General features: G+C 41.6%; 2 protein-coding genes across 2 annotated transcripts; both read right to left on the bottom strand.

The window, feature by feature from the left end:
- Positions 1-16,696: 16,696 nt before the first annotated feature.
- On the bottom strand, positions 16,697-26,659 carry ISOC1 (isochorismatase domain containing 1). The gene is made up of 5 exons (XM_033164148.1): positions 26,187-26,659; positions 21,550-21,669; positions 21,206-21,409; positions 20,735-20,851; positions 16,697-18,094 (listed from the first exon to the last, which is right to left on the bottom strand). Exons 1-5 carry the CDS (start codon positions 26,616-26,618, stop codon positions 17,948-17,950), a joined length of 1,020 nt encoding a protein of 339 aa, XP_033020039.1. The 5' UTR covers positions 26,619-26,659; the 3' UTR covers positions 16,697-17,947.
- An 8,947-nt stretch (positions 26,660-35,606) lies between these two features.
- On the bottom strand, positions 35,607-71,149 carry SLC27A6 (solute carrier family 27 member 6). The gene is given in 11 exon segments (XM_033164358.1): positions 35,607-36,434; positions 38,585-38,689; positions 38,691-38,716; positions 43,765-43,862; positions 45,032-45,230; positions 47,857-47,947; positions 54,158-54,352; positions 58,717-58,841; positions 61,486-61,644; positions 63,573-63,779; positions 70,622-71,149. Coding segments are annotated over 11 exon segments (1,863 nt in total). The 5' UTR covers positions 71,103-71,149; the 3' UTR covers positions 35,607-36,257.
- Positions 71,150-72,089: the final 940 nt, after the last annotated feature.

Here is a 72,089-nt window from a genome sequence, read left to right as displayed (position 1 = left end):
CATGTGTAAAAGATCTTGCAAATTTTCCTTGCTTCCCTTAATAAAAATTAGATGGCCAACTGCACGAAGCATAAAGATGAGACCCAGCAACAGATGTGTAAAGGAGCAAGAGATAAGAGCGTTAGGCTTGCTTCTCATATTATAATGTCAAGAAACAGGAGCGCACCAATGAGTCATGTCTACATGAACATATTGTTCAAATAACCACATAGGTAACCAAAGTATTGAAATTTGCTTCCATGGGATTGTCTTGCAACAATTTCTGCATACTGCCACTAACAGTCTGTTTGTTTGTTTTTCTTCCTTTTTTTAAGAAATGGAAATGACCCGCTGGAGTTTTGCTATCTAGGTTTGAGATTGAGGACATGTTATTGATTATTCTTATTTATGAAATTTGCAACTTGCGTTTCTCCAAAATGAGTGCAGGGTAGCTACTTCAAGCCAAGGAAGATAAGTCACTAATATAAGCATACAGTGTCTATTAGAGTGGGGGGTGGGGAACCTAAATTGATTGTAATACAGTGGTACCCCGCAAGACGAATGCCTCGCACAACGAAAAACTCGCTAGACGAAAGGCATTCACTAACGAAAGGGTGACTCGCAAGACGAATTTTTCTATGGTCATGCTTCGCAAGACGAAAATTTCAATGCATTCCTATGGGAATTAAATTCCTATGCATTCCTATGCATTCCTATGGTCGTGCTACGCAAGACGAATTTTTCGTAATACGAAACGACTCGCGGAACGAATTAATTTCGTCTTGCGAGGTACCACTGAATAGTAATTGCAAGAGTGATTTGGAATGTGACTGAGGTCTAAATTTACCCTTGGCCTCAGAAATCATCCAGGGTCACATCCGTCCTTATCCTTATTTCTGCAGTATTTCACACTGCCGGACGGGTCTGCAAAATTCACATTCCGGCACAATTGACGTTTCCTTAAATAAAACTTTTCCTAAATGACGTTTCCTAAATGAAACCAATCTGAAGTGTTGTCATATCATCACATGATATGAACTAACAAGATATAAAACACAGATTTGTAACCTCCCCCCATTACACATCATGGACGATGTAGCAACCCAGAGGGGCTGGGGATGGATGGGTGGATGGATGGATAGATTGATGATGATGATGATGATGATGAACAACTGTGCTGGGAGCTGGCATGTTCATTACATTCAATATCCAGATTAGGGATGAAGAAGGAACTGATTTATACATGGAATGCTTTAAAATGACTTATACAGCGGTACCTTGGTTTGCGAACAGCCTAGTTTACGACCATTTTGGATTACGACCAAATCAAACCCGGAAGTGCGCGTCCTGGGTTTGTGAACTTTTTTTGGATTATGACCTTTTTTTGGATTACGGACAATTTTTTTTTGGTTTACGAACATTTTATTTTATTACGAACAACTTTTTTTGGAGGACCCATTGCCAAAAGCGCGCCTTGGGTTTACAACCTGTTTTGGTTTACGAACTGACCTCCGGAACGGATTATGGTTGTAAACCAAGGTACCACTGTACGTGAAATTTGGTGGTTTCGATCAAGTTTTGCTTGGATCACTTCTTGCATCAAGGGCCTGCTTATGTCTGAGCTGCTTTTCTCATTGTCAGTGTGTTTTTTAAAAGCTTGACGAATTAGATGCACAATTATGCACAAAAGAATATGTCTGTGACATTTCAAATATGTTTTAGATTGTCAACCCTCGTGCTGTATTGTATTTCTGCGGCATAGATTTAAAAGTATATTAATACATATGTACTTTTATACAGTTACATGCACTGTTATGTATATCTGCTTATGTGCTAGTTCGTTTAGGAACCCTGGAATGCATATGCATATATTCCATGTTGAATATTGGGCATATAGTAACGCATAGAACATGTGAAGTTTGTTCATATGGAATTAGAAACTGTTAATGAAACGGGGGGGGGGGGGACATGCACATAAGCTTAACATTGAGTTTTCCAGAAAATCCCATCCCTAGTCAAAAGCTCACCATGTAGCACTTTAGATCCCAGACTACATAAATAAGATACCCAGATGCATCCCATTTGTTCTCTCTGACATGGAACATAGCAAAAGGCAAAGAAGTGCAAGCACAGCACGTTCTGTTTCTGCTCAGACTAATTATGTGGCAGGAACATCCACTGAGAAGCCAGAGAGCCAATTTCAAAGCCTCTAGCCATAGTACTAAAATCTCACAGCGTGAAGAGCACCACTGTCATTTCTGATGCTTGGCAAAAAGTAACCCAGGTCATGGAACTCGGGCTTCATTCAGTTGGTGCATGGCATATTGGTGGTTGAAGGCAGGAGACGGCACATCCAACACATATTCATATTGATCTTTAATTGTATTGGGTTAAAAAAAAAAATCTCGTATTTTATTGTACTCCAATTTGAAATACAGCCGTACCTTGGTTTTCGAACAGCTTAGTTCTCGGAGGTTTTGGCTCCTGAACACCACAATCCCGGAAGTGAGTGCTCCGGTTTGCAAACTATTTTTGGAAGCTGAACGTTCAACAGGGCTTCCGCGGCTTCTAATTGGCTGCATCCTGCAGCCAATCAGAAGCCTCGCTTTGGTTTCTGAACATTTTGGAAGTCGAACGGATTGTATGTAAGAAATGTATGTAAGGTACGATTGTATGTAAGAAATGAAACGAGCAACAAAAGTACTATTAAAAACCATGCAGCGTAGAGTTCAGCTCATTGCAATTGCTACAACAGGCATCAAGAATGAATCAAGTGGTCCACCAAGACCCTCAGCTATTTTCAAGTGGTCCGTGCAAAGGGGGTAAGTCACCACTGGTCTGTGGGCACAGAAACAAGTGCATATGCATGGATCGTTCTGCAGAAGAGACCAAGCCCCACATATTTAGCCCTGTGGGGAAAATGGCTGCCTTTTACCAAGTAGTACAGCAGAGATTTGTACTGAACAATTTCCACCACCCCCCCCCCAATCTCCTTTAGCATGGGCATCTAATGCACAGCACAGTTTTATAGCAACACACCCAGGCATCTGGTAAATCCTCTTCTTTTTCCAGATGGGTATTCTCCAATTCTCCAGCATCCCCCCTAAAAAAAACATGTGTTTCAAGAAATAAGCACATGAGTTATGCTATCCCACAGCAGAAAATACAGAACTAGCACAGATATTATTCCCGCTTTCCACTGGTCCATGTTTTTAACTTAGATCCTTCTCACAAAGGTTTATTGATTTGTAACTCACCATTCAACAATAAATTCAAGGCAGCTTACAATAAAAAGCATAGTAAACCAATAACCAGCAATTAAGAAACGATGAAACAAAACAATAATCATAAACCAAGCAGAGTTACATCTAAAACATAAAACTCGTGTGACCTAAGGTTCAAAATTCTGGACGAATAAAAACTCCTCTTAAGTGTGTCAATTGTGAGACCATGGCAGGTGTTATTTGGGGGAAAGCTGTACAGATAAGGGGTCACTATCAGAAATACCACAGTTTTAATCTCAATTTAGGTGGTTGGTAGTGAAGAACCTTATTACCACGTCTCAGTTCCAGGAAGTACATGCATGTGAGAAAACGCACCACCCTCCATGTGTGGGTCTATCCCAGACCCAGGCTATTTAGGACACTAAAAATCTAAACCAGCATCTTTTAAGGCTGGTACCATATGCTGTGTAAAGCAGAGTTTTCCAACCACTGTTCCGCGGCACACTAGTGTGCCGCGAGATGTTGCCTGGTGTGCCGTGGGAAAAATTAAAAAATTACTTTATATATAGTCAATATAGGCACAGAGTTAAATTTTTTAACATTTTCTAATGGTGGTGTGCCTCATGATTTTTTTCATGAAACAAGTGTGCCTTTGCCCAAAAAAGGTTGAAAAACACTGGTGTAAAGTACTGTTATAGATTTATAGGTGGTAGGATGTAATTAAGGTCTGGGGATGTCAAAGCTTTCCTTGGAGGAAATAGCCAGAGCCAAGTGTGTATTAGGACTAGTAAGGGGTTTGGTGGACCTGCTGATAAGCCTCTGTTATCAGCACAAGTAAAAGCTTGTTAAAAAGAAACACTTCCTGGGTTGTGTCTTGGGACAATCCTAGCCAAATCAGCAACTGTTGATGAAGTGAGGCAAACATCATTGTGAGGTGACCACCTTGGGGGGGGGGTAACCATTAGGAGTTCAAAGTGTCAAAGGAAATAGGTGCTGGAAGGCAAATGAATGGAGTCCTCCCTCTGTAAATAAAGGGGGTGGAAGTGATGTGACAAGGAAGCAGAGAGGAACAGCTGAGCTGGGATGGGCCTGGCAAAGCAAGTGAGGCTACTGAGAAAGGATGCTGGTGCTGAAACTAAGGAATAAGCTGGCGTGTGTCGGGGTGCTGCTCTTGTGAGCCGCTTGAAAGCTTCAGGTCATATATATGTGAAGCGGGAAGCAGTGTCCAGACATATGGCAATCTAAAAAATAGCTCAACAACTTTTACTTTTGTATCCAGATTTTCACTTTTTGAAATATGGTAACCCTATCATAAAGACACTATAGCTACCCTTGTGCCTAATTTCCCGAAGGAAACACAAACACTGATTAAATGTAAGTGCCCTGGATTCTCCTCCACTGCTCAGCAGAGATTGGGGTGGCCTGAGACAGTATAATGCAGCAGTGAATCAAAAAGTTACCAGCTCATAGAAAACCCATGGAGTTTTCTTCCTCTGGCATACCAGAAGGCAGCCATGTTATTCTCCTGCACCCAAACCAACCAAGAGTCTCGTAACAAGTGCTATTTTTCTAGAAAAAATAGGTGCCGCAACTCATCAAGAACACCTCCCTTGTTGTCTTAGAATGGCAATGGTGCCCACCTGAGAGGTGCCGGAACAGAGTTCCAACGAGTTCCAGCTGAAAGAAAAAATCCAGTTGTAACTCCTAAAATGGATCAAACCAATCCATTCTGAAGGAAATCAGCCCTGAGTGTTCACTGGAAGGACAGGTACTGAAGCTGAGGCTCCAATACCTTGGCCACCTCATGAGAAGAGAAGACTCCTTGGAAAAGACCCTGATGGTGGGAAAGATGGAGGGCACAAGGAGAAGGGGATGACAGAGGATGAGATGGTTGGACAGTGTTCTCGAAGCTACCAACATGAGTCTGACCAAACTGCGGGAAGCAGTGGAAGACAGGAGTGCCTGGCATGCTCTGGTCCATGGGGTCACAAAGAGTTGGACACGACTAAACAACAACAACAAACTCCTAAAATACTTACCAGTTTATTATGACATGGGTTGTAATGGACCGGAGTCCACTTCGTCAGATCGGTACCACATTCAGTTTTGCTCCGTTTGATTCCTGAATGTACAGAAGGCTGGATGTAGGCAGTTCTCATCTCATACTCTAAGCAGATATTAGTTCCAAATGGATCAGTTATGTCATCTGAAGTTCTGTATGTTTAAACACCTTGCACGGTACCCACCAAATACACCTTGCATTGCTCTCAGGCAGGAGGGGCAAATAATTTTTGGTCCAAGGACCACTTTCATCCTTCGCCAATCCTCCATCTACGTTGTACCCCACATTCTTGGATGAACATACACACGGGACACAAAGCAAGGAGGGGTCAAATTGTGACTTCATCAGGGCATAGGATTGGTTGGAGGGGTTTAAATCTCTCTGCCTACTCCAATGTTATGTCTACATTATTGTTCTTCTCCTTTTGCCACTGCTGCCAAAACTGGTGAGGGTTCAGAAAAAATTATGGGTGGGGTGAACTTGCTCTGAGTCTCGGGTCAACCACCCTTGTTGTAATTATTCCATGCCTGTATCTGCCTGATCAACAGTATCAATGTGAATAAACAGCATCATATCAGACAGCTCCTATAGGCCAAGGTCCCTTCAGCCCCCCCCCCTAAAATATTTGAGGGGGCCGGGGCCCCTCAAAGTTGATGTACATTGCCGTTCAAATGGCATGTGTGCACCACATCTTGTAATCGATTACGCAGTGTGGGTCTTACCTGCCCCCCAATATTTTATACAACTTGGCACCCCAGAACAGCATCAATGTTTGCACTGCACAATGCTCAGAAATAAGATTGCAGGCTTAGCTTGCCATTCGCTGATTTTCTAAATTTAAGTCTGAAAAGTTAAAATAAAGTGAAAAAGCTTGTTTCTTTAGACACTTCTGACGATGAAAACTTAAAGCTGTGAGATGAGGGAATGTGGGCAAAGATATGTTGTGACCCCAGCTATGTTGTCCTGCAATGCAAGCCGACTTGCAGACTAAAAGCGCACAAGCACTCTGTAGTTCATTTTAAAAAATGCATGTTGCAAAATAATTCTAGATTAGTTTCAGTTTGCTTAACGCTACTACCTCCTGCTGGCGAATTTGAATAATTTACAGCATTAGCCAGTTCTGATATAAAAACAAAGAATATTTATTGGAGGAAATGTTCCATTGCACTACACACATTTGTTTGTTAAATTGTCCATTCCGTGACCCTGGGATTGCAACTGAACACTAACAGCGTGAAAGATGTACAAAAAAAGCTTTTCAAGGTGAAGAAATGGTCAAGAGTGTTGACAGCTAGGAGACTCTCTGCAAATACTCCCCTCTACTGCGGCTATGCTTTTCTTCATTTGTTTTTAAATGCATGTCTGTAAACCAGACCATTCTTTCTACCTTACAAAATGTTCAGGTTACAGGAAGGGAAGTATGTCATGGTACGCTAAGCTGGTACTCATTTTTTGATTGTCTGTGCTTTATTCAGAGTAGGAAGAGAGGGGAGAGGGAAGAGTTAGGCCTATGCAGTGAAAAATGTATAAATAACAACCACCAAGTCAATTTCGTAGAGATTTTGTGAGGCCGAATTTTACATGTTGATATAACAGCCTGAAAAGCTACTAGCAGATTTTCTATAGATCTGACATAAATTGGAGGGGGGGGCTTTTTCCCAAGAGGTCTCAATGGCACCTGTAAAAGAGCCTTTAAAATCCTTTATTAAAAGAGGGGTTGGGGTTGGGTGGAACCTCCTCCTCTTGTTGTTGTTGTTCAGTCGTTCAGTCGTGTCCGACTCTTCGTGACCCCATGGACCAGAGCACGCCAGGCACGCCTATCCTTCACTGCCTCTCGCAGTTTGGCCAAACTCATGTTAGTAGCTTCGAGAACACTGTCCAGCCATCTCATCCTCTGTCGTCCCCTTCTCCTTGTGCCCTCCACCTTTCCCAACATCAGGGTCTTTTCCAGGCAGTCTTCTCTTCTCATGAGGTGGCCAAAGTACTGGAGCCTCAACTTCAGGATCTGTCCTTCTAGTGAGCACTCAGGGCTGATTTCTTTGAGAATGGATAGGTTTGATCTTCTTGCGGTCCATGGGACTCCTCCTCTAATAACTATAATACACACTTTAATAGTAATATACAATGTGCAAGAATTTAATCATTCTTTCCAAAATTTGCATACCACTTAGCCCCATGATTTCTAAGTGACAACGAGGTTACAAAAGAGATTGAAAAGATAAGCCAGATTTTTTTTTTTTTAAAGTAAATAATTTTTTTTTGCTTTTTTCAAAATGTGATACAATTACCTAAAGGCAAAGCTAAATATATAACAAACCATTATGACTAAAACAATGATCAGGTAAGACACACAATTTATCCCCCACCCTTATGACATATATCATATATCAGTACATATGGGGTACTACTGATGGGAATCAGTAAGAGGATATATTATTAATGAATTAATTAATTAATATTCATTAAATTAATTGTATTTAATTATGTATGTAGGCTAACAAAGGCAAAAACAGGTAGTGCTTGTTTTTAAAACTGCAAGCCTAGCCCAGAGAACCCCAGTGGCAGACTGTTAAATCCCATCCTTAGGTAAATTAATGAAGCATAGAAATAGGCCATTAAACCTTATTTGATTCTGCTCAGCAGATGACCCCCCATTTTGACCCCTTTTCAGTGAAACAGATCACACAGCAAGTTTAAAATGAATTACTTACAGTTTCTAGGTCTCAGACACCCATCTTTCCTTATGCAAGAGCAATACAATATTCTTAGCAATACAGCAAAGCAGCCTTAGACATGTGTCTGCTTAAAGTGTGAAGAGGCAAGGGGGGGCAGGAAATAGGCTTTACTTCCTCCCTCTCAGGAGAAGAGGGGGCGTGACCTCAGTGAGCCTCTTCTAGCAATTAGAACTCTGTGGTCCTTAACCCCTTCATTCACTAACTAAACCCAACATGTGGTGCTGTGTAGGAATAGCAGCAGCAAATGAAAAACAGTGAGAGTTGGTAAATAAAAATTGCCTGCTCTGCAATTCTCCTGGCTGCTACTCCTCTCCTGCCACTGCTGGAAGGATGGAGATGATAGATAGATATATAGATAGATAGATGATAAATAGATAGATATAGAAGTTAAAAGACATAGATAACTATCTATGCCTTTTAGCTGCATAAAAACAAAAACTGAAAACATCCTGAATTGCAAAATAATGCAAGTATACCCCTAGTCATTGTGTTTCTCTGTGGAAACACCCCCCCATGGGAAACCATTTAGCTTAGCAATTTTCTTTACAGCATCAGGAAGTTATCTGAGTCATGTATGAAGGTGTCCCATTGCCCTGTCCTATCCTGCCCTGCTGGCTCAGTGCATGGGAAGCTTTCAGCATTTCATCACAAACCATCCTCTCCGGCTGCAGTGTTTAATGCCATGTATGCCCCATATCACACCTTCCCCGAGGCTCCGTTTATTACATAACAAATGGACCTTTTGTTCCCAGGGCTTGATCATGTGCAGTCTCTGCAGAGCAAAATATTGATTAGCAAGGCCTATTAACAGCAGAGAGCTTCTAAAAGCTTGTATGTGGAAACTGGAATGACTCCAGTCCAGTTTCATGACACGCATTAGTTGGGCCAGAGCTCAGGTTCTAGAAGCTATTTAAGTGAATTTTTTTTTTTTTGCAAGCTCCTGTTTCTCAAGAGGAGTCCTTCATATGGGTGAAAATATTTCTTAATAGGAAGGAAAGGAGGAAGGAAAGGAGGAGCATGGTTTGTTTACAGATCTTTCAATACAATTCAGAGTGAAAATCTTATGTGTTTAGCTTCCCCCCAAAAAATCTACCCTGGATCCAGTTAAACCTCCCCATGGTGGACCAGTAGGTTTAAGATTGCAAGGAAGAAGAAAAAAATCCATCAACCAGGTGACATGGGAAATATAGGTTAAAGTCATGTGTACGTCTACTGGAGAGTAAACCTAAATAGGATTTCCATATAAACTTCCATAGATAGCTAATTTAACTGCACTTGACTATGGTGGTACCTATTGCTATGTACTTTTAAATATCTTTTTATTGTTATTATTATTTATTAAATTTGTATACTGCCCTTCACAGAGTGGCTCACAACATAAAAATGCAAAATGTGAACACAAAATACAAAACAAGAACAGGAATAAGAACAAACCAATAAGCCCCCTCCCATGAACACATTTTTAACAGACATAGAATGCTAATCAGCCAAAGGCCTGGTTAACATAAAGGTAAAAAAAAAAAAGGTTAAGAACCCCTGGATGGTTAAATCCAGTCAAAGGTGACTATGGGGTTGTGGCGCTCATCTCACTTTCAGGCTGAGGGAGCCGATGTTTGTCCACAGACAGCTTTCCGGGTCATCTGGCCAGCATGACTAAACCACTTTTGGCCTAACTGAACACTGTGACAGAAACCAGAGCGCACGGAAACGCTGTTTACCATCCCACTGCAGTGGTACCTATTTATCTACTCACACTGGTGTGCTTTCGAACTGCTAGGTTGGCAGGAGCTGGGACAGAGCCATGGGAGCTCACCCTGTTGTGGGGCTTCAAACTGCCAACCTTCTGATTGGCAAGCCCAAGAGGGTCAGGGATACAGGTGGTGCTGTGGCCTGGTTAAACATAAACGTGCTTACCTGGCGCCTAAATATATTTGATGAAGGCAGCAGGCAAGCCTCCCTGGGGAAAGCATTCCACAAACAGGGAGCCACCACAGAAGTCCCATTCTTGTGTTGCCACCCTCTGGACCTCTTATGGAGGAGGCACATGAAGAAGGTCCTTAGATGGTGATTGCATGGTCCAGGTGTTCATATGGAGAGAGGTGGTCCTTGAGATATTGTGGTCCTGAGCCACTTCAGGATTTATAGGTCAAAACCAGCACTTTGAATTGGGCCCAGAAACTAATTGGCAGCCAGTGCAGTTGCGTCAGGATTGGTGTAATATGCTCAAACTGTCTTGCCCCAGTGAGAAACCCCTAAATGATTAGGGGAGATCAGTGTTTAGGCCAGAGGAAGCCAACATGGTGCTCTTCAGATGGACTATGGGGGCTCACCCCAAGTATATGGAACTCCCTTTCTGCAATACTGTTTCAAGCATGATTTCTTTACAGCTTCCATCTCTTGCTAAATTTGTGCCTCTTTCCTGTGGCCTTTGGAAACGGAATAATTTATTCTGGTGTCCTCCTTTTAGTATTTTACCTACACAAGAAGCATAACATTAGACAAATCAATTCCTCACATTCTTTATTGATAAGTGGAACACTTATAATGGAGCAACACTGGCAACAAACATTGTCAGTACCATCTGTTCTACAGAGGGCACTCTAAGCCTGCTTAAATATGGGGTGCATGTGGTTTTATTTTTGTTTGTAGTAGAGAATCTGTCACTTTCAGTTTCTCTCACTTTTCTTTTTTCCCATCTTCATTTATCCACATTTCCGTATAAGTTTGTGGAATTTTTTTTTAAGATCTCTTGAAAATTCACCAGCATTTTAGTGCGAATTTATCCTAAAATGCACATTTTTGTACGCAATTTTGCCTAAAACAGTGGTACCTTGGGTTAAGAACTTAATTCATTCTGGAGGTCCGTTCTTAACCTGAAAATGTTCTTAACTTGAGGTACCACTTTAGCTAATGGGGTCTCCCACTGCTGCCACACTGCCGCCACACGATTTCTGTTCTCATTCTGAAGCAAAGTTCTTAACCCGAGGTACTATTTCTCGGGTTAGCAGAGTCTGTAACCTGAAACATCTGTAACCTGAAGCATCTGTAACCTGAGGTACCACTGTATACACATATTTGCAATGCATTTCCCCCATATTGTTACTGCTTACTAATATCCATATTTTATGCACACTTTACCATAGTATATTCATGTTGATATACATTATTTGGCTGGAGAAGTGCACTGCAAAATTCTGCGAAGTGCAAATTTCAAAGGACCGCTGTGTTTCTTTTGCATATTGTCTTGGAAAAGTGTGAACTTGGTAGGTTTGCCTTTAAACATAAACTGAATCAAATTATGCCACTTCGTACTTACCGGTAATCTGTGATTAAATATGTCCCATAAAGATATCTAGTTCTGTAAAATAAAGTGTAGAGAAGCTCGGATCCAGGGTCCAGTTTCAGCCCGCTAAGCATTTCTGCTTGAATTTCAGGACTCCCTATAAGCCACACACTTCCCTAGGTCACACCATTCACTCATCATGCCCTGCCTTTCAAGCTCCTTTTGCCTGACTGGAACGAGTCCTTAAACAATGATAAAGCCTTGCTTGCCTAGATGGAGAGGTTAGTGCATGGGTAGAGCCCTCCAGCTTCTGCATGGCTGAGATGTAGCCTATGTTCAAAGGTAAGAGTGACATCCCTGGCTCCACCCAGTTTTGCACCTGGCTCCACCCACCACTGGAACGGTAGCCCTCTGGCTGAAACAGGTTTCCCACCCATCTTAAAGGTAAAGGTAAAAGTACCCATGACCGTTAGGTCCAGTCGCGGACGACTCTGGGGTTGCGCACTCATCTCGCTCTATAGGCTGAAGGAGCTGGCGTTTGTCTGCAGACAGTTTCCGGGTCATGTGGCCAGCATGACTAAGCCACTTCTGGCGAACCAGAGCAGCGAACAGAAACACCGTTTACCTTCCTGCCTATTTATCTACTTGCACTTTGACGTGCTTTCGAACTGCTAGGTGAGCAGGATCAGGGACCGAGCAACAGGAGCTCACCCCGTCGTGGGGATTTGAACCACCAACCTTATGATTGGCAAGCCCTAGGCTGTGTGGTTTGGACCACAGCGCCACCCGCGTCTGTCCCATCTTAGGTGGTTATAATTGTTCTCACATAACGTGCAGCCAGAATTTAAGAATCTTGAATGATAAATTCAGCACATAAGGCACCAGTTTTTCATTTAACCTTGTGTTCGCATAACCTGAAGCTTATGTGGATGTTAAGAAGCCTGGGGTGTCTTAACAATTTCCCCAGTAACAGTATCACCTAAAGCTTAATTCATCTGGCCTGCTTTATCTTCCCTTCTACTTGATCATAGGAAGTCACTTTATACCAGATCAAAGTATTTATCTGGTCCACTATCGTCTGCTGACCAGCAGGAGCTCTTCAGAGGCCTGGTTCACAGTCATAATAAGCCATGCAGTGGCAGATGTTGGGCTTTAACATTTCTGTGGGGCCCCGGCTCTTGCCTTCCGTTGTTTGTCATTGTTGCAAAGCCTGCTGCAGCCCCCTTTCAGCTCAGTGTACACTGCAGGCCAGCTGGTTGTGCTCCCTTACATCCGCCTATGTGCATTGCTCCCATTTATAATCTACACTGAATCATGTTATTTAGAATTGTAGATTTGAAATGGAGCACAAGCATCATCTGGTCCAACCCTCTGCAATGCAGGAATCCTCTGACCAATGTGGGGCTTGAACCCACGACCCTAAGATTAAGAGTCACATGCTTTACCAACTGAGCTATCCCTCGGATGATGTTTTAATGCAAGACTATAGTTACATTGTAGGGACGCGGGTGGCGCTGTGGTCTAAACCACTGAGCCTAGGGCTTGCCGATCAAAAGGCCGGTGGTTCGAATCCCCGCAACGGGTTGAGCTCCCATTGTTCAGTCCCAGCTCCTGCCCACCTAGCAGTTCAAAAGCACATCAAAGTGCAAGTAGATAAATAGGTATCACTCTGGCGGGAAGGTAAATGGCGTTTCCATGTGCTGCTCTGGTTCGCCAGAAGCGGCTTAGTCATGCTGGCCACATGACTTGGAAGCTGTCTGCAGACAAACGCCTATAAAGCGAGATGAGCGCTGCAACCTCAAGAGTCGTCCGCGACTGGACCTAACGGTCAGGGGTACCTTTACCTATAGTTACATTAGGATTCCCATAAAGCAAATATTCATGCCTAATGCTGCTCAGCCCCACCACCTGAACACTGGAAGAACACAGGTCAAACTACCATATTTTTCCATCTACAAGACGCCCCCACGTATAAGACGCCCCATATTTTTGGGGGGACTCAGATTTAAGAAAATGGGGGGGGGGCAATGGCCCAGAGTATAACATTATTTTTAAAGGGAAAAAACCTAGTCTTATACATGGAAAAATACGGTATTTGTATATTGATCCCACTAGGATCTGAAGCAGATTCTTTCCCATTACCTGCTCCTTTTCACCAGAAACATCAGGAATTGAACCCGAGACCTTATGAATGCAGGCCATGTGCTGTACCATTGTAAGTCAGATCATATTTTACCAAGTGACGCTATTAAACAAAGCCTTCTGTATTTGAGTTTCTGGTCCAATTCCTGAATCTGGTAACATTTTGCCTGAGTCTTGTCATGACAACAGAACTATCTTCTGTCCCATTCTTACTGTACCTTTAGGAGGAACAGCAGAGCAAAGCATATGGTTAACTAAACAAATGCTTGCATGCATATTTAAATAACACAAAAACCTGTATCTGTTAAGATGTTCGTAAGTAATAGAAGTAATTGTTACTGCTCGACAGAAATTGAAACAGCAGCACCACTAATGAGATAATAAATTACAAGTACAGCCATAGCAACAATCAAGTTTAAAGATAATGCCTCTCGTTTTCTACACAATTGGCAAAATGTGGCCCAAAAAAGAGAAAGCCAGTGGTGTAGTGCCTTTGGAGGCTGTGCAATGGGGTTCCGTCGCTCTCCTGAAATCCAAATACTGCACATTGCTGCCAATTACCTAGAGGGAGAATTGCACTGTGAAGGATTTACTCAGCCTACCGTCCACTACTTGTCTGTAAGCACTTACAGTATTCTCCCGAGTCCTCATTAAAATGAAGCAAACAACACAAATGCTCTTTTGAGCTTTTTCAGCTGCAGCCTCTTGCTGTTTTACTAAGTGAGAAAGAGCCTTAATACTTCAGGGGCATAACACTACCAGTCTTTGATACGCTTTGGGTTACTTACCTTCGTGGGATCATGATTGCTACACAGTCTTTTTCCACCTTTAAACGCGTCTCTACCAGCCAGTAGCATCTAACCTTCCCTTCACCTCTGACTGCATTGTATACCAATTTTCTCTACTTCTTGGCTTCTTATTATCTGAATTTTGCTGCTTCAAAACAGCTTGTGTGTGTGTGTGTGTGTAAATTTGTGAGGGTTTATTAAAGGAGGATACTCGCCTCTGAAATTCAGGTAAATCAATGACATTTAATCTATAATTTAGAAGTGGGAAACAAATTCCAAACCAATAGACTGAATCTCTGAATCATGTCAGATCAGTGAATGGCATACAGTATACTAGTCACAAGCCTACATGGTCTGCATCCTCCAGGAGCAGAACTGTGGAGCAAAGTGGGCTGTGGATTGCAGCAAACACATTTTTTGGTTACATTCTCGTTGACCAAACAATCAAGGCCACAAAAAACACACAAAATCAACGCCTGCTCAGATTTGAAAATGTGAAGTCAATGGCTTGTTTCCAACTAAGTTCTACTCAAAGTAAACCTACTAAAATTAGTGAATCAGTCGCATCTATTAATTTCAGTGGGTCTACACTGAGTATGACTGATGTTGGATACAACCCAGTAAGTATGTATACCATTTTAACACACATACACATACCTGAAATTTTGTGTCCTACCAGACTACTCAATAGGCTTCCAAAGAAATAAAAGGGTATTACTGGTATTATTGCAGTTTTGAAATTAAAAAGTGAGTCTTCCTTTCTTTCAAGAAAGTCACTTTTGTTTTATTTACTGAATGAATTCAGATTCTGCCCTTCAACGTAAAAAAATATATATATATATTTCCAGGGCTTATAAAAATATGCTAAAAGCAACAGTAAAAACCACTAGATAAAATATAAACACAGCAAGAAACAGGATGAAAGTGGCAGTTAAACACAATTCTACCAGTATTGGGGGTTTTTTTCAAAGTCTCGGGGAAATAAAAATAACTTTGTCTGGAAATTTTAGAATACTTTTGATTCACCAATTGGCTAGGAATGGTATTTTAAATGCAAGTTAACAGCTCAAGGTGTGAATATTCTAGCTATAAAAATAGCCTTTCTTATCTAGAGTGACATATCCAGTTAACAGCAACAGACCTCTATGTGAGAGCATATCTTAAGCATGGACTGTTACTGATGTTCAGCACAGAACAATCACCTTATTTGTTATAACATGCAAGTTTCCTGGGCAACTTCTTCACCAAGGGAAAAAAAATCCTTAACAGATTTTTTTTCAGGTGTGAAAAGTTGACCTCGACTGCTGCTGTCCAACGGGACTACAGGGTAAAGAATGTAAACCAGTTTTGCATGCAAAGCAACACGTAACAGCTCACCTTGATTAATGCCAATTTTCACGTTTGCTTCGAGTGGCATTCCTACAAATTCCTACTTGGTAAGCATCATTGAACCTAGTGAGAGTCATTTGTGAGCAAGAATGCACAGGATTATATTCCTAGTCAGAGGTTAGGGGTGACACAGAGCTTAAGTATCAGCAGGCCACGTTAATTTTGTATTTGGGACATTGCATTCTGAAATGGTTTATCCCTTATTCCAGGTAAGGAACAGCTTTGTCGTTCTGTAAGGTTTTTATAAATATGGCTTGAGATCTTACAAAATTGTAAAACCCACAGTTAAGATGCACAAAAAACAATTAGCAACAACCCTTTTCCTCAGCAGTGAAAGGAAGAGATTTATACTGTATATAAATAGCCTAAAAATTGCCACCTTCCTGTCTCCCCACACAGAGCCATTAAGTCCCGTGATCACATGGAATGCTTATGATAATTTTTCTATGGGGTTTGTGGAGCAGGGATGCAAAGGTTATCTGCATATTGGCCCAGCAGCACAATGGTGTGTGTTTCTCAATCGAAAGTTCCTCCTGCTGAATTGAAGACCACTTGAGAAAACTTTGCACAGGCAAAAATGTGATTTGGCATAGGTGTCTTTTGTTTGGTTGGATGGAATATAAAACCCTGCAGGTCATGAACACTATCTCTAGGGCATACCTAACAATAAACTGCATCAGTGATTGATTTGAACTAGACAATCAATTCTTTGTCTAAAGATGTGTCGGGTATATGGTGTAATATACTGTATTAAGATGTGTTTTCAGTTTGGTTCGAATGTTGTTGGGCTGCTCTTGCTCTTTGACAGCTGTTCCTTCATACTTTACCTCCCTGCTTGACAGCACTAATAATAAGACATTAAAATGTAGGTCACTAATGTGGGACACTGATTTCTTCAACTCTTTCGTCTTTTGTCTCCAGTCACATCTTGCGCTCGTTCTAAACTGTGACAAGTTGTTTTCGTTTCGTTTTGTAGAAAATGAAAAACAAATTGCTTTCATCCACACGCTTCCCTCCACAGATAGAACAAGACTTTTGAAAACACGATAAAAGGAAGTGTAGAATGGAGACTGAAGTTTTATATCACAACAAGACACAGTAAACATTTGCATTTATTTGAACATACCACGATTATTTTAAAAGTCAATGTTTGTGGGAAATTTAAGAACTTTCCATCAATGCATGGTTTTTTGTTTTTTAAAAAAATCACAACAGTATTAGTACTGTGATATTGCAAAATATATTCCTATAAAGCCACAAACATACTTGATACAAATCCTAGAACAATTTGAACTCAGTTCTAACATGAATTAATTGGCCTGTATTAAGGGCACTGTTATTCAAATTTACTTCCAGCTATAAAATTATAGATGTCTTTTTCAAAATATACTATTACACCAGACTCCTTTTAAAGCCTATTTAGCATCCATATTGCAGAATACGGCATAAAACTGAAGAAGCTGATTCCACCCCACAAGCTTGCTTGAACTAATGCAAATGCCAGATGGAGTTCATTAAATCTAGGCATACAGGGATTAAAAATAAATCCCCCAACGCATCCAGAAAAAGTTATTTTAGTACTTGGAAATTGAGCATCTTACTATGAACTGTCTACAAGTGAATTAATGTCACTCACTTCAGTGTCATCTGTCACTCACATATTCCCATTAACAAGCTGACAGAATTGCTCTTTATTTTAAAGTGAACATCAACCTGCAGACTTTTTTCCAGTTAGAAAGGACTTTGTAACACCATTTAGTAATAAAGTCTTGGATAACCAAGAATCAGCTTTGCTAAGCTACCTTCTAAAGTATTACATCTATATTGCCTGTTCCCTTAGCTTCTTCTTCTGACTATAAAGCAGCATTCCTCCCCCACTCAACCACCCACCCAAAGTGTATATATATCTCATTTTATTTAAAATATGATTCTATTTGTAGAATGGCAAAACGTTATGTTTCACATTTATCTATGTCACTGTATTATTAGTACAAAAAATAAAACAATTCCAAAGTACATTTGCACAATCGAGGTTTCACAAAAATATGCACTTTTCTGAACTGTGTTACAATCAGTGGGTACAGTAGAGACAAACAGGCACCTCTGTTTTAAAAGTTTGTTTGACAACAAAAACGATCCTATGGTACCCAGAGCCTTGGAACAACTGTGACTAACAGAATACACTCGCACCTGAACAGCATAACCAAACAAATTCTGCTAAGGCAAGCACAATTACATCAATTTGCAGGTGATGTGTCTGTGTGTGTCTGTGTGTGTGTACGCGAGTGAGAAAGTTTACATCTTTGACTCTCTGTTACCAAATGGTCTTTCAAGAATGTCGTCTTTTACACTTTGGAGAGGAGCCCTGACTCTGGAGCACTTGCCTTAATGAGGTTCTGGATTTCTTTGAATTTTGGGTGGTCTTTGTCAGCTATTAGCTGCAGCAATATAGCTTCACTAGTGGTAACGATAATCCCAGTGCGTGCAAGACGCTGAAAAAAAAAAGCAAAAGAAGACAGCTGGGGTGAGTATACGGTGCATACCTAGTGAGTAACTTTTCAACCACAATACCACTGCCTCTGCAATTTCTCGTCACAGGTGAGGGAGGTCCCAGGTAAGGAGGACTGGCAACTTAAGATGATAGAATACACGGAATTAGCTGGTCTAACACAGAGAAGAAGAGAGCAAGAAGAATGTTATTTAAAGAGAAGCGGGGAATTTTTTGCCGAGTACATGGAAAACAGTTGTGCACAGCTAGAAATGCTGGCAGTGTAAAGGTAAATTCAACAGTTTAACAAATACCTGAACAATATAAGATGGGAGGACTGAATAAAATGGTTATGGCAAAATATGCAGGAATGTTGGATAAAAGTAAATGAAACATGGAAGGGAAAGGAGGGGAGTCATCAAATGTATGGTACTATGCAAGACGATTATTCTGAGATGTAACACTGAAAATTTAATTAAAACTATAATAATAATAATAATAATAATAATAATAATAACAACAATACAACTTCTCGTCACAATATATTACAGTTCGTTATTTTAAAACAATAGAAACATCCATTACCATTTGTGGGGGGAAACTTCCGTTCTCTTTCACTACAATGTAGGTAGGCTGGATTAAAAATCCAAACGGCTAGGACTTTAAATCACTTATATGAATGGAATAGTAATACACCGGGGGGGGGGGGGGGTCTGCCGGAACTCAGTTCCAGCACTTCTCAGGTGGGCACCATTGCCATTATAAGATAACAAGGGAGGCATTTCTGGTGAGTTCTGGCACCTCTTTTTCTAGCAAAAGAGCACTGGTAATACAAAATGACCTATGTCTTTGGTGAAATTAAACAGGTCATCTCCCATGTAACATATTAAATTTGACAGATCCTTATTAGAGGAATACCCATTTCCCTAATATCAATTTCTTTTTGTCCTGTCACTCTTCTGAGACAATAAAGATATTTTAGCTGCTGGTAGGAGAAAAATATGCACAATATATTAAAGAATACTTGAGAACTCAATGTATTCTCGATGGAAACACTGAGATCAGACGCACACCTTTGCCAATGAAAAATAAGATTTGATTTAGCATGATAGGTTTGTCAAATGGCTGTAGTCGTGGTAAAGAAGTGGGTGAGAAATTATACCCAAAAAAATGCCTAGTTTATAGAGAGATACCATGCTAGTCTGGAACAGCAAAAGAAAGCCTTGTGGTATCTTAAAAACTAATGTTATTTATTATTACAGCATAATCTTTCATTGCTCAGTCAGTTGTGGTACCTGGATACTCCTAACTCTTAAACATTCCAAATATCAACGCAAAAACACACACAAGGAACAAGCAAAAACGAGGAAGCACTTAAATGCTTTCATTCAGAAATTGAGGCAGTAATTAAAAGAACAAAGAAACCTGCAAATGCAAACTTCAAAAATGTTTGGTCCAGGTGGCATTTAAAACAAATAATGACACAACGTCAAAGTTGGGAATTATCTTCTTTGAATATGCCTGGTTTACAAGGCCATAAGAAGTCACCCTAAATCCCCTATAAGAACATGACTCTTGTCCAGTATGTATTAGAAAAGGTGAGGGCAAATGGCTTTGCACTGAGAATTAGGCAGAAACATTTGCCGTTACATATAAAAATTGCTCTCTGCAAGTGGGAGGATAAGAAATAAGTATTACTTAGTGTAGACCTATTGAAAATGAATGGACATAACTTACGTCATGTGGTCGGGGGCGCAATGCTTATGATGGAGAAATAACAATTTCCTCATTGAAAGGAAAGTTAGGGGGGGGGAAGTTTGGCATTTTGTTTTTGGTATAGCTGGACAGTTCAGTTTTAATAGTAAGATGGTTAAACAACATGTCTTAATAACATTTAGTTCCAATGATTTTTATTACAGCAGTTCAATGTTTTGTACCCAAACAGAAAATCATAGAAGCTTTTATTAGTACTTTATGACAGCAGTCCTATAAATACTTATGTCTGAGTAACCCACTGAAAACAGCAGAATTACTTCTCGCTAACTGTGCACAGGATTGCACTCTAGGGATGGTACAGTGAAGAATAGGAGAGGATTGATTATTTTAATGCTAGATAAAATCAGAGGATGAGTCAGTTGTGGTACAGAAAGGAATTTTTATAGTAACACTATTAGATCGGCAGTCGAGACAGAAAGTCTGGAAAAACACATCTATTGTAACCCAACCATCCTGCTATGGCAGAATTCCCTAAATCAAAAACCATTCTTGATGGGATACTGATCTACTTCCCCTCACAAACTTCCAAAAACAATTTCTTATTGAGCTTTCTCCATTGTTGGTCCACTCTTAATATTAAAGCTTAGTAGTTAAAAACAGTAGTGTACAAAACAATCAGCCAAAAACTTAGATAAGTAAGAGACTTTACATGTTTCCTGAATGCAGGTAAAGAGGGCAACTCCTAGATATCCCCAAACTGCATGACTTGGACAAAATAAGCAAGACATATGGATCTCATTGGATTTTCTACCATTTTTGGTTACAATATGGTTCCCACTTCTCTTCCATGTAGTATGAATCCTAAAGTCTATCAGAAAGTTAGTGGTTATGCCCGTCTTGTAACAATTAAAGAGATCAAAGTAGTTACCTCTAGGGCAAACATTCTGTCCATCATACTTCTTGAAGACGTTGCATCAGCCACAATGTGAACTTCGAGACCTCTGCCTACCAATTCCAGAGCTGTCTGTTGGATGCAGACATGAGTCTTGGAGAAAAACAAAAATCAACTTCATCAACTATCACATAAACAGAATATCAATTATTTCAGGACAAGCTAGCTGTTTGTGTATTTGTTTTCCACACAGAGAAAATGTTCCGAATATAAGTGTATATAAGTGATTAGAGCAAGTTTGACAAGTTATATTTACAGATAGCATGTAGCCTATTTGTTCTATTATGGAATAACTTACGGGTTTTCATATATCTGTTCTTCTCTATTTATATAAATATTTTATGGGATTATTGCCGTAACACTAAAAAAATACGAAAACGTCACTTTTATCTAAATTATAATACTTCTGCAGAAAGTCTATAGGCAAGTTATGAATGCAGTACTTACTTCTACCCCAAATAAAACAACACTGCGAACTCCAGGAATCTCTGCTATTGCAGACTCAACTTCAGGTAATACCATAGAAAACTTTGTTTTTGGTAAGACAAGTTTAGCTGCAGTTAAATCTATTTCTTGCACTGTGCTTCCAAGACCTTTAGGATACTGTTCCGTTACAATAACTGGGATTCCTAAAATCCGTGCACCTTGAAGCTGCAAATGGAAAAAGCCCACACAAGAATTAAACTTTTATTTAAGCAATAAATTGTCCATAACAATAAAAACTATACAACAGCAGCAGCAGATAAAATTAGAAACCAGGTATGTTATACTAAGAAACCAAGTAAACTTACTAATCGTTGGCCTACACTGATGATATCTCCAAAATACTTGATAGCAGGTCTAAATCTCTCTTGCATATCACAACAGAAAAACACAGTGCTTGAAGGTGTGAGGTTGCCCAATGTAGTTAACTGAAAGAAAGGAAAAATCAGAAATCAAAGGTCAAACAAGTCCTATTTGAGGGATAATATTTTACAATTGGCTAGGAGCCAAATACCCACTTTAGGTGAGCCCAAAGGGCTAGGCGTGTCCAGCAGGATATTGGACTTTTTCCCCTTTGAACAGCATGCCCCCATGTCATACAGTCAACTCACAAATCCTCCGTTTCAAAACCAAGATGTAACAGCAAGAAGAAAAAGAAAAATCTAAAGCTCCTTCAAGTGTGTTAAACTGGTTACACAATTCTTTGGATCCCAGTCATTATCTGCTGGAATAGCTCTGGCATGCAGTCTTCCAGTACCTGAAGACATGTGCAATCTAAACACATTTCAAGATAAAGGTAACAGGCATCAACACAGATTTGTAAATGCAGCAATGCCGAACATGACGTATTGCAAGTATTATACTTGATAAATTAAAAGCTTAATTTAAAAAACAACCAAGTAAAAAACAGCATTCTAAAGTGAATCGCAGTGGGTCCTTCCCCTATTATGTGATCCCAACTTCACTATTTACATTCAGTCTACTAGGACTGGATAATTGTTCCCCATTCTAAGGAGCTGTGTCAACCCACGGAATCTGCCCCAGGCAGACTGAACCCTTTCTTAAAGTTGCTCTGTTGAAGTAGCACACACAGACACAGAAACACACACCCCACACCATAATGAAAGTCCCCCCCCCAAAAAAAAATCACAAAAGGTTTAAATGCAAAAAACTGGATGCAGAAGGCTTCTCTCTGAAAATCTGCAAAACAAGTTTTCCATTTCCCCGAAGCTAGCACACGACACAGAACTGAAGGAGGACAAAACCATCTTCACCATCCTTTAAAGCACTGTTAGTCTTTATCCTTACTAATGTCACTCTGAATACGGGAAGAACCTCTGCTGACCCTTACTAATACAACCATGTTAACCCCTAGGCATAATTCTGCAACACACACTTTCTAATGTATGTCTATTTAAGGAGAAGGTTTGCAGCTCGGTAGTAGAACTCACGTTTTGCATGCAGAAGGTCAACCTTCAGCAGTTTCTGGAAAGACTCCTGTCTCGAACCCTGGAGATCTACGGCTAGTCAATACCCAACTAGGTAAACCAATTGTCCGAGTCGGTGTAAAGACAGCTTCTTTTGTTTCTAAAACATAGGATGGAATCCAGGGAACTGTGAGCAATATTCTGCTCATGCAGTGGGGCTTTCCCAGCTCTTCCATCTCACTGCAGCCCCTTGCACCTTCCCAGGAGCTGCAGCTAGAAGAAATCAAAACTCACCTCCCATATGTTAGTGGAAGTGGCTCTTCGGACTGCACTCGTAATTTTTCAACAGTGTAAGCAGCTACTTGGGAATTATTTTATGTCCGTGATAAGCATGCGTAAAGTTGCTTAAAAGATGAAAGTTTAAGCTGGAGCTGACTCAACATCATTGAATGCAGCGCGGCTTAACTTTAACACCCTTCCAAGTACCCTTTTTGTGCACACTGGCACAGTTTGTACATCACATTTATCTAAAGTTTACAAGAAACTATGGTTTGACATAAATGAGAAGCAAGCCGGTGTCTGTTGCTCAAAGCTTCCCTGGCACTGCTCCCCCCTGTTCCTATCGCACTGCAGACGAAGACAGCCAGCCTGACTTCTTGCGATGTCAAAACACAGGTTTGTGGCTTATTTCCCTGCAACAAACCATAAGCAACAGGGCCAGGACAAACCTTGTGGTTTGTCTGAAGAGAAACAAACTACAGTACAAGCCTCAGTTCAAAGGACAAGTCAGACAGAGCAGCAGCAGGAGCGCCCTGAGAACTTGTTTCAAACTACGGTTTTAATGTAATGTCTGAACTGGGCTAATGTGTGCTATCAAGGTAAGGACAGCAAACCAAAACAAATGTTTAGCATGGTCTCCTACACTCAGTCTGTTCGGCACCTTGCAATTCAGCCTCCCTTTCATGAGCAGCAGCACACTATTGATTGTTACTGGGACTTGCAGCTCGCAGCTGTGACAGGATGAGAATGCCTTATACTGATCAAAATTGGGTAGGGACAAGTAGAGGAAATGAGAGCTTGCACCTCTATTTTGAGCAAATTTGTGGGATAGTTAAGTGCAAATGATCCGAAGCGATATGTTTAAACTAGTCTGTTTTTTAAATAATACGGTGCCTGACTCTGAACAGGATCAGGCTGTTATTGTTCCTCAAAACACATTCACTAATTGACAAAGAGGCATTACTGCATGTACAGTTTGTACTTGTATGCTGTGGCGGTGGATGAAAGTTCCCTGCATTCTCCTGAGGTTACATGCCCTTACACACTTGCTTTCTAGAGACGTATTCTCCACTCAGCTATGTTTCCAAGTGGATGCTTTGCGTAGATTTTTTTTATATAACTAGTCTCACATACCTAGTTCAAATTGAATGCATTTCCAAATGCCTTTTTCCTAAATCTGCAAACTCTTACTTTAATTTTGGACTGAGAATACTTTCCTTGCCAGCTTCAGGATAACATGCAGAAGCAAACAGACAAACACGGTAATGAAAGCCCAATATAAAATACACAAAACCGTGAGAGACACTATAATATGAACTACAAGAATATTATGAAAATATTTAAACAGGAACTTATTTATATCAACAAATAGACTGAAATCACATAAAACATGTATGCAAGTATCTGCTTGAAGGCATGATCTATGGCTTATCCAAATGATCAGCTCTGAAATGATCTGCACCTTCAGAGCTGATCATTTGGATAATAAGCCATAGATCATGTGATTTAAGTCTATTTGTTGATATAAATAATTTCTTGTTTAAATATTTTCATAATATTCTTGTAGTTCATATTGTAGTGTCTTTCACGGTTTTGTGTATTTTATATTGAGCTTCAGGATAACATCAGTCCGAAAGAAGGCTCTCCTTCGTATTGCCTTTGAGACCATTTCTGGCTTTCTGCGGCAGGGGGGCACTTTTGTCCCTGGATTATCAGCTGGGTGATGTGAAAGGCACTCCCAATTCTCAGTTGGGTTTAGATGAGAAGCCCTTACCCTCATCAAAATTGAGTAAGCTAAAGTTGAGACATGTCAGGAGAGTCAAGCTCCACCCGCCAACATCATTCTCCTGCCTTCTGGAGGTGGGAAGAATCTGATTTCTCCTCCCACCTTCAAGGGATTTCTTGCTACTTTGGCCAGTATTTTAAGTGAGGAGATGGAAGCAGGCCCCACTGAAATTACTGGGTGGCCTAGTCTTAAAATTAAAAACGCTTTGGACCAGATTACCAGATGGGCTGTGCAATGGAGCCCCCCTTCGCATCTCACCTGAGCCACAAACACTTTACATGGCTCTAGGAAGAAAGCCCTCCTCTCTTTTTGCCTCTGTTACCCAAGCCCATACCAACAATTCTCTGATGAAAATAGGGAAGTCCTATTCCATGGTGATGATAAAAAATAATATATTTATACCCCACCCATCTGACTGGGTTGCCCCAGCCACTCTGGGCAGCTTCCAACTTATGTAAAACCATAATAAAACATTAATCATTAAAAAAAAAACTTCCCTATACGAGGCTGCCTTCAGATGTCTTCTAAAGGTCGTCTAGTTACTTATCTCCTTGGTCACATTAACTCCATACCCTCCAACATTTCTCTGATGAAAATAGGGATGTCCTACCATACCTGTCAATGAAAATAGGGGCGTCCTAAGGAAAAGCAAGACCTTCTGGGATCAAACCAGAAACCGGGACGGCTTCTGTAAATCCGGGACCGTCCCTGGAAAATAGGGACACTTGGGAGGCTCTGCAAGTGCCATGCTGGAATTGGCCTACCCTCCAAGGTTGGTGGTAAGGATCACTACACATGGGGGCAGCCAGGATTTTTGTTGGGGGGACAGGGGACAGAACCGATGTGACAGGTCAGTTAAGTATTTCCAGTGGGTTTTTTGAGGAGGGGGCGCAGCGGTACACATACCCCTAAACATTTTGTGAATCTAAGTTTGGCCACAACAAGGGACAGTATTTCAATATCAATAGGAAAATGAGAGTACCCCTAAACATTTTTTAAAGAAAAAAAGCACTGAATATTTCTAATGTTTTACTTGATGGGGGGGGGGGGGAGGCAGCTGCCGCCCTCTGCTACGCCCATGTCACTACACACTTCAGACATGCACCTTGCAGCTGTTTATAAGAGAAAAGGAATGCAAGAGAAAGAGAGAGAGAGAGAGAGAGAGAGATTTATTCTTTTCCCTCTGGGCAGGAGGCAGACCTGGAGTTCGTCCCGCGCGTTTGGGCGGCAGGGAACCAGCAAGCTGCCAGCCGGGAGAGTTCACCACCTCCTCCTCCTGCAAACGGGAGAGGGTGGGGGGGGGGCGAACGGATCTCCCCCTTTCGGTGACGGGGAAAGTGAGCAGGGGAGACCCACAAGGTGCCCGCCCCCGCCCCCCAGCGCAAAGAAATGGGTCTGGGTGGTGCACAAGGCTCGCCCCGCTCCTCCTCCCCCGCCTCTCCCCCGCGCCCACCTGTATCTGCAGCGGCACGAGGCGCACTTTGCACCGCTCGCCCACCAGGAACCCCTTGGGCAGGTCGATGTACTGGCTCCACTCGTCGGAGAACAGCTGCACCACGAACTTGCGGTGCATGTCCAGCTGGTCGCCGTAGAGGCTCAGGAACTTCTGGATCAGCACCTCGTAGCCCGAGCCGTGCGGCACCGTCGAAGGCCTGGCGAACACCGAGAAGCAGAACAGCACCGGCACGGAGCCGGGAGATGAGCCGCCGACGCCGGCGGAGCCTTCCACCAAGGGCTGCTGCTGCTCCGCCGCCGCCATGTTCGCGGGCAGCCGCTCCAGTTCCGCGCCTCCGCTGCTCCTCCTCCTGCTACTGCTGCCGCCTCCCGGCCAGACGGGGCGCGCCGGCGGCTCCCAATCGCGGCTCCTGCTCCTCCTCCTCACCATGGGAGCCAGCCCTGCCTTGACTCGCCTGGCCGGGGCGGAGCGCGCAGGTGGCCGCCGCCGCCAGCAGCAGGGGCCGCAGCAGGGCGCGCTTCGCTTCCCCTCGAGCCTTCCGCGACCGCCCTCAGGCCGCGTCCCCGTTATCGCCTCGCCAGGAGCCGCTCCGTCGTCTCCTTCCCCCCACGCAATCCACGCGCGTTGTGCTTGCTGGCTGGGGCGGAAGGATACGGGCGGGCGGCTTGCGCTGTGGAGGGGTGGGGGGTGGGGGGAATCTGAGGTGGCCAGTGACGGTGCTTAGAGGCGGTGGCCGCGGGGAAGCAGGGCTATGATGGCTGCTGCTGCTGCTGTTGCTGCCGCCTGGCATTCTGAGGGGAAATTCGGGATGGGGTGATAAATGCCCCTTCCCTCGTTTCCTCTGCTCTTGTGGTTTCCATCTGCAGGGGAATAATTATACCACGCCAAGCAGATGCCAGCACCACCCGCGCCAAAAAAAGAGAGGCTGTGCCACTTTGGGGTTTTGGCCAGTCAAATGTTTTAAATCCCTCCAACATTTCCCTGATGAAAATAGGAACGCCCTATTCCAGAGGTTTTCGACTTTTTGGGTCCATGGCTCCCCTGCCAGTGCCGGATTTACGTATAAGCTAAGAAAGCTATAGCTTAGCCCCCCCCCCCAAAAAAACCTAGATGTACATTTCCAAAATATAAGATAAAAAAACCAAAATGAAATCTATATACAGCAGCAGTGTTTTGTGTTGTGTGGGCTCCTATGATGGAAGTAATGGGCCCCGCCTGCTAGTCTGCTCCATAAAATATCACTGGTTTGCTCAATTCTGTATATTGGGTGCCTACATGCTGCATGTGCAAATGGCTTTAGATACCTATTATGTCCATAAATTACCATATAGCATATATTCAACACAAAAAAAACCGTGACAATTTGTTGTTGACAAAGGACAGTTGGATATACAGGGTGAGTCTTTTAAAAGAGGCCCCATGGAACATGTGTACTCTGTATCTACGGGGCCTCTTTTAAAGGACTCCTCCTGTACAAAGGGCCCCATTACCTTCAGTAGCTTAGGGCCTCATCAAACCTAAATCCGGCCCTGCCCTTCACCAACTACGGTACATTCTTTTTGTGGCACCCCGTGGGGCAGTTATGCTACCCCTTGCCTGCAGAGCGGGCAGCCTCTCGCCCTTTTTCAAACACCCTCCCTTGGGGAGGGTTCCCTCAGCCTCTTCTCCTTGGGAGTCCTCTGGGCAGCTGCTGCCGCTGCCCCTAGTCTCTGAGCTGCCGTCCCTGCCCCAAAGAGAGGTGCCACCTCACACTTCCCCTAGGGCCAGCCCCAGATGCACCATTTGCCTGGGGAGCTTGTAGCCAGGGCTGCTGTAATAAACAGCTGCGGGAGCCTCTGGGAGACAGAGATGCAAGAGGGCATTATAGGAGGGAGGAAAGGAAAGGAAAGGGGGGCAGAGGCCAATGTTGCCTGTGGCACCTCTGACCAACATTCAAGGCACCCCAGGGGGCCACAGCACACTGGTTGAAAACCACTGTCCAGATTCCATCATTATTATTATTATTATTATTATTATTATTATTATTATTATTATTACCCCGCCCATCTGACTGGGTTGCCCCAGCTACTCTGGCTGGCTTCCAACATACATAAAACATTATAAAACATTAAAATCTTTCCTATACAGTTCAGATGTCTTCTAAAGGTTGTCTAGTCTCTTACCTCCCTGGCTTGTGGGCCACATAATTCCATGCCCTCCGTTTCTTCGATAAAAATGGGGATGTCCTAAGGAAAAGCTGGACATTCTGGGATCAAATCAGAAACTGGGGTGGCTTCTGTAAATTGGACTGCCCCTGGAAAATAGGGACACGGAGGGTCTGAAATACATCAATTTTTTTCAGTGGCCAGCTTAATTACTCAGCAAGGCTTATCCTAATGCTGATTGAGTTCATGACTGCAGCCAATAATTTAACGCTGTTATGACAGAAGCTCATGAAGTGGTCAGCTGTATGAGCTAGTCATTAACCAACTTGAATCAATTCCAGTTCCTTAATTAAAATATGATAGTGTCAATCCTATTTAGCTCATTTGATTTAATCAGTCTTAATTTGCCGTGTGTTACTTTTAAAGACTACTGTAGTAATTTACCATTCAGGATGGCATAGTAATGACTGGCATTTTTTCAGTTTTATTGTACATCTATTGCAATTCCTAATTGCAAATATAGTGTAATGTATTTTGTTGCTTCCCCCCCCCCCAAAAAAAAACTTTTCTATCTATGATGCTAAAATTTTGGATTGGATGCAATGTATTTTATCAGTGCAACAAGAAGTCTGGAATGACTCAAGAAGGGCTTGGTTAAACATAATGTACTGCAGAGGCCGTCTAGGGCTGTGGCAATATGAAGTATGATCCAATCCATGCCAACCAGCCCAGGATGCCCTTCGCACTTGTGCAGTGCTATTTTCACAAGGGATGTTTAACTCAGGATCAGCTCACCTGGAGCTAATAGTGACTCATACATAACACAAGATTGGCACCTCCACCATTTCCCGGGGACAGCTTTCCACAAAAAGGAAATAAATGTGGGGTACAGGATGGTGAATGAGACAAATCTTTTGTCTGATCCATCGGGATTCATGTTTTTGATTTTGACAGCAGTTGAACAGGGTGTAAATGAGCCTCTACAATATTTAGGACAGATAGTCAACAAGCCCAGAAAAGGACCGGGGGGTAACAGCCAAGAAAGAGTGGTTCTAGAAGTGTTTTATATGGGAATGCCTATCTCTTATTGAGCACCCTATTTCCAGGTAAAGGTGGGTGGTAGAAGGGATTGCAGACACTGTCCAGCATTAATCCAATAACATGAGTACCTGTTTGACCAAACAGACTTGCCCTTCTGCAAATGCTGATATAGCAGCACGCACATGGATATGCATGTTCTTCAGAAAAGGCTTGCTTGCATCATTCATCTCAATTGATCTCTCTGCATTTGTCCATTGAATACATGCACTAAAATTCTTTTGCAGAATATTTTTAATGCAGCCTTCCTTCCTCCTAGAGTTTAGTTTATTTTTTAAACAGTCTTCTCCACAAGTCAGTTAAATTGTAGACATTGAGTTTAAACCAATTTAGTTTCATGGTATCTGGTCTGACGTCTTAGTGGATAACATACTGAAGGCTGATTCAAACACACATCAATCTCCTACAAGTATATTTTTTTGTATAGCAAAGTGCATGTACATTATGCCGTGAAGGTACATCTCTCCCCCCTTTCATATGTGATGGCGTCCACACAGGACATGTGTTTTCCCTTAGCTGTCTTGTGAGAAGCAACCCTGACAATAAATTTTGCTCCTTTGTCCAAGAAAAAACTTGTGTAATCTTGCTGAGGTATTCTTTGCAAAAACAGTCTTGCCTCCTTTTTTCCTTCCTTCCACACATTCTTGTCTAGATTCAGAGTTATTTGCTATTTTCTGCTTTAGTACTGCTGAACCGCTGTGACCTACTCTTCCTTCCATCATTCAATGTCAGCCAAGGTCTGAATTGATATCCTCATTTTGTCTATAGTCTCTGGAGACCTGTCAAGAGCTTCCTCAACAAGCTAAGCTCTGCTCAACAAGATTTTCTTCCACCCAGTTTCTTTAGTGTCCTGAATTTTGAATTATAGAATTATATAAAGCAGTGACTGCTGTCGAGTTTATTTCCCCAATTATTGTATAGTGATAGTATAACCTTTCAAGCCTGTAAGTTACCTAACATTTGCACTGCTAGCTCCACTGAACTTTTTAAACCATGTGAACTTGTCAACTTGTTCTACATACTTTCTACTGAATGGTACTTCTGCACACTTTTCCTCTTTAATTTCAGCCACTGCAATTACCAGCTTTTATTCTGAGACCACAGCTGTATTGTCCTCTCCATCCAGGTAGGTATAGTATTGTGATGGGAGCAGCATTAGGTTCTTAAAATTAAATTGCATTCTGTGCCCCAAGTTATAGCAGCTGGGCCTTGGTAGATTCTATACATTTTGTTTAACTGATTACCGCATTCATTACTTTGCATTGTATACCACCTTGGGAGTTCAATCTGAATTTGCAGAGCCACTGGCTGGAGGGGATTTGGATGGTGTGGAAGTATTCCTTTGCTAGCAGAGAAAAGAGCTGCTGGGAAGGCACATCTGTGGAGGATCTCAGCACACCCATGGAAAGCTTAGTGGGTGTAGATCTACCACCGGTGGTTTCTACTAGCAGCAGGCCCTGAAACAAAACATGTTGACATCTGTTGAGTCCAATACCCCTTCATTTCCCCATCTACTGTTGGCAGAATGCTTCTGAATACAGTCATACCTAGCTTAGTTCTCAAACATTTTGGCTCCCGAACGCCGCAAACCCAGAAGTGACTGTTCCGGTTTGCGAACTATTTTTGGAAGCCGAATGTCCGACGAATGTCTGACGGGGCTTCCATGGCTTCCCATTGCTTGCAGGAGTTTCCTGCAGCCAATCAGAAGCCGCACTTTGGTTTCTGAATGTTTTGGAAGTCGAATGGACTTCTGGAACAGATTCTGTTCGACTTCCAAGGTGTGACTGTACTACTTTGCTGGGAATCACAAGTGAAAAAAAGCCCTATATGCATGTGGTTGGACACTGTGGGAACAGAAGGCTGAACTAAAGCCCTTCCTTGGCTTCTGGGCAGGGGTTTGTCCCACAAGGACCAACAGTGATTCCGAAATCCAGCATCGCCTGAGCTCTGACTGAAGTGCAAAGTGTTTGAAGACATTCGCAGGGAAACCAAAATGCTTGTTTACAAAGCTATTGTACTACCAACCTTACTGTATGCTTGTGAAACATGGACCACTTATAAATGCCATCTCCAGCTCCATCAATGGTGTCTCTGAAAATTTTTACACATCACTTGGGAAGACAGGTGAACGAATGCCAGTGTACTGGAAGAAGCAAAGATCACCAGTGTCGAAGCAATGATTCTTCAACATCAACTTCATTGGATTGGTCATGTTGTTCAGATGTCTGATTATCGTCTTCTAAAGCAACTACTCTATTCCGAACTTAAAAATGGAATTTTTAAAAGCGTAACGCTGGTGGTCAACAAAAGAGGTTTAAAGACTGTCTCCATGCAATTCTTTAAAAATGTAGTATAAATACCGACTGGGAAACACTGGCCTGTGAGCGCTCCAATTGGAGAACAGCCTTTACCAAGGGAACATGCACAACCTCTCTATAGTTTCTAATTTGACTGAAGCGGTACAGAAATCAAAATTGTTCCTGAAATAATGTGTTTTGTTAAATCTGGCCTTATCTTTAACTTTTGTGCATCACTTTAGGCAAAAAGCAAAATGTATTATTATTTTTTGAACATGGAGATAGAAAAGGGAAGCACAGCTCTTAATTTGACAGCAGGCTTCTTGCCTCTAGAAATATATTATAATTGGGAGCAGTAGGGTAATTGCTTTAGGGATTTTGTGTAGAAAGCTGAGTTGCTGGCTCATATCAGACTCCTGAGGTTGAATTACTTTTTAATACATATTCTTGCCTAACACATTAGCAAAAGTAAAACTCATGCATGCAATTGGTGTATTTCTGAAACAGCTTGCCTATTTAGTGTTAGACACAAAGATCCACCATGCTGATTGTTTCTGCAATTATTTGGGTTTACATTCATTCATCTTCAACTACTTTGCATTTCTTATCATTTGAATTGATCTAAAGGAGTTTCATCATTTCATTTTTTGGGAGGGGATTGTAGTATAGTAACAAAGGGAAAGATTAGAATGTGAGAGCTAAGCTTGTATTCAGTTAAGAGTCTTCCCTTTCATACTGCTTAAAACTAAAAAAGCAACACAGTTAATTCAGGCCGATTGCCATTTTTGTAAAGTATGGAAATCCTAACAAAAACACATTTATATAAATAGATTGGAGCTGGAAAAAAATGAAAATGAAGCATTAACAGAAAGGATTGTTACAAATGTGCTTTATATCTGATGATCGCATTGCATTTGTACAATTCTTTCTTGTACTAAATGGAAATCAGATTATCTTCTGGCTTTTCCTTATAGCCATAATGAAATCAATGGGGAAATCCATTAAAATGAACCACTGAACAGCCTGCAGATGGACAGCAGGATGTAACTGTTTAAATAAAACAGTGTAGGCATGATCCAGTCAAACATAAGCACTTTTAAGTCCCATGCTTAACTCTTCCACTAGAGTCAACACGACTCTCAACTTTGGCTAGGTAGTGTCACAAGTATTTTCTTCGTACCTTGGGAATAAAACAACACATCATGGAGATATAACTGGTATGCTGATATGCATAATACAGTATACAATTACCATTAAGAATAGAAAATATTTGTAGAAATGTATTACTGTTTGACTCAGTCATTATTCAATAATAACTTGAGTCTCATTTTTATCGACTGAAAGTCTAGAGTTCTAGAGTCAAGGAAAGTTTGTACATCATTAAAGAAGGGCATATTTTCCTCATAACTAATATGGAAGTTTCTCTACCCAGAATTTGGTGGGAATCATAGCTGTCAACCTTCCCTTTTTTTGCAGTGGGAAACGGCGCTGGAATAAGGGAATTTCCTGCAAAAAAGGGAAAGTTGACAGCTATGCATATATTCCTGAGCCACAAAATTGTAAATGTACCATAAGCACGTGATTAAAACTGAAACAAAAACACGCTACGTTTTTAAAATTCTGGTCCTTTATTATTTATTAAAGCAGCTTATTAATACATTTTGTATAATAATAAAAAAAATCACAGGAGCATAGTACACCTCATACCAAGCTGGACCATTTGTCCATCTTGGTCCCATACCACCTACTCTGACCGACAGCATCCTTTCTCAAGCAGAGAGTAGGAAACCTCATCCTTTTAACCAGAGATGCCAGGAATTAAACATCAGGCCTCCTGCCTGAAAAACACGTACTCTACAACTCAGCTATGCTCCCACTCCTGTATGTTCTACCTTTATTTTTTTTTTAAAGACCAGTTAACGTGTGTAAAATGAGAAAGGAACTTGCTTTTAATAAAGTCAAGAAAAACAGCATTTACAGAATTGGTATTTCAGTTTAAGATCCATTGTTCATCACTCACAAGTAGTTAATGGGCACTTCTGACTCAACAGCACTGGGTCAAGGGTATGAGGTGTTTCTATTGCCTCTCATGCTCTGAAGAGTTTACAAAGCAATCATTGTGGAATGGTAGGAAGGGAAATGCAGTATACTTCTTTCAAAAATATGCTGAAGTTTTTATACAGGTGTCTTCTTACTGTCTGTGATTGCTAGTTCTATGCTGCACTCAGGAATTTTGGCCTGGATCCTAACTTTCATTCTGTGAATGAAGCTAGATCAGGGGTAGGCAACCTAAGGAGCTGGGGGCCGGATGTGGCCCAATCGCCTTCTCAATCTGGCCCACAAATGGTCCGGGAATCAGCATGTTTTTTTACATGAGTAGAATGTGTCATTTTATTTAAAATGCATCTCTGTGTTATTTGTGGGGCATAGGAATTTGTTCATTATTTTTTTCTTTCAAAATATAGTCTGGCCCACCACATGGTCTGAGGGACGGTGGACCGGCCCACGGCTGAAAAAGGTTGCTGACCCCTGAGCTAGATGTTCCCAGCAACCCCTTTCCTGCGAAACCCTCTCTATCCTCTGAATCTCTGCTCCTGAGGACTGGGGGGGAAACTGCCGAAACAGAATGGTGTATGGCAGGTGGGGATGGCTAACAGCAAGAAAGGGAGGCTCCGTGGGCAGAAGAGCCTCTTTACTCACACGGAAATCATTTGGATCCATGCCCTAGTTTCTAGGGCAATAGAAATTTCAAGGTAAAGATAGTGGATCAGATAGCTCATTTCTACAAGAATGGGATTGTGTGCCAGGTGGGGTGGGATGATGCATAGGAGAGAAATTTTTCAATCATTCATTGTGGGCTGCCATGTGTCCGGCAAAGAAGAATGGGACTTAAAAATGTATTAAAATAAATAAGAAATATTGCTTTACAACTAGGATCACCTTCAAGCGAGGGCTGCTTTACAAATGGCAATTCTCTTAGGGGGAAGGGTGTTTTGTTTTGTTTTAATGAACAAACAAAACCCCCTGTTGTGTACATGCAAAAAAGTTCTTGTTTTACTACATGTATATGATAGGAAATTCCTTTTGTGCAAGATACAGGTACCCAGTGTGCAAAAGACATATGCACAACCTTCTCGTATTATTGTAGACAAAGGTATTCTTCCTGTATATTTGCATGGGGGGGGGGGGGAAATAAACGCATGTTATCTTTGTTTCATGCTCAAAAACAGAACACTAACAGCACAATCCTATGTGTGTCTAGTCTGAGGTGAGTACGTACAGGACTGCAATTTAATTTATTCAGTTTTGGAAATAAAAGCATTCAGAAGAACTTTGTGCAGAGAGGGACTACAAGCTGGTACTAAATTTTAAAACAAAGAATACTATTGTGGTTCAGAAGCCATTAAGATTTAGAAAACATTAAAATAAGGAGGATGTGGATAATTTCTGCTTCAGTAAAATAAATAACGTTGCAGTCCTGCGTGTCAGAAGTAACAGCACAATACTGAATATGTCTACTCAGAAGCAAGTCCCACTGTATTCAGTAGTGGCTTGGCCCCAGGTGCACAGAATTGTAGCACAAATTATCACAGAGGTATGATGTTTGCAGAGTTAACAAATCAAAATCGTGGCATGATTATCTCTTTTCAACTGTTTATTGTTTTTTAAAAAAACAATACATGTTTATAGGCATAACTTGGATACATGGTAAGTTCCGTTCCAGACCACTGCAATAAAGCAAACATTGCAATAAAGGGGGGGGGGAGTCACACTATTATTATTTGTTTCTCAGTGCATATGAGTGTTATGTTTACACTATACTGGTGTCTATTAAGCAAAGACCCCTGGCTGAGGGGCGGGAGGCGAAAAAACTGGTTCCAGCCCTAGCCAGCTCCATTCTCGAGAAGAGAGGCAGTGGTGAGGAGGCCTCCTTTCCCTGGCTGGGCTTCCTGCAGCTGCACTGACATCCTCACAATGAGAAATTTCTGCAAAGCACAATAAAGCACTGTGCAATAAAAAGAGGTATGTCTGTGTAGTTAGGAGGTGACCATTAGGAACAACGGCCATCTGCTGCTAATAGTGACCAGTTTTTGTCCAGCAGAGGGAGATTATACTATAAAATATGCAGCGTAAGACAGCGAAAGGTAATTTTACTGTAGCTTTGTTATTCTCTCAATGTCATTTGTTTATGTTATCATAAACATTTAATTAGGATATATGTATATGAAAACTATAAAATACTGAACCAATGATAGTCTAAGGCTAGCCTTGGAGTAAATGTTACTGAATTCGATAGGACTTACTTCTGAGTAGACATCCCTAGGATTGCACTACAAGAGGTAGATTAGTATGCACTGATGGTCAAAAAAGAGAAAGATTAATAAAGCATAATCCCTCCCTAATATTTACAGTAAAATTCAACAGTGTAGATCTCTTAGCCAGGAGACCATACAGAATGTAGCTGACAAACATGTTTAAAGTTTTGTTTTGTCTTGTGCAGTAGTTTGTAAAATCCTTATTAATAAACACTAAAGTTTCACTTGTCCAGATAAGATTCTATCGTGCAGTTCATTAGTTAATAAAATGTAAGACTTCTTACAACTGTCCAAAAAATATAGTGGGTCACTGATTTCAGATGGATTAAATCCTTCCTGGACCAACTGAAATTTTTGTTGCTTGAAAGTTCCTGTGACTTCCATTATTTCCTACAGGCAAAAGAGAAGATTTTTAGTTTGTTTACTGTAAACAAAGCAGGTTCACACCAAGAGATGTGTTACAACTTCATTTGGGGGGAGATGAATATCTTCAGAGTAGAGTCTGAGGCTACCTTTGGACAACTCATGAAACCATGGTGTACTTGTAGCACAATGTGAATAAATCACAATGAGAATTCTTTCAATGTCCCATGACATTACAAACCAGAAGCAAAACTAAATGCTTCTTAACTCCTCAGCCACAAGGATAGAGAGGGAGCACATGATCACAAGGTTTGATTTTTGCTCAGGTACAACACAATAAACCATGGTTTAACATGAAATGCAAAATGCAGCTTCATTAACTTGATTCACACAAGAAAGTAATCCAAACTATGTCTTACTGAGACCACTTGAAAGTCTCAGCTATGAGTTGTAGTCAGTAACAAACCCTGACTTGTGATTAGTGAGGAAATAAATCCTGGGAGACTGCACATTTGAACTGTCTCAGTAAGCTATAGTTTGGCTCATTGTGTTGCATCAAGCAACTTAATGTCAAGCATGGAGTTCTGAAGCTTGTGCATGGGATCTTTGAAGCAGAATTTATAAAAGTAGGTTTAAAATATACCCATATGCTATAATTTGCTGAACTTTTAAATCTATAAATTTGTCTGGAAACTGTAAGGTAAAGATTATATTACAAATTTTTAAAGAGATAATATTTGATACAAAGATTGATACAAAAGGTTTTAGCTGCCCACATAAATTTCCTCTGACTCATACAGCTGTCACAGAAATCGAGATGGAAAAGGCAGTGAGACTCATCTCTATACCGACACATGGTTTATTAATTCAATTTTTAAAAATTCTTTGCCCAACCCAAAGGTGTTCTGCAAAAGCCAGTAAGGACAACTAGGTATATCTACCAAGGCATGTGGTCATGTATAATTCCCCTGATCTTATTTTTCTGCTCTTTATCTTTTTCCTATTGTACTGCATGAAGAAATAGACAGAGATGCATTTGCTCAATTCAAAAGCAATTCTTAACAATCTTCCTATTAGAAGCACAGCAAAGCTAAGTCTTGCAGGATTCAGTTCTTAGTATGTATCTTTCAGTCTCACCCAAGAGCAGCCTTTATTACCTCCCAGTACCCCTCCCTACCAGATATTGATGCAGGCAAGGACCCCCAGTCCCTCTGGCTCACAATATTCCCGTTTACAAAATCCAGTTTGAAATGTGGTGGCCAACAGATGTAAACAGAGACTGTATTTATTTATGGATGGCCAACACAGTGCATTCCATACGTTGTCGGATGACAACTCCCATCACTCCTGCCCATTGGCCATGCTGGCTGGGGTTGGTGGGATTTCTCATAGAATCTCATAGAATCATAGAGTTGGAAGGGACCCTGAGGATCATCTTGTCCAACCCTCTGCAATGCAGGAATATGCAGCTGTCCCTTATGGGGATCGAACCTGCAACCTTGCCATTGCCAGCACCATGCTCTAACCTATTGAGCCACTCGGAGTCCGACAACAACATCCAGAGGGCACCATGTTGGCCAGCCTTGACACAACTCCTGATTCAGAAGCCACCACTACAACAACTGTCTAACTGATTTCACTTTTCAAAGCAACGTGACAGTCAATAGCAACCTGGTGCCCCCTCCAATGTTGCTAGAACTACTGATCATTGGGCCATGCTGGCTGAGGCTAATGGGTATTTTAGGTCAAAGGATCTGGTGGTCACCATCTGTGTGGGGGAGTCTGCTATTATGTAATTTCTAATATGCTGTCTGTTCTAGATGTGGAATCTCTACATTCCAACATTATTTCTTTGCCAGTCCAAATTTCATTTTGTTATTCCTGATTCATGTTTCTAATCCCACTAATCCCTTTATATTATCTTCCCTGGGGTACACAACTCTTTCCAATTTAGCATAATCTGTAGTTTTCATTAGTGTGCTATCTAATTCCAACTTGTTAATGGAAATGGTAAAGAGGACTAAATGTACAAGTGATTCTGAAATACCCATTAGGTAGCTTTCTCTGAAGTCATCACTTAGTGTTCAGTATGTGTGGCTTAGTAGATCACTGAGCTGATTTTCTGCTAATGATTAAGAGGCTTGGAGACATGCCTATGGTGCTTGGTATAATATTACCTGGAGTCTTAAAAAGAGTGGACAGGCATAGCTGGGCAGATACATCACCACATGCTGATAAAGTTGTTCCAGGTCTAAAGACTTATTAGGCTTTAGGATGAGAGAGGGCCATTCCTGCTTTTCCTTCATAACCTGTAGGGGATTATTAATGTTATATCCATTAAAATTCAAAAATATCCAGCAATCAAATGATATAATCAGTGCTTCTCATACTACACCATAGTATTGCTTTTGCATGGAATCAAAGAAATACCATAATAATTCATGGATCTGGTCGCACATCATCACTCCGTTTGTCTGAGCTTCTTTCCATAACTGTTTAAACCAGAAAAATTGTATGGGTCGCTTAAATCTGTGCTTGTTACAGTGAAGTACCATATATACTCGTGTATAAGCCAACTTTTTCAGCACATTTTTTATGCTGAAAAAGCCCCCTCGGCTTATACTCGAGTGAGGGATTGCTGCTGCCGCTCGTTCCGCCGCTAATAATAATAATAATAATAATAATAATAATAATAATAATAATAATAATAATTTATTTCTACCTGCCTATCTGGCTGAGTTTCCCCAGCCACTCTGGGCTGCTTCCAACAGAATGTTAAAATACAATAATCTATTAAATATTAAAAGCTTCCTAACAGGGCTGCTTTCAGATGTCTTCTAAAAGTCTGGTAGTTGTTTTTTCTCTTTGATACCTGGTGGGAGTGTGTTCCACAGGGCGGGTGCCACCACCAAGAAGGCCCTCTGCCCGTTCCCTGCAACTTGGCTTCTTGCAGCGAGGGAACCGCCAGAAGGCCCTCGGCACTGGACCTCAGTGTCCAGGCAGAACGATCAGGGTGGAGACGCACTCTGCCAAGCGTGGCTCCTGTGCCTGCCCTTGCAAGAGGCAGAGGCTGTCGGCGGTGGCGGAGGAGGAATGAGCAGTCTGAAAGCAGCCCTTTCTGGCTGCTAGTTCTTCCTCTGCCTCTGCCGCCACCAGCCTCTGCCTTTTGTATTTTTAAAGTTATTGTTGATACCATATTGTTTTTGTTAACCCTCTTTTCTACTTACAGAGCTACCGGTAGTTTACTGTTTTTCTTTGAAATAAATATTCAAAAACATTTCACCTACTGATGCCTCCATTAATGTAATTTTATTGATATCTATTTTTATTTTGAAATTTACCAGTAGCTGCTGCATTTTCCACCCTAGGCTCGAGTTAATTAAATTTTACCAGTTTTGTGGTAAAATTAGAGAGCTTATAATCAGGTCGGCTTATACTCGAGTATATATGGTATATCTGGTTCAGATTCCAAGCTAGCAATGTTAGGACAAACTTGCATTAATAGAGTGTATAGTTTGTTATTTCTTTTCCATAAGAGCCCTTCTAAATGCCTATTCTAGTTTTCAGTATTGGGAGCGAAAAAATACATTAAATGGATGCTCCTGAGCTTGAAGAAGAAAAGTAATAAAAATGAACAAGAATTGTTTTAGTAATACTGCAGGGAGATGGTATTCTTGCTGGTGCATGGAATCCGTTTCCAAACATTTAAATAGTTATGTGAGTGTTCCTATAGGAATAGTAAAGTTGGGAGCATTCAGGCTTCAGCAGTTGACACAGTGTCTCCTACCCATGGGAAACAACTGGGGTTTCTCTATGGTATTTTCGATAGCCTATGTCAGTGATGGCGAACCCGTGGCACGCGTGCCACAGCTGGCACGCAGAGCTCTCTCTGCTGGCACGCCAGGGGCGGGAAATGGCGCCGCCGCGCTGCTCTGCTCATGCGTCCTGCCAGCGCAGGCGCAGCAGCCGACAGCAGCAATTTCCCTCCTTGGCGCCTGTCCCAGTGGTGTTTGGCTTGCTGCTGCTGCGGAGGATTCGACGCGAGACGACGACGACGACGAGGTAACAGCAGCGGGGGCTGGGCCAGGGGCGGCGGGTGGCGGGTGAGGGGGAAGCCCTCCTTTTGAGCGCTGCGAGCGGGGGGGGGAGTGGAGACGGCGCTGCTCAATGTGCTGCTGCCTGTCAGGCTTCGCTCTTCCCTCTCGCGCCTCCCTGCCTCCCTCCCTCCATCCGCACCCGGCCGTCTCTCTCTCTCTGTTGCCCCTCCCTCGGCACCTTCGCCCCTTCTCGCCCTTTTCTCTCCCCTCGCTCCTCATATTCCCTTCCTTTTGCGCTGCTGGTCTCATTCAGCCTCCTCCTGATTCTCGTTCGCTTCTGTCCCTTTCCCTTCCTCCTTTCCTGCTCCTCTTTGCGTCCTTCCATTTCTCCACCCCAGCCCCAGATATATTTCCTTCAGCCTTCTCCACTCCACTTTTTCTTTTCTTTTCTCCCCTCCGCATTGCATATTCTCCTGATGGGATGTGGGTTTGCATTGTAAAAACATCTATTCTTGCTGGGGGCAAAAAGGATATTTATGAAGGACACAGCAGGCATGGAGAGGCAATTTAACCATTTCCTCCATGCTGCAGCCCTAAGGACTGTTGCTCTTCTGAGGTCAATTCCTAATTTGCTTTGGAGAGAGCCTCCCGTGTTAACATTTGCATTTCCTACCAATGCAAATAGCAATTTCAAAGGGGTGGTTTTCATAAGGACCACAATAGGTGTGGAAAGGGTTGAACTCTCCATCTGCTGTGGCCCTGATTATTATCAACTGCCCCAATTGATGCTATTTGCATTTAAACAATAACAGCAAGCCAGCACACTGGATGCAAAGACACATTTAACATCACATCTTGCTTGCCCCTAGAAATGCTTGTAAGGAAAAAGAAAAAGAAAACCTTTTGGAGCAGCACTATAATCTCTATCTGTTACTGCTATTCAGAGACTGTGCATAAGATGAGTTATTTCCACTATGCTAACACATATATCTGCCTGACCAGCAGCTTAATTTTAGCACATATTCTGTTAAAGTGATCCATTTATTTATTCGATATAAAAATTCTGTCAATGTTCTATTTCTGCCTGTGTCTCCATCTGTTCAAGAAGATCCACAAATACCATTTGGACACAATTTCAGATGCAGTGTTCAGAACTGGGCTCTATCAGTACTTGACATCCTGATCATATGCATATTGTTTCAGTCTGAATCAAAGTTGAAATAGTAACAAACTATCTAAATATCACCTCCTGGCAAATAGAAGGGGAAGAAATGGAGGCAATGAGAGATTTTACTTTCTTGGGCTCCATGATCACTGCAGATGGTGACAGCAGTCACAAAATTAAAAGACGCCTGCTTCTTGGGAGAAAAGCAATGACAAACCTAGACAGCATCTTAAAAAGCAGAGACATCACCTTGCCGACAAAGGTCTTAAAGCTATGGTTTTCCCCAGTAGTGATGTATGGAAGGGGGAGCTGGACCATAAGAGGCTGATCGCCAAAGAATTGATGCTTTTGAATTATGGTGCTGGAGGAGACTCTTGAGAGTCCCATGGACTGCAAGAAGATCAAACCTATCCATTCTTAAAGAAATCAGCCCTGAGTGCTCACTAGAAGGACAGATCCTGATGTTGAGGCTCCAGTACTTTGGCCACCTCATGAGAAGAGAAGACTCCCTGGAAAAGACCCTGATGTTGGGAAAGATGGAGGGCACAAGGAGAAGGGGACGACAGAGGATGAGATGGTTGGACAGTGTTCTCGAAGCTACTAACATGAGTTTGGCCAAACTACGAGAGGCAGTGAAGGATAGGCGTGCCTGGCGTGCTCTGGTCCATGGGGTCACGAAGAGTCGGACATGACTGAACGACTGAACAACAACAACAAGGCTTGTTCCATACAATGTCAGTCTGGCATATAATCATTATTACAAGTTGAGTATCCCTTGTCTAAAATACATGCACATGTAGAGTTTATGGTTTTTTTCAATAAAAAACTGTAACATTGAAAACTTTGTTATTGTGTTTACGTTTACTTTTAAGACTGCAAATGTTTGGACAACTGTAGGAGTTTTTTCTAACTAAAAACCTCGATATTCAGGTTTAATTGCAGTGTTGGCACTTTGAAATAAAAAAGTTTTTTTCCGCTGCAGTTTGGGCACTCGGGCTCAAAAGGTTCGCCATCACTGGCCTATGTGGTAATGAAGCAGCAGGGATGGCATTAAAGCGAAGGAGCAAAAGACTTGATTGTGACTTCATAGGTTAGAGCTATGTGAAGGTCAGTCCTGTAGCAAAGGCAGCAGTTAAGAAACTGTACTTTTCTTTCATTCATGTGGTGCTCTGTTAGATGCTTAGTTTAAAAACACTGCTAATTTCAAATGCAACTCCCCCCTTTGCAAAACTGTCATAACGATCCCAAATACATTTATTGTAAGCTTTGCTCACTGTAAGTTTTCTAAGCAAATATTTCCCCTGATGATTAACAGAATTAAAAACCTGCAAATTAAGTTATTTACATTTTAGCAACCTCTCTGTGTTGCTTAGTTTTCGTTTAGTTTTACGCATGCAAAGTTCAATGCATGTGTGAACGTTTTCTTCCCTCCTCCATTCCAAAATAAGGCCACATCACAAACTACTTAAGACTAAAATACTATATGCGCATTTAATGTGGCTCCCTTCTGAGTAAACACGCATAAAAACTGGTTTCCTGGCATAGGAAATTTTTTCTTTGGAAAATAAGAACAAAGCCTCAGTATGGGAGTCTGGCACACTTAGGGGGCAATACAAACCTCAATGGAGCATAGTAACCACCACATCATATACGGGCCCATTACTGATGTTGGCCAGGTTGGAAGGTAGGATGGCAGGAAAAATGCTGTTTTGCTGTGCTAGTTCCTAGGCTGGTGCATTGGCAAGACCTTTATCAGGCAGGTGCTGCTACATGATGACAGCAGAGATGCAGCTGCATCCCCAAATGCCCCATTTCCATTTAAGGGTGTTCCACTTTGGGGTGTTCCTTATTGGTGGGTCAGCCTCACTGTCAGTGAAACTCCTCTGGCAGATCTAGGTGGGTTTGGTTGAGGAATGTGTCCACGTCATCAAAAAAAAAAAACCTCCAGCAGAGTTGACTGGGAATTTAGAAACGTTTCACTTCTCTGGATCATATCATAAGCTTGTTTGTTACACACTGATGTACAGACTTTCAAATTTCATTATTGACTTCATTTTTTAAAAAGCTTCCTTCCTAAAGAATATCCCTTCGATATTAGCAGATGCCATTTGCATCGACACTATTTACAAAGTAAAATGCGAAATATTTTCCTTACCTTGTACAGAAACCCCATACACGTTGGCTTCCTGTATGAAATCCAACATACCAATGACATCAGAAATCTCGGTAGTGGCAACGTTTTCCCCTTTCCATCTAAAACGAAATGTGTGCAGCTAAATATGCATGGTACCTCATGACAGCTTGCAATTCTGCTTTTATATTTAACCATGCAGAAAAATACCAAGCTTGCATTTCTTTTAAGGACTGTTCTCTGCAAAACAGGAATATTGTGCTTCATTTGGGATTTTGACAGTACAGTGGTACCTCGGGTTAAGTACTTAATTCGTTCCGGAGGTCCGTTCTTAACCTGAAGCACCACTTTAGCTAATGGGACCTCCTGCTGCGCCACCAGAGCACGATTTCTGTTCTTAAGCGGAGTTCTTAACCTGAAGCGTACTTAACCCGTGGTACCACTGTATCTGCTCATTACTGATAAAACTACGATTTATCATCACTTCCAGGCATGATGAGCTTCAGGCATATGCACTCCCCTCTTCCTTCACGGTCATGTGAAGATTGGCTAACTGGAAATAGATTTGGGGCAGGGGGATCGAGAGCTGAGCATTCATGTTCAAACCCTAAACTGTGGTTAATAACTATGGATTATTGAAATAAACTTTGCTTAATTTTTTTTAAGTTGGTTTGTTTCAGTAAACCATAGTTTACTGGACCACAATTGATCTGGTCCAGACATAATGCTTAACTGCAGTTAGCTAAAAATGGAAGTGAAAGCTTACAATCTCCTATCTGTTGCTCCAGAGAAGGCGAGAGAAGGAGTGTGTGTGATGAAGGCTTGCCTAGGCTTTTGTGAATGTAACAAAAAACCACAGTTGTAGCCAATGTCAGTCCTACTCAAAGTAAACCCATTGAAATCAAAGGACAAGTTATTTTTAATTGTTCTACACTGAGTAGGACAAATACCACCATTTATGATTACCAATACACCTTTGACTTCAATATCTCGAGGAATTAAACTTACAAAGATTAGCTGTGAATTTAATTGTTAGAAAAATAAACCTGTAAACTTTAAAGCAAAGCATATTAGAGCATACAGGTGGTGTAGTAGGCAAATGTATTCCCTGCTTCTTATGATTAGCTATTTCCAAGGACTTTTATTTTTAGTAAAATATTCCCCCTGCTTGGTGAAAATGTTTGTAGTCAGATGTAGGGTGCATTGGGCATAGAATGAAATTAAGTGTAAGCAGCACTATCAGTTCATATATATGTATATCCAGATGGTTTAAGTTTATTAGTAGCTGTACCTGAAAGTATCTCCTGTCCTGTCCCAAAAATAAAGAAAGTTATCTTGATCTTGAAATATCAGGTCCCCTGTATTGAAATAAAAATCTTCCTTCTTGAACACGCTACATAGTAATTTCTTTTCTGTGTCTCTCTTATTTCCAGCATAGCCAAAGAATGGATTCTTTGAGTGTACTTTGGATATCAAGAGGCCAGGCTCACCTGCGTGTAAAATTGTGGAGAAGAACATAGATGCAAGTTAGCTCAGCACAATCTGTAATTATTTACCAAGCTGTCTAAAGCTATTAAAAGGACAGAATGCCTCTTGAAGCATCGTAGCAAAAAGTGTTTGCGTGTACGTGAGTTTCTCTTGCATTGCCTCTCGTCAATCCAAAGTGATCACAAAATGCTGACCAAGAAGCATGTTGATTCACTCTAAAAGATCCTAAGAAAAAATATAAAGGCGGCTCTGCTCTGCTCTAAATTATTATACTATGGCTACAATAAATCAAAAGCAGACTGCAGTCAGCATACAATCTCAAGACTTATCGAGAAGGAGAAGATGATGCCCCCTCATTCCATGTACAGAATCCAACTGGACTATGAGTTAAATCTCACTTTAACACTGGTGATAGGATAACATCCTCCACCAGACCTGGGTGCAGCAGACTAACTTAGGGAGCAGAGAGAATGCCTTTTGGAGGACTCTGGGAGAATGGTTCAGTCACCTGGCACTTAACAACTGAAGCAGGTGCTTCATTCTGCCTACTGGTAGGTAGGGCAGGCCATGCCAGAACTCTCACATCCAGATGTACTGCAATTTGATAACAAACTATGTCTCTGATACATTTGGGCCAAAAAAAGGGAGGTATTCGGAGAGAAACAGAACTTAAGAGGGACTGCTTAGCTCTAAGCCAATGTGGTTTTAAGGCCTCATTAGGGTTTTTTTTTGGGGGGGGGGGGAATATTCTGGGCCATTTAGAAAGATTGAAGGATCTTCCCACACACAGGAGTTTGAACGGAAGTCACCAGACCCTTAAATATAGTGAGGGAGTGGGGAGTGTGACTGGAAGGAATTTTTTATTTTATTTTGTTTTGACTATGGCAGACCAACACAGCTACCTACCTGTAACTTGGTCTTCACATAACTGAGTATGCCCTTGCAGTTTTTTTTTTTGGGGGGGGAGGGATAGGACAGAGTGGATATTATAGACACAGATTTCCCAAGATCAGGTTGTGTATATTAAGCAAAATCAACATACGAAAGGGAAATGCCAATCTAGCCAAAAAACCAGTCTAGTTCTTCTAGCAAAAAATGTCAAGTGGAAGCTTTATGAGATTGCTTTCCTGTGGTCTCATTATTTTCCTTAAATGTGGATTAAAGAAGAAGTAACAAAGAATCCCAAATAAATTGAAACAATATGAGCTATAAGCTTGTTAGAATTAAATAACTGTAATATGTAAATAACATACAAATAAAAAGAAAAAAAATTGTTTCACAATCTGGCCACCAGATGACAGCAGTGGCTTGGTGTTATTTGATTCGTAGCAGCAGCAGCAGCAGCAGCAGCAGCAGCAGCAGCAGCAGCAGCAGCAGCAGCAGCAGCAGCAGCTATGCTTTTTAAAATTCTGGAGACTTTTCTAGCAAGTAAAATAGCAACCTCTCTATGTATGAATAAGAGTAAGGCTTTATATCAGAGCAACTGCTAAGAATTTGCATCGCTGACAGCGTGGAAACTGTGACAAGCCTGGGCGAAGTACTCAACACTGGAATAATACAAAGGTTTTTTTTTTTTTTTTAAAGAAACAATGTGAAACTAAAAGCATCTCCTTGCTTTTGCTTGCAAAAAAAAAAAACCCCAGGCGTAAAATGACACAATTGGAATCTGTATTCATTGCAAGGATGCTGGATGGACTGTCAGAATATTATTCTGAATGGATTTTAAGAGGCCCAAGTAGGGTCTCATAAGCACATTCAGTCATGATGCCATCTTCGCTGGAAATTGCAGCCTCTCGTTTTAAGATGATGGTAAACCCATGTAACACAGTGGTTGTAATATAACTGAGTTACACATGGACTCCACTAATGCTTTTCTAGTTTATTAAGTTCAAACAAGCAACGTGACCAAAACAATTTACCAGAACTCCATAGTGTTTTTCTGATATCTCAAATCTGTCAATTTCCGTCTCTTTGTACTACGGAGCAGCACTTAACGTATTTTTCCGTCTATAAGATGCCCCATGTATAAGACAACCCCCTCCCTATTTGGGGGGCTCAATTTTAAGAAAGTGAGGGGAGATGGCCCAAAGTTGTTGAGTTTCTCCCCCCGCCCCACAGCTGCGAGCAGGAAACCTCCCTAGATCTTTCCCGCACGCAGAAGCATCAGGGGAAGTTGCTCGTCTAATACATGGGAAAATACGGTATATGATTGTGTTGTAATGTCTATGTGCATCTCTGTGTAACAACAAGCCCTACAACTTTAGCAAATCTGCCTCGTAATATTTAAATTTTCTCAGCAATCCTTAAAAATTCAAGCTAAGACTCTCAGCATCCTGAATGATACAGCTTGGTCCAGGGATTCACAGTACAACAATGGCCAAGGTGGTTTCTCTCATACGCTAAGGAACAGTGACTATTCCTGTTAAGAAACTGCAGTCCTATTAAAGTTTATGTTCTTGTTTCCATTTCAATTAGGCATCCAATACCTCTGGAGGTAGTGAAGGATAGGCGTGCCTGGCGTGCTCTGGTCCATGGGGTCACGAAGAGTCGGACACGACTGAACGACTGAACAACAACAACAACCTCTGGAGTATTTATTGCCATCAAAATTCAGGATAAAATCCTTACCTTTCTTAACTCTTTCACACCATCCATGTTTGTTTCTGATTGGCTCTCCTTTTTGCAAATCATACTTGATTAAGTCGAAAGGGAAAAAGAGCTTAAAGTAGAAAGAAAAATGGGTTCAGTAATGTTTAGACAGTGACATCTTGTGGCAACATTCAATAATGTACATTAAATGAGTTGTGTGTTCTATGTTATGATTGTACTTACCTAAAAGTAAGCTTTTATAAAGATGCAACAAATACATTTTAATTCTAATATTCATATTGTAAACTACCCAGAGTACTTTTGTTATTGTCAGTATATTTGTAAATAAATAAACATGGGGAATATTTAAAACCTTGGGCACCAATGCTGTAAAATGAAGTAATTTCTTATACCACTTTCAAAAGTTCTAATGTGCTTACCAAGTTATACAAAATGCATTTCAAAACTTTCTCAAATCAGGGGTGGGAAAGACTTCAAACATTGCTGAACTACAAATCCTATCACTAGACATGCTGGTTCAGTCTGAAAAAAGAGTTCAACAACATCTGGAGGTCCGCAGATTAGTCACCCCCGGAGTAAAGGAATAGATGAAATTGTGACAGTCCAAATATAGATCCACTAACTGTAGAAAGCAGCATTCTCATGTTACATTTGCATGTTTCTAGACAACAAAGTGAAGAGGCTCTCCAAAATATTACAAATGGTTATGAATAGTCAATGAGTCAAAGTATTCCTTCAATGACCACCTGTTGACTTGCTTCCCTCATTTCCATAATATAAGAAAGCTCAACAGGAAGGCCACTTTCAACCTACACAATTACACACACTATGAAAAGGGAGTCACCTTACAATATCAGTGACATAAAATAAGATATATATGAGTAAGTTTCAGAGATAACATGCAACTTTGGATCCATGTTAATTTGCAGAATATATCGAAAAATGTCCTGTTTCACAACTCATGCTAGATTAAAACAAAACTAAATCCAAAATGTTCCTCCATTTGCAGAAGAGAATGTGCAATTCCCCCCCCCTCAAAAATGGAATCCTAACAACTGCTACAGAACTTCCCCCTCATAGCAGTGTGTAAAATCTTCTGCAAGCTCTTGTGCTGGTATTGCTAAATAGCACTAGCATTTATTTTTCTTCCACTCATTCTTTGAATCCGATCCATTCAGTATCACCATTTGAAGCAAACCATGTTTGTGAATTGGTGTATAACAGCATGAAACATGCCAAGCACTATAATACCTCTGTCTTTAGAAATGAAATCCTAAACACACTTTCTAGGGAGCAAGCCCCATGAAACAAATGTGACCCCCTTTGAGTAAGCATGCACAGAATTTCACTCTAAATCTATTAGGATTGTAATAAGATATTACATCTCAACCATCTGTGATACATACTGCAATATTAAAAAAAATGTTGCAATGGCTGCATTGGCATGTTAAGGCAAGCCATGGTTAATGGTTTCTGTAAATGTGCAGAAGAAACCTTGGCTTTGAGATGGCCTGCCAGTGCATTCTCCCACTTAACACAACTGCTCCTCTTCTGGTTCCTGTTGCTATTCCACTCCCTTTCTTTAAAAAAAAAAAAATCAATTGACATCTCATGGTAACTAATTCACTTGTTGTGGGCATGTGCCTTATTTGCAAAGTCATAACAATGAATCTCATCGTTTGACAAACTGAAAAGATTCTATTTTGAAAGTTCAGGGTATCCATTGTCTTCCAGAACTTCAAGTGCTTTCCAGAGTCAGAAAGCCCCTACACCTTGGAGGTTGAATTACCTTCTTTCCTTCCTGCTTTTCATTCCAGTAAAATAATTTTGTCTGTTTGTTTTAATCTCTATTACTGTTAATTTTAATTATTTGTAAATGCTTTTAATTGTTTTTAACTGCTTTTATTGATAATTTTAATATTTCCTGTAAACTGCGTTATAGGTATTACTACCATCAAGAGCAGGCATAGGCAAACTGGGCCCTCCAGCTGTTTTGGGACTACAACTCCCATCATCCCTAGCTAACAGGACCAGTGGTCAGGGATGATGGGAATTGTAGTCCCAAAACACCTGGAGGGCCGAGTTTGCCTATGCCTGATCAAGAGTTACATAAATTCTGTTAAATAAAATGATCTTGTCATGAATCATTTTTCTTTTTCACAATGAAAATCCAGTTAGGAATCAAGCTTTAGTAACATGTTTCAGGTAACACAAAACTGTAGGATCACAGACATAAAACATGCTTTTCCAGATGTAAAGGCATAAATGTTTCCTAATTGTTTTGCTGTTACTAAGTTGAAAAGTACCCCCCGGAAAACACGGTGAAAACTTTTGGCTATCCACTTCTATTTACGTAATAGTTGCTGTCCAGCAAGTTGCAGCTTGTACTTGTTATCCAACACCATCAAAAGAGGTTCTTCTGCGGCTGTGTGTGTGGAGCAAATGGAGAACAGCTTGGATAACACTTTAACAACTGTAACTCATCATGGCCTTCAGATGCTAGCAGCACTTTTTTAAAAAGCATTGCAGCTGAAGGAGGGAGTCAATTCCTCCACAGGACAGACTCCCTTTCACCAGTGTCAGGACAGGGAAGAATAAGTTTGTTATCAAGGAAATTATATATTCCAAGCAACAGCACACAGCAGAAGCTTGAGCGCTGAACAAATGTGGTTCTCCTGTAGCTGATATACCATCTGGGAAAAGACACCTGGATTCTCTCGTTGGATTTTCCCATTAACAAGGCATTGAAGAATGAACCAGTTCATATCTTTGAATACAGCAGTGGGAGTTGCTGGACTGGTTGGCATGCAGTGCTAAGGTAAACCATGGCTTAGCGTAGGGGTGGGAAACCTCTGCCCAGTGAGCCAAGTTCAGACCGCCAGGGGTCCAATTTGGCCCACAAGGCCATTTCCCCTAAAACACGCCTACTTGCCCATTAGCTGACATCACTGGTGATATCAGCTGATGCGCAGGAGGACAGAGTTAAATTCTGCATTAGTTATGCACAGCTTGTTATAGGTTTATAGTTTACAGTTTGCCTCCATTGTCCAAGCGGTCAGCCCTTTAGATATTTGAAGATGGCTATCATATCGCCTCTAGGTCTCCTCTTTTCTAAACACAGCCCTTTTGTATAAGGCTTGGTTCTAAGACCTGTTATTATCTTGGTAGCCCAGGTTGGAAAGGGGTTAGTTTAACTTCCGGTTTGCTAGTAAAACTGAATTACTGTGTCATAAAATATGATGCATGTCCAAAAAGTGTGTCACCAACATGAAAAGTTTGGAAAGCTCTGCCTTAGGATCTCCCATCAGAACAAAATAATTTAACATTTCTTTAAGCAGAAAAACTAACATTTTTTAAACAATGTACTGGTAAATAAAAAGGAAAAAGAACTATTTCTTGCATTATCCATAGGATGGGGTAAAACTGCATTGTTTTATTTGGTTGAAATATAATACTTATTAGAAACTCAAGAAGTCCAAGACCCAAAGGATACAGCTGTCACTTTTAAGTACCCCCTGCTACTAATAATGTCCAACAGAAAACAAAATCAAATAATATTTTAATTCATAGAAAGCCTCAGCTGGCATAAATTAATACTCCCAGATGGGAACTGACTAACCCACTAATTGAAAAACTAAGGAAATAATTATTCCTGTTTCTGCTTTTGTTGACGGGGAAAGGAAATGTAGCATGACTAAACTATGCTACCAGGATATTTGGTTTGAAGAAAAGTAGAAGAGTTGCGCCATCCAATGGCCTCCAGAAAGGGCCCAAATTTTCTCAATTTCTGGTGTTCTGGTGATCATATAACCAAAACTGCACCATCAATAAACAATAGGAGGGTTACAAGCAGCATGGTAAACATCTAGGAAGTATGTGCCTACTCAGAAGTAAGGCCCCCATTGAGATCATGGGAACACACTCCCAGGTTAGTGTAAACTGAGCATGCCCAGTGGCCTCGGAATGATGACTAACTGGGGCGGAGGGCAAATGGAAAACTGGAGCGGAGAGAAAGAATGGAACGGAGTGGCTAGAAGCGTGAACAGCAGCAATCCACATTGCAACATTTCATTGTTGATCTCACTTGTGTTTTCACAGTACACAGGACTACAGTTTAAGGCCACAGCCATTTCTGTGGTTTGGAACTGATGAGCTCCCTTAAGACTAAACTGGTTAACTTATATCAAGAGAAAGGGCAATACACTGATTTCACGTGAGGGGGGGAAACACTGCGTCTTCTTCTTTTTTTTAGAATGTAGAGAATTTAAATATTATGAATAATGTATGAGTCTTACTGCAGGAAAAGTCTGGCAGCCTTATAAACTCTCAAGATTTTTTTTTAAAAAAAGCACAAAAATACAGACGTTTTAGAAGTAATCTTGCACATACTGGATTCAATGGGAATGAGTTGTCAACAATATGAGTTGGCTGCTACAATCCTTAGTTCAGAAATATCTATTTCACTATTTAGCTTGTATTGCAATGTATTTCCATAAAGGACTTTTCAGTACAAGCATGGTTGTCCAGAATGCACAGACTTCTCAAATTTCATTGTCAAGCTCTTAGACCATGTTTCTCAAGCCCTGCAATTACTTATCCCTTTTAGACTTACACAGCTTGTCACTTACTATACAACAATACCCATTAACTGGGAAGAGATCCAAAATGAAAACTAGATGAGTAACTGTTCAAAAGACTTGTAGTACTCCAGGAAGTCAAGACACTCAGAATGCTGAGCATGTTGCTGATTCAATCGGTATCGTCTTTTCAATTCCTTTGTGAGAAGGGGGAACACACAAAAAGTACTAAGAGCCTTCTATTGGACCAACATCCTTTCAGTGTGCAGTCTTTCTTGCTTCACAAAAATGAGCCAGTTTGTAAAAGAGGACTCAGGAACTTTAATCCTTATGCTTTATCCACAACTAAAGTTATTCCAATATTAAACCATTGCAGGGTATATAAAAATCAATGTGTTTAATGAAAGACTCGTTGATTGTATGGTTGCTCCCTTCTTTGAATGGAAGCAGGGGTCTAATTTTCTTCAATTCCTGCTTCCCTTTGAAACTCCCTGTGCAGTCCCACAAATCTGCTCCAGGGTTTGGGGAAACCCTCCAAAACAGCATGGTGAAATGAGAACTTAACAGGAAATGGGAGGAAACCATCTCCCTATTTTCTTAGAAACATCTGCTGAACCAAGGAGCCTTCTGTTAATGCATTCAGACTTTTCATAGTTAATTTTTAACTCATCAGAGCAGGACTGCAACTACTGCAAGGCTGTGTCACCCACCTTAGATAGCTTCTCCAGAATAATACCATAGGTGAGGGAATCAAACGTTGCTGAGAGTTCAAGGAGAAGCAAGGTAGTGCATTGTGTGCGGGAGGCAATCGTGACTTCAACATGTGATGTTATTTCTCGTTTGGTTGGGGATGCAAAATGACTGGTGCCATTCACTGGCCACCATCTGACTGATAGATGGTGGAAACACCCACCCATTGGTATTACTACCATAGCTTTTTGTTCTGATACTGTTGTGCTTTCTACCTCACTGCTGGGAGTGCAGAAGATTAAAACTATGGTACATTGGCATCGGTCCTGGCATAGTAGCTGTTAGGACAGTAGAACCACATTATTGCCCTGTTAGTCATGATCACATAAAAATAAGTGGATTTTTGTAGGATATATTTGAAGGAGTTTCACAATGAGTTGTTGTAAGTTGGGCTTGTTTACTGCTTGCTATGCTAATGCGTACACTGACAACTCTTTGTTCTTGGTATTCATACTTTCACACAAAGGGAGCTTTCTATACACTGATCTAAATGTATCCCTATCCCACAGGAGTCGTGCTACTGGAGGGTTTCATTTTATTAAAGCTAAATGGCAGCAAGCCCTGAGAAGCACTTCAGAGAGAAGTGATTTATGAGCAGAATCTCAGTTGTCTACAGACATGGACAAAGTATTCAGTGATCCCCAAACCAAGTTTTTCAGTGAAGCATCACTGGCAAAATAAGTATTAATAATCCACATCCCCCCAAAAGGGATTTAGATAGGGAAGGGAAGTAAATATTTAGATCTGATTCATGGTTAAAACCATAAAGCAAAGATTCAAACAACTGCATATATCATATCTGACCAAAATAATGCAATTAATAACTAAATTATTGATTTAGGGGTTGATTGAGAGCTAGGTTTAAAGCTTGATTTTGTATAAACAGCAGCTTCCCACCGAGTGATTCAGACTATAAACTTGCTGACTACCGCACTATAAAAGTCATGTTAATCTGGCATTATTTCACACAGTATATACATGTAAATAGTCACCTTATAAAAGAAATTAGTTCGACCCACAGATCCAATTTTGCCTGTGTGATTCATGAAGCAAATGTTTCCTTCCGTTGCACCATAAAATTCACATATCTTGATGTCACCAAATCGGTGTAAAAATTCCTTCCAGATATCTGTTCTTACTCCGTTCCCAACTGCTAGGCGAACTTTGTGATTCCTTTCTCCCTCTTTCTGAAAAACATTTTAAAAACACACAAAGACATCCTTAAGATGAACCCATCACATTTTAACCTACAGCAGATTCCAAGCTCGCATTAAAAAAGAAAATTAAAATCCAGTCCCCATCCTGAGTTTATCTACAGATCAGAAACCAGCTGCAGTGTGCCCCATCATAAAATCACAACCAATTCCTTAGAGGTTCCTGAGGGCAGTCCTGGTATGGGGTGTCTCCTTGTAGAGTTGGAAGGAACACAAGGGTCATCTAGTCCAGCCCCCTGCAATGCAGGAATCACACCTAAATCATCTATGATCCAACCTCTGCTTAAAAACATCAAACAAAGGAGAGTCTCCCACCTTCTAAGGAAGTCCATTCTACCACTCTATACCTAAGGCTAGAGGCAGACAATAGGAGTGTATGTTTGTGTGTGTGTGTGTGTGTGTGTGTGTGTTGAAGTTAAGATGAAAACACCATTCACAATGGTATGTATACTTATTTCACTTTTTAGTTTCTCAGGTTTTTATAGTGTTTGAGAACCAGCAAAAACTCTTGGATTAGAGATGATATCAAGACCAAAAAGAAGCATATATACATCACTAACAATATAACCTCTGTTTGAACCACCATCAGTTCTTAGGAACAGCCTATGTGTTTATGTACTTGACAACTCATCAACATTTTTAATGCGTTTTTTTTTTCTATCTGCAGAATTTGCACTGCATTTGGCTATGACAAATTGCCATAAGTGACAACCAGCATTTGCATTTTTAAGCATCACCACCCCAACCTAGCTAGTTAGCTTTAAATGAGGGCTTATCCACACTTCTTTTTTGCTGCACTCTTTCCAGGCACAGGTTCACGCTTTAATGCTCTTGATTTCTTTTCTTTTTTTGCCTGAGCTCTCCTTGCAAAAACCCACTCTTTAAAGCTGAATAGGAGCAAACGTCAATTTGGGTTTTCTGCAGATTGACCTTTACTCCGATTGAGCTTCAAACAGCCGGGCAAAGGAAGCGTGCATATGCCCTAGGTCCCGCTGTGAGCATTGAGATTGTAGTTAGTTGTTTCACTGGTTACAATAAAAATTTATGCTGCAATTCTAAACACGCTCACATGGCAGAATACCACTTATATGGCAGAAAGCCCTGTTGAGCACAATCAGACTTGTTTTTATGCAGACTGTGCAAAGAATTGCATTCCTAGCCACAATTCCCTTAAGCTGGATCAGGGCAACCATTTTTAAAATGTGCAGAAAAGTCATTTAAATCATGTTGCTTTTTTGTTTATTCTGCTTATTCTCCTCCAGGCAATCAACTAAAATAGACTTGATTTAAGCACCTACTTTTAAAAGCACCTACCTTTAAAGGAATCTGATTCCTTGCTAATTTCAAATTGGCATGTCATCTGCACCACTGCAGCTACCCTTTGCTGAGGTCACTGAATTCTCTGTTATTGAAATGCAAATCCTGGTAACACCAGACTAAAAACAACAACAAATACTTTTATTGTGACCTTTTGTTCAGTGATGAAAAAAGACCAGTAGAGAAACCCCGCTCAATTCAGACTGAATGGTTCATTCATACCCCTACAGAAACTGAAACTCTCTAGTAGCCAGTTTGACATGCAGGTAAACTTTGTTTCCATTTATCCTTTTCATTAACAAAAGAAAGCTTTGTTTATTGGAGATATCCCACACAAGGAGACAGATTAATTCAAAGCTGCTATGGCATTGTTTGCAACCTTAATGATTTGCAAAATCACAGTTGCTGTCACAAGTCCTTGCAAAGTAACTAAACCAATTGAACACATCTCAATGCAGGAAATACTTTTGAGGCGACAGCCAGGGCAAGGGGCCAGCATTTGGGATTAAACATGTTGAGTAAGGAAACAGACCTATAGAGGCAAATGCAAAGTTGCAAACACTGGAAATACCATGATGACATCATGGAAACCTTATACAAATCTGAGAGCTATTAAGTGAGCAAGATTGGGCGAGATGGCCCTACAGAAACATGACAAGAGTTTAAGAGGTCATGCAATTTCATAAATATCATATTAATTGACTTTAGAAACTTTTTTTAGAGCAGCTTGGTTTTACTGTTTATGTGAATGCACTGTTACTGCAGTAACAGCGCATGGAAACGCCGTTTACCTTCCCGCCGGAGCGGTACCTGTTTATCTACTTGCACTTTGACATGCTTTCGAACTGCTAGGTTACTGCAGTAGTTTGTTGTTATTACTTACCTGCCTTTCACCCTAATATCCCATGGTAGGTTGCAACAATTAAAATACAATATCAGACTTATTGTATGCTTTGGGCGAGATTCATCTAAAGAACACCGTCAGCGGGAAGCCCTGCACTCGGACTTCCACTTGTGCAATGAGGCTTTCCCCCTCTCCTGTGTGCCCCCTGGCTCAGGGGGGAGAACCCTCAGACCAGCATGTGGGGGACAGGGAGGGGGGGTGTTGTTCCATCTTGCAAGCTAATAGCCTTGCGTAGACAGAGCATTTGTAATAGCATGACTCTGAATTCTATCTACCTTCGCTGTTTTAAATTATACTAGTTTGTTTCTTTCTACAGTGGTGCCCCGCTAGACAAATGCCTCGCTAGACGAAAAGCATTCGCTAGCGGAAGGCTGCCCCGCGTCAATGGGGCTGCCTCGCAAGATGGGGGAAAAAATTCGTCGTGCGAAAACCGCTACTTGCATTGGTGCTTCGCTAGACGAAAAAATCCCGACGAAGAAACTCGCAGAACGAATTATTTTCGTCTAGCGAGGCACCACTGTACTCTGTTAGCTGCCTTGGCAACATACATTATGTTGAAAGTGTGGGATGTGTTGTGTAAATAAATAAATAAATAACACAACATACTGTTGTTGTTTCTCCTTCAGCAGTTATGATTGCCCTAATAAGAGGGAGGCAGCTATTACAAAAAAAAACCAAAAATAAAACTGGCCTTGAACCAAAGCTTTAGCACTCCCAACGAGACATTGTTTTATTTCCTGCACAAACCCTATCTTCAATCTGTCATTTGCTATTCTCAGTTCTACACTGAAAAATATGCAACCTAAATCAGGCAGGGCTCATACCAGGCTGTCAACAATCTGATCTGATCCACATCCTTCTGAATATAACAGCATAGTAAAAAGAATGGGAACCCATTGATGCTGATTAACACTGGGTGTATATAAGGAATTTGTCTGGCTGGAGTGGCTGTGCCTTCAAATATTTTTTTGTAATTCTTCATCTGCGATATGAATTTGTAGGTGCTATTACACATTTATATAGGACAGTGGTGAGAACCAACAATTTGTATTTCTCTTGCTTTGAACTTCCCTATTGTTCTCTCTTGATTTATCTTCTACAGATTTATCTTCTTAAGTTTTTGCTGACTTACTTGTTAGATTTATAAACCCCTCTTCATTAACAGATATCAGGGCAGTTCACAATATAAGATGACAAAGAACACATTTTTCGGATGTTTGTGCATGACATGGCAGCAATGCTGTCAGTCCCAATACAGGCATGTCCATAAATAACTAAGGAATTCCCCATTTTATGGGGAAGTTGCGGAGCTAAAAATTAACTATGAAAAGTCTGAATCACTCTGCGTAAATATTGGCCCCAAAGTGCAAATGCACATCATGCATGCCATGGAGACTGCATCAAACTCTGCTTTCACGTGTACCATATTTTTCCATGTGTAGCACAACCCCATGTATAAGACGTCCCCTATTTTGGGGGGCTGAAAATTAAAGAAATTTTAAAATTAAGGAAGTTGTTGAGCTTTTGGGGGAAATCACAAAAACAGTTGTTGAGCTCATTTGTAATTTTGTTGAGCTGTTGAGCTGTTTTTCGATGACACCCCCCCCCTTGCCAAGTGTTCCCTGCTACCTACAAGGCTCCAGCCCTTGTTTACTTACCCTATTAACCCAAGTATAAGACAAACCCCAATTTATCACTAAAATTTTCATCAAAAGGTTGATGATAATATATTTGGCTGGGATCCTTGGCTCAAGAGAGATTTATGCATGCTTGGCATGACTGAAATTCTTGCAGCACCCATTTTTTCTTACTAAAAACATGTTGACATTCTTGCAATCTTGGGGACAAATCCAGCACTGCTTACCCAGGCTAGAAACCCAGATAGCAGGAGTGTTCCAACTCATTCAAAATTGTTCAGGTAAATCGCAACCATTAATGGAGGTCAGAGTTTTGTGCTCTGAGGTTTTCTGCCGCATGGTTTTAATAATTTTATGATGGTATCTGATTGTGTTTTATATTGTTTAAAATTGTCTTTCGTAAACTGCTCTAGGGTCTCATTAGATGAAGAGTGGGCTATAGATAAAACATATAAATATATTATTTCAAATGGACTTACCACAGGCTGCTTGCAAAGGTAACGACACAGTTCCCCAATGTATTGAATAACTGTAATATTATACTTTTTGCAATCAGTCCAGAACTGGCTAGCAGAAAACTTCTTTCTTAAAACACATGTTGCACCTTGGGGAAAAACAAAACCACAGTTTCAGGATTAATGTTTGGCTGACACTATGCACAGCACCTAATGGATAATCTTATTTAGGTCTAACATGCTTAAGAACAGATTTGAATTTAATTGATACGCACTTATTTTAATATTTTTTATAAAAAAAATCTATGTACATGCTGCAGTACATTGGGGCAGGGAACCTCACGAGTCTTGGGGGCTGCATGCAGATCCCCGTACCTCTCTGTCTGGCCCATGTACTCTACCCAGGCCACACCTCTTAGTGTCCCTGCTTTGCACACTATTTTTGAATGACTGGAATGGGTCTTTGAACTCTGATCATGTGTCCTGCTTGTTTCAATGGCTGATAGAGGTGTGAAAGATTGTACATAAAAATTAGGCTCCTGTAGAAAGGTAAAGTTTACATTTGTTGCCCCACCTACTTTTGCCTCTTTCCCCACCTACAACTGGCATGTGGCCCTCAAACAGCTTAGAAGGGAATATGGCCTCAGGCTGAGAGGGTCCCCACCCCTGAAACACACTGTGCCTTTGCATGAAGGCTGAACTTGGCTCAGTGACTCCGCTCTGTTGCCAGAGAAGAAGTGTGTTAGTCTGTTGTAGCAAAAGCAGCAACAGATTTATTATGGCACAAGCTTCTTCAAACACTTAATTGGATGCATAAACAATAATTCTATCCTTCCACAGGGCTCTTGGACGTTTTCACACTGCTGGCAGCCCACGATTGAGGCAAGTCCTTGATATCAGGGGAGCAGGGTGAACTGGGGTGTGCATTTTTAAGCCTTTTATGGTTGGTGGGTTGTACCTCAGGAGCTGACAGTGCTAGCTACCAGGTTGATCACCACGCCTGAACAACATGTTTGGTGTGCCTTGGAGGTAATTGATTCTACCACAACACTCTTGTAATGCTAAATATCCCTTAAACTAGGATGGGCTACCCTACTGGCATGACCAGATCCCACCACCACCACCACCATCATCATCGTGTATTATTTATACCCTGCCCATCTGGCTGGGTTGCTCCAGCCACTCGGGGCAGCTCCCAACAGAATATTATTATTAATAATAAAAAGCGATAAAACATCATATATTAAAAACTTCCCTAAACAGGGCTGCCTTCAGATGTCTTCTAAAAGTCAGATAGTTGTTTATTTCCTTGACATCCGATGGGAGGGCATTCCACAGGGCGGGCGCCACTACCAATAAAGCCCTCTGTCTGGTTCCCTGTAACCTCACTTCCTGCAGTGAGGGAACCGCCCGAAGACCCTCGGAGCTGGACCTCAGTGTTCAGGCTAAATGATGGGGGGTGGAGACGCTCCTTCAGGTATACTGGGCTCCCAGGCTTTGCTCCTGGTCCTTCAGGGGCACAGTTACCCCGTTCAGGTACTAGGGATAGGCAGACTGCAACCATGCAAAATGTATTTCTGATCTTAGCAGTTATATATCAAGCTGTGGTCAGGGCCAGGCCATATTGGCTGCCACCCTTCTGGGAAGTACTGGTAAATTTCCCTTGAGGTAAAAATGCCTGTTTACACAGAAATGTGCAGAATGCTATATGAACCCAGAAGGGATGTTTAATTTGCTTGTTGCTCCTTAGAGTTTGGATGCCCTGCTTATCCAACCGCACCCACTGACACTTTTTTGTGCATGCAGGAGTCCTCTACATATCAGAAAGTTACTACTATACATGGTATTAGTGTGAACTTTCATCCATTTTATGCAGAAGAAAAACTAAGACCCACCTTTTCAGAGTAATTTGTTTGGCTGATTAGGAAAAAGTGAAACTGCAGTAAGTGCCTCCCCCTACTTTTTAAACAGAAGATGCTTTCCTGTCTGTCTTTCTCCCAGTAGATCATAGAAAACAAATTGTGCTTATCACCATATGATCTGCAGCCAGTACAGAACCATCTCAAGAACATAAAGCTCTCCTCAGAGGCCTGTAACATGTATCCTATGGGAGCAGCATGTATCAGGTGGAAGAAGATATTCTCCAGAGCTTCTTACAGCTGCCCTTTCCCATGACCCAGGGCTCTGACTCTCCATCCTTATAGGGCTGGGTCCCTTAAAAGCAGCTCTACTCATAAGCAATGGGGCTCAGCTGTTCTGAGAAAGCAGCAGTCCTATTTAAGGCTCAGTGTAGGGTTCCTGGTTGTCATAGGGATATTAAGGCCTGCTTTGTCTGACCTGCAGCCTAAGCTTCATTTGGATCTATCCAGCTGATACCTGCATTGCTTGTCTTTTGGAACTTGACCTCTGCTTTGCCTGACCTTGCCTTGATGGAACCTAACCTGTAACTTTGCATTCCTACAATATGCCAAGCATGCACCCGAAACATGGACTAGAAGCTGTCCCCTGGCTAGGACAGAATGCACCCCTGCACATGAATTATAATTCTGTAATAATCAAGGAAATTGCTGAGCTTCTCTAAACTGGTACCACAGCAAAGTGGCAGAATGAAATGTGACTTAAAGCAACTACAAGGCACACCCCATTAATGTGATTATTGGTTGAGGGTCTTTTCTTGGCTTATTCTAACTATTTCAGTGTAGAAGTTGATCATTCATCTCCTTTAGAAACACTTGTTATGCAGTTTAACAATACACGCTTTCCATCAACATGAGTAAAGACTGCTTGCCTTACCCAGTTCAATACATCCACCTATGCCAAGTAGAGAGGCTGCACTGTGGTAAAGAGGGAGAGTAATATAAATTATGTCATCAGGAGTAGCACCAAATGCCCATAATCCAGCAGCTCCTTTTAGAACTTGCAGGTGACTGATAATTGCAGCCTTTGGTAAACCTGAAATAAAGAAATAAAATATACGCAAACATTTTTTTTCCCTTTCAAAGAAAGTAAACACTGCTTAATTACAAAATTACAAAAAGCTACCTTTTGCACTCCAGGGTGAAATTTTCCTCTTTATGCTAAAATAGGTTATGTAATCTGCACAAATTGTTCTGGGATATTACTAAGTAACATCCAAAATAAATAAACAAACCAGTTGCCCATTCACTATATATTCTGCGAAAAGATTAAAATAACAGGCAAGTCAATGCATTAAGAAAACATATTATTTCAAAACGGGATATTGAAATTTGATGTAAAATGATTTTATTGTTTGATGAAAATGAAATAATATTTTTTTTAAAGAAAATGTATTATTTCAAAACAATTAGCCAGTTTATGGAAACTATATACTCCCTGCTACCCAGGTATATAAAACAAAAAGCTCCATCAATGACACCCCCCCCAAAAAAACTATTACAACTTTTTACAGATTGGACATCCTGATGTTATTTCACCTATGGCACTTTCCTGATCTAAATTCAGCCATCGCATCTTGAAGCTATAGGCATCAAAGGAGTTATAGGCGTGAATTAGATTAGGAAAATAGCTTGATTGGTGGAGGGAGGGGAACAAACTGTTAACCATCTCCCTTTCCCCTCAGCTTCATTTGAATAAAAGAAAAAAATGTCTGGTGATCCAATCTCTGATATTCTATATCACATATAGTTGGGTCTAATTATTTCCTTGGAAAAGAGCTTCTCTTCTGGTCACACTACCTTCTTTACTTGAATTATAAAGTTGTAATTTTTTAGGCAAATTCTATATGCAGCATGAATTAAAACGACTTACGCTTCAACCTGATCCTGGAAGATGTGAGAGGGTTTTTTTTCCATTTCAACAGCATGTGCTGCTGCTGCATTCATTTCAATAGGGACCATGCACACAAGTGTGGCTTTAAATGTATGTAAAATTAAGATTTAAGCACTTGACACTTGGTTTCAATAACATAAGTTAAAAGGGAGAGGGTGAATGTGTGCTATATCATTGATCAGGAAATATTATGGGTAATGGAGATAAGACATGTTCTGCAAGCATCAGAGAAGAAAAAGAAAAGGCATCTATAATATTGGTATATGACACAGACACACAAATTAGCCTTTGCTGTTAATCCGAATGTAAGGAAAAGATGGCAAATAGGGCCTCTTAAATAATATTTAATACAAAAATAATTGTAAAATTTAACAAATAACAATAATACTATGAGTGGAACATTTGTTTTTAATCAGCTATATAATGTTGCTTTTAATGTCCTCTGATAAGGAGTGTTTCAAAACAAGCACATAAAGATCTTAGCTTCTTAGCATCTCTACCAATGGCAACAAACCTGGCCATCTGCTTCAAAACTAAAGGGCTAGTTAGTAACTTAATCCTATTTTCTTTCTCCACAATGACCTGTAAGCTCAGCAAGCTTGGACAGGAAACATTTCATAACAGATGTATAACAACATGTTAAGAAAGGAGATTATAAAGCTCACAAAGCCAAATTCCAAAGCTATGTCACATGATCAGAAAATATGCTGCTATTTGTTCCTGTGTTCAAAGTAGAATTAGTAGGTGGTGGATGCTGTTTTTGCAATATTAAAAGGTAAAACAAAAAGTAGTTATTTCTTTAATGAGTAAGTTTAATGCCCTGCCCATCTGGAAAAACTGAAAAGCTTACTACTATATAGGTTTATGGGGTCAGAAGTATACAGTACGCAGCTGGCCTTAAACAAGAAAGAAATAATTGTTTTGCAAGCCAAGAACTTTTCCAGGTAGGGCCCTCCCATATCAGTGTAGATTTGTAGTGTGTTTGCACTAGGCCAATCATTAAAAAAAACAACTAGAAAAAGCACAATCACTTCTGACTGTGTATCAAAAACATTTATAGAATGTTGTACCTGTTGTTCCAGAGGTAAAAATGTAGAGGTGAGGATCCTTCAAGTTTTTAGCAGCACAGAGGTTAACTGGTACAGGATCATCAGAGGCTACTTCCAGCTTGTCCAAAATAGTATCAACATGTGGGAATGTGGATTCTTTCGCCATCACCCAAATCCTGATATCTTCTTGGAGGCTAGGAAGAATTTCCTCTAAGGTTCCAAGCATATCTAAAAAATAATATTGCAACATATTAAATATAATACTGGATTCAATAAATATATATCAGTAGTGAAATGCCTGTCAAGATCAGAGACTGGGGCAGGAAGCAGGTCAGGTATGTGTCCCAGATTACAATCTTCACCAGAAACCAAAAGGAGCCACTGAGAACAAAATATACTATCATCTAGAAACCACCATTCTGCTTTTCATTTCTACACTGCACTAGGGTATGAGAAAGACATGTGATTAGCTTCACGCAACACTAATCCAAAGTTTGACAAAAGGGTAACTAAGCTATGCCTTCCCCCAGATGTTGTCGGACTACCTGAACATTAGCTGTCCTGGCTGGAGCCGATGGGATCCAACAACTTTAGCAGGGCCACGGGTTAGCTAGTCCTGGCTTAGCATTATGGGGGAAAACACATGAAGAAGAGTTTGGATTTGGATTTGATATCCCGCTTTATCACTACCCTAAGGAGTCTCAAAGGAGCTAACAATCTCCTTTCCCTTCCTCCTCCACAACACTCTGTGAGGTGAGTGAGGCTGAGAGACTTCAGAGAAGTGTGACTAGCACAGGGTCACCCAGCAGCTGCATGTGGAGGAGCAGAGACGCGAACCCGGTTCACCAGATTACAAGTCTACCGCTCTTAACCACTACACCACACATGCACATGCATGCATCCCTGCTTCTCTTCTGATGTGGCTGTGAAGAGGCCAGAGGATTCTCCTTGGCAGATCTTAAATATAAGCTCAATTTGTACTGGGAGAGGTGGTTTTGTTAAGTATCCTTGTCCCAAGTGGTTTAGGCTTTAAATGTTAACAACAAAACCCTGAATTTGCCTTAATGTCTCATTAAGATGTGCCACATCTTTCAAAACTGGCACAGTACCTCTACAGCTGGGTGTCCCACTAAGCACTCTAGCAGCTGCATTTTCAGCTGGCTGTAGCTTGCAAACCAGATGCAAGGGTAGCGCCATGTACAGCATATTACTGTAGTCTAATTGGGAGGTTACCAATGTATGGACCATCTATGGAAAGCTCTCAGTGTATAAAACTGGTTGTAGATGGAACACCAACCAAAGCTGGTAATGGGTGCTTTGAGCCACTGAGGCCACCAGGGCTTCTAATGAAAACAATGAATCTAGAAGAAGCCCCAAATCACACACCTGCTCCTTCATATGGAATACAACCCGCTCTAGAGCTTGTACACAACTCGGTTTCCAGACATAGCCACTATCTTGTCAGGATTAAGTGACAGTTTATTTAGAACATATTGTCCCTCCCAATTCAGATGTTACAGAGAAATAGAGCTTGTCACCGTCAGTATACCAGTGACATATTGACCCATAGCTCCTAATGACACTCCCATTGGCTTCATATGGACATTAGATAGTACTAGGGACAAAATCATGCCCTATGGCACACCACAGAGGGTCAACGCACAGTCATCCCAAAACATTTTCTGGAATCAATCCTGTAAGCAGAACTGAACCCACCATAAAATGGGGCACTCATCCTGTGACTCAGGGACATCCCAGGAGGATACCACAATCAACAGTATCAAAACCTGCTGGAAGTACATAGAGTTCATAAAGAATCGGCAGGTTGCAGCTGCTCCCATTCTCTTGATAGAATAGCATTTCAATGATGCCTAGTGATTATGTTTCCATATCATCTTACATCACTTCCTAAAGTACAGTACTTTTCAAAGCAAGTTAATTTTGTTAAATAAAATCCATTTCCCCTGATTCTAAACACACATTAGTTTCTCCTTACTTTTTCAGAATGAATTTCATCAATGCAAGAACTTACTCCCATCAATCTTTAATTTAAGACAGCTGCATTCATCTGGTAATATGTAGGCTAATAGAACTTTCAGAAGAAAGACTTTTAAAGCAAAATATTAAACTGAAACATGCTAAAAGAATAAACAATCCAAGTACAACTCCAGATGTCATTCATTTCTACTTCAGTTTCAGCATAATTTTTAGAGTACAATCAGTCTCACAGTGATCCTATAAAACTCAATTCAGTAATTTTTGTGGCGATTCAACAATATTTACTGAACTGCTCCTTAAAACACAAATTGAATTATCTAGTGATTTTTTAAAATGCGTACATTTTCTCCATACTTGGCTCCTGTTCTTAATAACTATCTCATAGAACAGAGGGTCATACTCCACATAAGCACAACAAAACAAGACACAAGTCTATTTACCATATGCAACAAATGACACATGGAATTTGTACAATATTAACAAGGAATTAACTGCCATGCAAGACCACGTAGTCTTGTGTTAAGTGGTCAAAGAGACAATGATGAGGATTCTTGAAATACAATTAATCTTCCAGAGAGTTTTACTGGTGTCATTTTACAGAAATCTTTAGCATCAACTAAAGTTGGATTTTAAAATTATGTTATTCATGTGTCTTCTATATGATAATCTATATGTATAGGCCTATATGTATCAGCTATTTCAGGAAAACATGTTATACATGCTCAGGACCACAATGCCCCAAGGACCACCTCTTTCTGTGGTAGCTCCGTGTTTGTGGAATGCTCTCCCCAAGAAGCCTTGCCTGGTGCCTTCATTACATGTCTATAGGCGCCAGGTGAAAACCTTCTTCAACCAGGCATTTGGCTGATTAACATTCTATGGCTTTTTAAATGTGTTTGTGGGAGGGGTTTATTGGTTCATTTTTGTTTTATTATGTATTTTATATTCTTCATTTGCATTTTTCTGTTGTGAACCGCCCTAGGATCTTCTGATGAAGGGTGGTATGCAAATTTAATAAATAATAATAAAGTAATTCTCAAATACTTATGCCTGTCAATGGAAATCAGCATTTACTGTTTTCAATAATCAAATCCTTATTGATCACTGTATTCTTCCCCACTTGGTAATTCTGCATCAGGGAGAGGCTTTCATATTGGAAGGCAAGAATGTTGGGAGTCTGCAAACCTTCTAGGAAGCTTTAAGAGGTTGGGTGATGGGAGATAATTTGGACACCCAAACTTTTATATCACCTTGGAAGGGTTTATTTATTGTTTATTTGTAATATGCCCTTCTCACAAGAGTTCCAGAGTATCAGACGATAACATTATAAATCATAACTGATAAACATGCAAAACAAATCAAAGAGCATCATAAAATTAAGTAAAAATCACCATGTAGATGGGTTAGCAGTTGCACGCATGTGGGGATAGCTGACACTACAAGGCACCATCCTCTGCATTCTACTGTCCATGCAACCATGCATAGGGAGCGTAACTGCTGTCTTCGAATATCTGAAGGGCGGTCATACGGAAGATGAAGCAAATTTGTTCCTTGCTGTTCCAGAGAACAGGACTAGACTCAGTGGGTGGAAACTGCATGAAAGCAGATTACAGCTAAACATCAGGAGAAGCTTCCTAACTCTAAGAGCTGTTCAGTAGAACATGCTGCCTCAGGAAGTACGGTATTCTCTCTCCTTCACCAGAGGTATTTAAGCAGACCCAACCCACTGAGCCTCTTGGGCTTGCAGATCGGAAGGTTGGCAGTTTGAATCTGCATGACACTGGTGAGCTCCCGTTGCTGTCTCAGCTTCTGCCAGCCTAGCAGTTTGAAAGCACACCAGTGCAAGTAGATAAATAGGTACCGCTCTGGTGTGAAGGTAAACGGTGTTTCCGTGTGCTGCTCTGGTTCGCCAGAAGCGGCTTAGTCATGCTGGCTACATGACCCAGAAGCTGTATACCAGCTCCCTCGGCCAATAAATTGTTTCTTAATTTTATTTATTTTTATTCTTTTTTGTTTGTTTGTAACGTTTATTGTACAATTATGGTAAATAGTATACATTGTGTATTGTATATTGTATATTTGATAACCAAACTACAATAAAACTCTGAGGGGGGGGGAAATAGGTACCGCTGCAGCGGGAAGGTAAACAGCATTTCCGTGCACTCTAGAACTCGTTACAGTGTCCCATTGTGCCAGAAGCGCTTTAGTCATGCTGGCCAGATGGCCCAGAAAGCTGTCTGTGGACAAACGCCGCCTCCCTCGGCCTGAAAGCGAGATGAGCACCACAGCCCAGAGTCACCTTTGACTGGACTTAACCGTCCAGGGGTCCTTTACCTTTTTACAGCACTGAACAGGGGAGGTTCGATTACATTAAAGAGAGAGAGATTTCTGCATTGCAGGGGGTTGGACTAGAAGACCCTTTGGGTTCCTTCAACTCTACAATTCTATGAGTATGTCCACAGTGCCTCCCAATTCTACTATTTTACCCAGCAGTCCCACGTCTATAAATGCCCCTCTTCATCCGCAATACCTTAGCAAACCCAGGTATGGAATTGCCAAAGATACATTAGCTGACTTAACGTGTATTTTATTTAATAAAATCTGTATACCACTTAATTGTAAACAAAGCCTCTGGCTTATATTCAAGGTAGTGCTAAGGTTCCATAAGTGTAAGGAGTTTCCTTGAGGGATGGAAGTTTATCATCTGTTCTCCCTCTGTATGCCCCTAAAATCTTTTCTGGGTTTCCCCCCAGACTCTAAAGAGCAGATCTAGGGATGGGATGGGATGCAGGGAACATGAGAGGGAGCAATTTCCATTTTGCTAGCAGGAATCCTTGTGCTGGCTCCTGCTAGTGCAACAGGTTAGCTGAATATAGCTTTCCATATTAGAGCCATAACTAATAGAATGAACTACCACTTGCTGGCTCATGCTGACTCATGCTGCTATTCAACAAGACATATAAGAATAATCAATCCTACAGATTCCTATGGATTCCACACACAAAAAACCCCACTTATGTCCCTGTGGAGATGGCAGCACCGACACAGTGGTGCATGCCCTTCTGGCTTGCACTCTTTATAAAGACTTGAGGAATGAGATTATCACCCCTCTCTTATTGTCCATTCCAGGTCACTCAACCACTGCCACAGTGTCCTCCTGGCAGATCAAGAGGAGCAGATGACAGCAAAGGTTGCAAGGTTTTTAGCTGGGGCAATCAGAATAAGATCCACTATTTGACCCCTGATTCAGGACCCTAAAGTGTGTTTTATATAATCGACTTTTTATTTCTGTTCTTTGTATATTGCATTGCTGTTTTGCTGCTATGGCCGATGGCTGACGCAAATAAAGATTCATTCATTCACTCACTCATTCATTCACTCAAGACTTCTAAATTGGCTGCTAAAGCATAACTGAGACCAAGTAATATTGAGAATCTGCCCCAAATCCTTAAGATACGAAGAAAATCGCTGTGCATGCTATATGCAACTTCTAGCAAAACATGGGACCTTTTTGTTGCTAAAGCACCTTGTCCTTGTGATTACAATTTAGAACACCCTCACCTACCACTATAAGTTTATATATTCAGAATAGCGCCAAAGCTTTTTCAGGACTCTTGTGTGTGCATGCTTGTATGTAACAGTCTCCACGCACATGCAAATGTAGACTATCAAGGAGAAAGCTTTACCCTATCAAACCATTTTCTATGCTCACAGACCTTTCTACTCTAAGAAGTATTCAAATACGCAATCACTGATCTGCATGCAGCCTGAGTTGGTATCACAGGAACAAACTCCGAGAGGCTAAGGTCCATTCGGCCCCCCCAAAAAAATTGAGGGGACAGGGCTCCCGCAAAGTTGACAGACATTGCCATTCATATAGGGTGCATACAGCATGTGGGGCAGAGCTTAACTGCCCTCCAATATTTTATTCAAGTTGGCATCCCTGGTTGACATAAACCCCCACCCCGCTTCTCTAGATTCTCTAGAATGAACATGGGTGTAGCCAGTATTTTGTTAGGGGTGGCAGAACCAATGTGATTGGTCAGTTAGTTAAGTATTTCTATTGTTTTACTTGATCAGGGAGGGGATCCACTGCCCCCTTTGGCCACGCCCATGAGAAGGAATAAACTATACAGCACATTGAGGAGGGAGAATGAAGTGCACTAGGATAGAGAGGTGGGCAATATGCAAATATCAGGTGCAGTGTTAGAAACTGAGATATGGAAGTTAGGAGCTAAATGGTGCCTAAACCATAGGTTATCTGAAGAAGTGTGCATGCACAAGAAAGCTCATACCAAGAACAAACTTAGTTGGTCTCTAAGGTGCTACTGCAATGATTTATTTATTTTTTTACTTAGGTTAGGGGCACAACCATGGAATGTCTAGGCACTTTTTAAAGAACAAGAATACAAAACTGAAAATGAATGAACCACAGCTAAAATATTTTGTTCATTTTTCACATGGTTGATCCTATCCCCCTAATATTCTTCAGAGGGTCTCTTGTTTTTACTCTTTTTTTAAATTTTATTTTGACAACATAACCATAAATAAGAATAAAAATGTGCACACCACCACCGAGGCCGTTCCATTTTAACTATCCAACCTCCCCAAATATCAACACCTCTTGCGATGGTTTGACCCCTCTCTGTTTTAAGAGTACAAATTCTACAAACACCCTCCATGTCTCCTCAAAACCATTTCTCCTGCTTATTCCCCGTCTCACCTTAATGGCACATGTTTATTTATCATTAATAGCTATATCCCACAATTCTTTATACCATCCTTCCATTTTATATTCTACTTGCCTCTTCCTAGCTATAATGATTCGTGCAGCTGTCAATAAATTTGTGAGCAAGTCCTTCACAGCCTGCGAAAAGAGGGTCTCTTCTCTAGGTCTCCGGAGAGTAGCTGGAAGTGGGGAGGCAGAAAAAGCTCCCCCTCTCCTTCCACTCTGCAGTTTTAATCCGAAATCTCAGGCTCCCAGAAACTGCTCTCGCTAAGGAAATTCCCTGTCGCCAAAGGCGCCTAGAACAACGGGCGAGTTTCAAACACTGATCGGGCGCATACTTTACCTGCTCCCACCACCAGCATCTTGGGCGCGCAGCTGGCGATGCAGTGCAGGAGGGACCTGGCGCGGACGTTGAAGTTGAGGAAAGCCACCACGCAGCCCAGCTTGGCCAGCCCAAACCACGCGTGGATGAAGTCGGGCTCGTTGCTCATGAGCAGAGCCACGGTGTCACCCCTCGCCAGCGCCCCTTCCTCGAGGAACAGCCGCGCCACCTGGTTGCTCCTCCGGTCCACCTCCCGGTAGGTGTGCACCTGCTCCTCGTAGATGAGGAACGGCTTGTCGGGCTGCCGCCGGGCCAGCGTCCCGAAGCGCTCGAGCGCGGTAGAAACGCTGCCGCGCAGCCTGTAGACTTCGACCCTCAAGCCATAGCGCGCCACTTTCAGCAAGTACTTCAGGTCGGCCCAGAAGTAAGGGAAGAAGAGCTTCTGGAGGAAGTGCAAGGAGACGAGACCGGCCGCCACTCCCGTCGCCCAAGAGGGAAACATGAGCTCGGCGGCCGGGGCAAAAAAACGACGACGACGGTGCGCGGAAAGCCTTTTTTTCGGAAGACCAAACAGGCGGACAAACAAACGCACGCCGCCCGCCTCCGCCTCGCCAAGGGAGAGGGGAGGAGCCAGTCACCCGAGGCGCCCGGGAAGCCTCGTAAAGGAGCCGGGAGCGGAGGGAGGGCGCCGCTCAAAGGAGATGAAGACGCAGCAGCGGCTCTCCTTTTGAAGGGGCTTCGGGCCCCGCCCGCACCTGCTGCTGCCCCTGAAGAAGCGGAGGGTCCTCGTTCCCTCAGCGGACTTGAGGCAGCGGCAGCGACTTCTCCCGCCGGCCGTCCCAGGAAAGCGCCGCCGGCGAAGGCGTGGAGAGGCTGTTGCGCGCGCGCGCCTCCTTCGTCGTCTTCCTCCTCACTCCTCCACTCAGCCCTTGCATAAGGCGACGGCCTCCGGCTGCCGGCGTCGACTCCGCCCCTTCGCCCGAGGCGGCGGCGGGAAAAGCGAGCGGACCGCTGCCCGTCCTCTCGCCTCACGATACGCGGGAGCAGAGGTGCCAACTTGCGCGCCTGCGTAGGAGCCGAGGTCCCTTCGGCGGCCCCCGCCCCCATAAAGTATCTGAGGGGGCCGCCCTCCCCCGAAGTTCACGGGCGTTGCCATTCGAATGGTGTGCGCGTGATCAATGATGTGGGGCGGGGCTTACCTGGCCCCCAATATTTTATTCCAGTTGGTACCCCTGGCTGTGACGTCATACATGCATAACGTCACCTCTCCACCATGCCATGCCACTCCCCATCTGCTCAGGCCACTGTTGCCACCACTGCCCTGCGGGACCCCACTGCTCACCTCCTTGCCCACCACCACTATCCACATTGGTCCACTGATGCCACACGACCCTGACGCTCGCCTCCCTGCCGCATCTGCCAGACCACATGGCTCTGCCTTACCTTCACCAGCTGAGATCTTTCTCTGCCGCTGAGGAGTGCTGCGGCG

This window comes from Lacerta agilis, chromosome 11 (genome assembly GCF_009819535.1).
Source record: "Lacerta agilis isolate rLacAgi1 chromosome 11, rLacAgi1.pri, whole genome shotgun sequence".
Lineage (NCBI taxonomy): Eukaryota > Metazoa > Chordata > Lepidosauria > Squamata > Lacertidae > Lacerta > Lacerta agilis.
Note: the sequence above shows the minus strand (reverse complement) of the source record. Positions and strands in the feature narration are given on the sequence as shown.

Coding starts and splice junctions, on each gene's coding strand:
- ISOC1 (XM_033164148.1), bottom strand. CDS start 26,618: ATGGTGAGGAGGAGGAGCAGGAGCCGCGATTGGGAGCCGCCGGCGCGC. Junction 21,670..26,186: donor TCGTGCCGCTGCAGATACAG/GTGGGCGCGGGG, acceptor CCTTTCTTTCAG/TTAACTACATTGGGCAACCT. Junction 18,095..20,734: donor ACAGAATGTTTGCCCTAGAG/GTAACTACTTTG, acceptor TTTTTTTTTCAG/CGTCTTGCACGCACTGGGAT.